The sequence below is a fragment of the Periplaneta americana genome, chromosome 3 (genome assembly GCF_040183065.1).
Source record: "Periplaneta americana isolate PAMFEO1 chromosome 3, P.americana_PAMFEO1_priV1, whole genome shotgun sequence".
Lineage (NCBI taxonomy): Eukaryota > Metazoa > Arthropoda > Insecta > Blattodea > Blattidae > Periplaneta > Periplaneta americana.
Genome location: NC_091119.1, coordinates 63,265,012 through 63,337,100, shown reverse-complemented (window position 1 = coordinate 63,337,100; position 72,089 = coordinate 63,265,012). Strand labels below are relative to the sequence as shown.

The window sequence follows — 72,089 nt, the reverse complement described above, 5'->3', positions numbered from 1 at the left end:
TCACCCGGATGAGGATTGGCCACAGTCATCTGACGCATGGCTATCTCCTACGTGGCGAGCCTCAGCCGGAGTGTGATCTATGCCATGTTCCACTGACCGTGGAACATTTTTTATTACAGTGTAGAAAATACGACCGTGCCCGTCGGCAGTATGGAATTCGGCCGACTTTACATGACTCTTGGAAATGATTTTAATTGTACAAGTGCAGTTCTGAAATGTTTATCGAATACAGGACTTGACAAGGTGATGTAGTTTTTTAATGACCCATTTTACTTATCCTCCGGACTCTTTACATCCGGAGATACATTTTTTAGTATACGATCAAATTTGACATTCGCACTGTTTACATCAGTGCATTTCATAAATGCTCCAGACAATTTATTTCTGGTGGAATTTGTTTTATTGTTTTGTTGTTTCTTTTTAAATACTACTTAGGGTCTGAGAACTTCCCACTTTTATGGTTTTTATGCTTCACCTTGTTGAAACTGCATTTGTTTGCCTCGTTTTAACCGTGACAACGCTTTTTAGTTCTTTTAAGCATTCTGGTTATTGTATTGTGTTCGTGTTTAGTGAATGATTTTAGATAAGGGCGCAAATGGCCATAGTAGCTGACGCGCCCTGTTTAAACTCCACTAACCATAAATCCCGTCCACAACGAATACCAACTTCCTTTGATGTACCGACAAGCGACAGATCACTACTGAAGGCAAATCAAACAATCGATTTGCCTTTGCTACGTCGTCCACACGTTCAAATTTCAATCAGCGAATGCATTCGTTTCTCGTTCGTTGTTTGTTCGGTACGTGTGTACGCACCTAGTGAGAAGAAACTAACTAGGGGATTGTAAACAAACAGAATAATTAAATAACATTATTTCATGATATGGATACTCCACTTGAGGTTGTTCCACGTTAATTTATCTACATAGGCCTATTTCTAAATAAAGTCAGCTCTTCTCTCTTTGTGGGTTGTATAGGCTAGTGGCCTATATTGTACAGAATTCCTAATACAGTGCGTGTTCGCCATCACGTCGCGACGACTGACTGGCAAGCGGCAGCAGCGCGGCCCTCACTGGGCACTCGGTCGATAGTCGCGGGGGTCATGGTGAAGATGCACTGTAATAAGTGTGTGTTATGATTATTTGAAACTACAATATTAAAACTTTCGCTTATGGACATGCTTGTTCAGCAGCTTCATAGTCAGCGTTGAAATCCCTGGTCGTAAGGTTAACACATCTTAACTCTAGATATATCCAGTTGTGTCATTCTAATTTTTTAACAACCGATTCTCTCCCCTAATGACCGAAAATTTGAAAATATTAAATGACGTAATAATACACATAATGGAAAACTGCAATCCAACATGTTCTTGCATAACAAAATTATTTTCATAATTTAAAATTTTGACTCGCGTCACGAAGAAGGGGAGTAAACTTCTGACACTTCATGTATGCGCTCAGCGGCGGAGGATTGCCTCACTACAGAAACATCATATCATATAAATTATCATACCTACTATACTATTATATGTACAAATAGCATTATACTATATACAGAAATTAATTAATAAAAACAACAAAAGCAAGAAATACACGCGTTTATAAGCACAAGGTAGACAAACGCGTTATGACTGGTTTGATGAAGAGTGCTTATTGATATTAGAAGAGAAAAACAAAGCATATAAGAAGATGATAGGAAGATATACTCGGCAAAATGAATTAGAGTATAAAAATAAAAGAAAGGAAGCAAACCACATGTTTAGAAATAAGAAGAGAGCATTGCTACATGAGAAACTGAGCAATATAAGTATAGAATATAACAATCAAAATGCAAGAAACTTTTATAAGGAGGTTAATTACTTCAAGAAAGGATTTAAACCTCAAACTAAACTGATTAAAAACAGTAAAGGAGAAATTATTAGTAATGAAGCGCAAGCTTTGGAAAGATGGAAAGAATATTATGAAGACCACTTTAAACTAAGAAATGAAAGAGAAAGTGAGCAAATGGAACAAGAAGTATATACAGCTGAACCTTTAGTAGAACCACCTGAGATGATCGACGTGGAAATGGCAATAGATAAGTTGAAGAATAACAAGGCTCCTGGGTGTGACCACATAACAACAGAAATGATTAAAAAGGGTGGTAAAGAACTTAAAAAGACAATATTATATTTGATACAAAGGATATGGGTAACCGAGACTATTCCTGAGGAGTGGAGAACAGGGATGATAGTTCCAATACATAAAAAGGGTGATAATATGATATGTGAGAACTATAGGGCAATAACTTTACTGTGTACAGTTTATAAAATGTTGACTAACATCCTATATAAAAAAATGTTACCATATATGGAAGGAATAGTAGGGGACTATCAGTGCGGATTCAGACCGGGAAGATCGACGGTGGACCAGCTATTCATAATGAGACAAGAGACAGAAAAATGCTGGGAACAGAACATCGATTTACACTGCCTCTTTTTAGATTTTGAATCTGCATATGATAATCTAATACTTAGGACAATATGGGGACACATGCATCAACTCGGTTTTCCAAGGAAACTGATAAATGTATGCAGAATTGTGTCATCTGAACCAAAGGCAACAGTGAAATTAGGAAAGATCACAACTGAAAATTTTAAATTGGAGAAAGGAACCAGGCAAGGAGATGGGCTGGCACCTCTCTTGTTTAATATAGCCCTACACATTGCAATAATAAAATCAGAAGTCCAAATTAATGGAACTATTTTTAATAAGACACAACAGATTTTAGGCTATGCGGATGATGTCATCATCACCGGAAGAAGGATACAAGATGTTGAAGAAGCCTTGATAGCATTGGATAAGGAAACTCAGAAACTGGGATTTAAAATAAATACAAAGAAATCTAAATTTATGTCAGTCACCAAAAGACAAAATGATCAAGTGAAGGAAGTTAAAATGGGAACATATAAGTTTCAAAAAGTAAAAGAATTTACATATCTCGGATCAATATTGACAGCAAATAATGACCTAAGGAATGAGGTACAAAGAAGAATAAATCTGGCTAACAGGGCATATTATTCACTTTTAGCAATTGTTAAAAATAAAATAATATCTAGAGAAATCAAAATCAAGATTTACAAAACCCTAATAAGACCCATTATAACATATGGTACAGAAACATGGGTTCTGAATAAAAATACATGCAAAGAACTAGCAGTTTTTGAGAGGAAAATCTTAAGAAGGATATTCGGAGCAATTGAAACAGTGGATGGATGGAGAGCCAGATATAATAATGAGATATACGAACTGTACAAGGAATCGGATTTGGAGGCGCACATAAGATGTCAAAGACTGAGATGGTTGGGACACGTCACAAGGATGGAAACAACAAGGAAAGTGAAGATTGTCTTCAATAACAACCCAGATGGAACCAGATTAAGAGGAAGACCGAGAACAAGATGGTGGAACTGTGTACGAGTGGATGTGAATAGATTAGGAATAAGGAATTGGAGGGAGTTGGCGATGGATAGAGAAGGATGGAAGAGAGCCATAGAGGAGGTTAAGGCCCACCTGGGCTGTAATACCAAATAAGAAGAAGAAGACACACTCGTTTCTTACTCAAAAACAAATGATGTTTCCTGGAAGTGCGGCAGCGTGGGTGGAGTGCTATTCTGACATGCGCAGAGTCTTTTTTCCTTTCTCCCAACATTACTATCTTCACTACAATAACGGCAGATATTATAAAGTGTGAGAAGTCCACAGAACAACACCAGCTAACTAGCTTTGAATATCTGTCCACACCGATATATTATCTGAATTATCTCAAGATGCCCCCAGCCAGGAATAGGATAAAGTGGCGCTTGTTTGTTGCTGCCCTATGCTCCACATAAGTAGCTAAAGGAAATACTATACTATCTGAAGATGTATCTGCACACATACTTATACAACATAGTTACATCACGTTAATTTAACAACTACAATGAGGCATTGACGAAGATGAAGAATAGAAACCGTTTCTTCTTCAACTTTAACACAAATACCAACAAGAGTTCCCAACTCCTTCAAAAGTTGCTCCGACTTTTTTTCTTTTACTGTGTTACAAATTATAAACCTCTCAGCCCTGGTACTTTTAGTGAAATTTTTGTTCTTGTTTTATACATTTATGCATGATATTAGACTTGTGGGAATTTTACTTTTTGAATTTCCATTGCAACAAGGGAAAGTCTCAGGAATCTCCTATGCCACATAAATAAATTTAGGAATGCAGTTATATTGTCAGACTCCAAAGCAGCTATTCTATCAATAGTCTCTAAACATACACCTTCATCTCAAACAGCAGAAATAACTAAAATGCTCTCTCAATTAATATCACTCAATAAAAGAATTGTATTCCAATGGATACCATCCCATTGTGGAATCCTGGGAAATGAAAATGCGGATGCTTTAGCAAAGAAGGGCAGCACTGCTACTTACAGACCTGTTACTAAATCTACGTATTGAATCGGTGAATCTGTGAAAAGATTTATTAAATCTACATACTTAGACTTCAACAAACAAAATTTGATAACACAATCCCAAGGGAAAAAATGGAACTCTCTGCATCAAAATCCACAGTTAATTCCCGATTTACCACGAAAATCGTCTGTAGCTGCATTTAGATTGGCAACAGGCCATGATTGTTTGGCCAAAAACCTGCATAGAATTGGAATATATCAGTCCCCTAACTGTCCATTGTGCAACTCAAACCAAGAAATGGATTCGGAACACCTCAAAATCTGTGCTTCAGTGGCTAGTCATGATAATATCTTTGAAAAATATTGGAGTGCAAGAGGTCAAATGACTTTATTGCCAAACGTCTGACATTAGAAAACAACAACAACTTTTTGAAATTTGAGTTTTTTGGCCCTCATTGCCATGTCAAGGCATTGGAAGAACCTTGTCACCTACTAGCAAACAAATTTTATTTTTAATTAAAGAATTCTCTATTTTAGATCTTTTGTGTGAGATTCTAGATCTAGAATCTTGATGTAACTAAGTACTTTATTGAGAGTTTCGAAAGTATTTTGCGTGTTTAATCTTACTGTTTCTAGTTGGACTGCGAGAGATTTATTATCATGTAGGCTATGTCTGGCAGATTTCGTATTCTTTCAGGAGATAAAAGTTTCCTTGGTAGGCGATCTGTTGCAGACTGGATTCTGTTGTTCTCTCACCAGGGATAGCTCGGTTGAAACATGACCATCAACAGTCTTCCTGATGATAAACATTTTTTGAATGGCAAGATGGAGGATTCACCTGAGCATTGCCGAATTTGAGACAGTCAAAGTAAAAACGTAAACTACAGGGTCCCAATTCACTTCAGACCGCGCACCTCTTAGCTTTACAAACCACTCACTATTGCTCGTGTAGTGTGGATTTGTACGAAACTGGCCTCGCACCTCGCAAGAGTCGGTTCTTGAACAGCCAGCATTTAGAAGACTTGATGGAACGCTTTCATGTTTCATTGTACTACCCTGATTACTGTGTGGGATTTAGATTCAAACATAAGCGCAACTTAAATCATACTGACTACTGCCGACCCGGCGATCATGAAGCATTCTGAATTGTCCATACTTTTAATGAAAAAAATCTATTCCATTAAAAATGGAGTAAAAATTGTAGGAGTATTAAAAGAGGAAAACAAAGTATATTATTAATGTCCTTTATAGTTCGGTATATTTTGTAGTTGAAAGTCTGTTTATGTTTTGAATAATCAAATATGGTTCATGTTGTGTATGTCTTATTAACACTCAAAAGGAAAGGGGATCGGTATGCAACTGGCAAAGTAATTCCAGACCGCAAACGTGATATAGAGCGGGCCAGTTCAAAAGGGAAACAACTCAACATTTAAACTTTTGAGAAAAGTGAAGTTTAAAGCTTCATGTTGCTGTGAAACATCCAAACTCTAATTTGAAACTTAGAGCATATTATAAACATGATTTGAATTTGGATTATGTTAAACGATTCTTTGATTTTTCACAGCAACATAACGCTTCAAAATGCAGATTTCCCAAACTTTAAATTTTGAGTCTTTTCCCTTTCAAGCTGGGCCGGCGATATTGTATTCCTGTTCTGACTGGCTGCACACTTGGATAAGAAACAACGATTTAATCATATGATATGATTATATGTGCTGTCGTATTGAAAATCTAGAGAATTTCATGTTAAAATGTTAAATTAATGTTCTTCCTTTCTGTCAAGAACTTAATTTGTTTTAACTTCAAACATCTCAGAACAGGTTCTAGGAATTGCGACAAATTCAACAAGTGAATCTGGCGACTGGTGTGAACTGGCTGAATGACACCACTGGATAACTGCCCTATTCGCTACCAATGAGATTTCAAGTCTCCTGAACTTGTGCACAGAGTACGTCGATATCCAGAGTACCGCAATCCTTAGCGCTAGAAATGCCGACAAATCAGCCATTTTTATTACAGCGCACGCTATTTGCCACATGCATTTGTATGGGGAATGAATATAGCCTAAATCAGAATCAAATATTTTTAATTTTAAGGGCAGTTGACACTGACCTAAATTGAGTTTTACTTTAAATACTACTATCCTAAGCGTTTTGATATAGAATAACAATGGCAACCGACTAGCTGGTAGTGCTACTCTGGGTATCCACGGATTCTGCTTATGCATAGCTGAAAGAGCCACTAGTTTAGAATTTGAAGTTACTTACGTTCGTAATTGTATACGAAGTTAAAAAGATGAGACTCTAACTTCACCAGCTTCCTCCGCCCCTGCTCCATGACGTTCTCCTCCCACTCGGCATACTGGCTGCTGGGTTCAAACAAGTGGTCGCTGCTCGAGGTCGGTGTGGCAGCGTGTACCATCATGGGCTTTGGCCCCTTGTGTGCAGTTGATTCATGTTGACCTAAAAGGCAGTGTAATTCTGAGTTGAAATCTTCATAATGCACTGATAGCTAACTATGAAGAGCATACATAGGTACTGTCCAGCCGAATGGTTATGTCGCATCCCGGTTTGCCCCCCTCGTTTCTCCTGTCCCCTCTGCAAGAGCTAATTGCTAAGCTGTGAGGCTCTTCTCTGCAAATATTTGCTGTACAGAATTGGAAGTTTATGTAGTATTATACAATTATTTAAAATAATTTAAAGAAAAGGGCCCTGTTAAGTAAGTGTCATGTGATTTCCCCCATTTTGACGACCGTGTGATATAACCACTCGGACGGACAGTAGCAAAACAGCATGTACGTCACCAAACTATTAACAATAAGTGAATCATAAAAGTAAAGTCTGTAAAGGAATCAGAAAAGATGAAACACTAAGTAACGGTTAGACCTACTTCTAATATAGGTATAACCTCAAACAAAAATTAATTCAGGGAACTGAAATAAAGGACTTTTATTAAACATGACATTAATTTATTAATATTCTTTTATTTACAAATGGCTTCTAAATGTTGTGTGCCCGTGTGTACCAGCAATTACCAGAGTGCTATAAGTGAGTGTTATGTTACTGTTTCCAAATTTCCAATTGAAAATGATAAGTTATGTGGCTAGAATCTACTAGTCTACCACAAAATGTCTTCACGCCAAAAAGCATTCAGTTGTCTGTATTAAACACTTTGAAGTAAACGATTTTTACCTAGTAGGCCTACATGTTTCTAGAGACAGAAGGAAATGTGCAAGAATACCTTCGAAATAGATGGATATTTAAAGAAACAAGGATATTTCCAGGTTTGACGGAATGATTAGATACCGGTAATCTTATTCCTCAACAAGAATGAACAACAAATTAAGTAGTTGAAAATGGACAAAATGAATTCGTTTGGTGAACTGTGTGACATAGATACTTTAAAGAAGATAGCAGGTCGATCATTAAGGTTATGCAATGTTTGTGTACTTCTTGTTGATTAATGTTGAAGGTATTAAAATATACGACAATTCATCTGTGTAATTGTGTGTAAGTAATCAAAATGATGTTCACTGCATCACAGAGACGGTAAGTGCAAACATGAAATACTGCGGCTGCAGTATCTATACTCTTGCATTGAATGGGGGCAAGCTTGTGATTATGAATTAAGCAACCATAAGGCAAATTCCCGCATGACGCAATCTGCAGTAGATTCTGTAATGTAGACTGCGATTACATAGTAAAAAATATTCGTTTAAAAGAAGAGAAGAGGAATAATGCAACAAAAAGTAAAACATTTCCTAAAAAAATGACCAGTAAACAATAGAAGACCAAAAAATGCAAACAAATGCAAAATAAATGTAAGCTGTAATGGTTCGTGTTGAAGTGAAATCAGTTTATATTGTATCCTGCATTGTCTGTGATATCAATGAAAAAATATGATATTTCATCAACTTCCGAGCCCCATCATCACTCATCAACTCACCACTATTTTCCCACCTCACTTCTGATATTCCTATCACATCCACTCTGTTTCTTCTTATTGCTTCCTTCAAGTTTTCCAACTTACCTGGTACAATTGGAGTCTTGACACAACACGTTGCAGTTGATCTTCTTGTCGATCTTGCTGTCTTTCTTCTTTTCTTCTCTCCGTTGGATTTCGTCATGACATGTCCTTCCCCAGTATCCCCCACCCGGACATCCGATTGGGGGGATAGTTTACGTCCGGAGTTTTTTACCAGGGAAAGACTCATCATGGCATTTTTTATCATAACTTTTTGGGATGTAGGAAAATGCGGAAGCTTCCCACTGCTTTCCGCACACCACTCTCTCTTTCGCATCTTAAGGGTACACTGATGTGAAATTTTAAATTTCTAAACTATTCTATGTAGATCTCTGAAATTTTGTACAGTTGTCCTACTGTACACAAATAGTCTGTGTACAAAGTTTCGCCTCATTTGATGCAGAAATATATGAATTATTAATAATTTTGTCATTTTGAATTGTGTAAATTTAGCTTTTCAAAAATTGCTACTCCTCCCACAAATTCAAATATTTTGGCCTGACATTTTCTCTACATACTTGTCAGACTCTCGGAAATAAAGCTTACTATACAATTTTGCCTCTTATTCTACTAAAAATAAAATAAAAAATATTTTATGCACTAAAGTGTAAAAACGGAAAAAAAAAATCAACTCGAGCATAAAGAAAAATTAATATTAAATAAAATATGAATGTTAGGTATAATCCTGGTAGTAAGTTTTGTTAAGAACACATTTAAAAACCTCTACAAAAAAATCATGCATGTAGTACAAAATTTGTAGGAAGAGTAGCATTTTTAGCAATGCAAAATTTACAAAAACTGAAAGTGGAGAAAATTGACTTCAAAGTTTGGGATGATAATAATAAACAAGAACTCTATCTTTTTGATTTTCTAGGCATTTGGAGATATATAGGCCTTGCTTATTTTACCTAGAACTTACTCTTATATACACTACCATGCAGTGCACACCTAATCTGTACTAGTAAATAAAGGTGGCGACTGAAAGAAAAGATGTAAACTTATGAAAACAAATCACTATAGACTGCAGACACTATTATAACACTAACAATAAAACTGTTAGAAACTTGCAAATATTTCTTGTATAACAAAACAAAAACCAAGCATGGAAAACACGTTGTTATGGCTACTAGCAACAAATGGAATTTTTCTTTAGACAAGAGTTGTGGTCTTCTTGGTTACTGAATATTTTTCAAAGGAAAGCATCCTTTGAAGTGATATCTGTTGGATCCTATGGAGAAATATTTCGAGAAGTCGAGAAGCTACATTGTCTGAATTGGAAATCTAATGTACACAAATGCTTGTGGAAATTGCAACACCAAGAAAGATACATGTGACTGAAATGAAATTGATACCTTAGATTAGGTACATAACAATATAGAAATGATTAGAATTACAGAATTCTACCTGATCTGTGACCGTGAGATTTCAGTATGGTGTGAAGCTTCCATGCCCTGCAATTAGAGCTTCTAAGTTTCGTGGCATGGAATCAAAGAGAGACTGGATATGTTCCTGGGGAATCTCCCTTCACGCAGTTTGTATGCGAATCCACAAAGAGTCAAGGGTCGGTGCTGGAAGACAATGACGAACAAATTGCCAACCAACCATTTCCCAGACATGTTCGATGAGCGACATGTCTGGCGAACGTGCAGGCCAGGGAAGAGGATACCCGTCATTCTTCAAAGAAGGCTTGCACAATCCTCGCCACATGTTGCCAGTCATTGTCCTGCTGAAATATGGCATGTGGAGTTGCCTGAAGGAGGGGCAGTACTTCGGGCTATAAAACCTCCCTAATGTAGCGATTGCTGTTCGGATTGCCCTAAATACGTAGAAGGCGAGATCGCATATTGTATTCAATGACTCCCCAAACTATCACACTAGCATTTCTCCGCTATGCTGCTCAACAATGCAGGTTCTCAGATTGTGTTCACCATGGTAGGATCTAACATGTATGCAACCATCATTGTAGGACAAGTAGGACTAGCATGACTTGTCCGAAAACACTACATTTTGCTACTCAGCACGCCAGTGACGGTGTTCACGTGCCCATTATAGTCTGAGACGTTGGTGGTTTCTGGACAATGGAAGCCGACGCAACGGCATGCGAGCCACTAGTCCATCTCTCAAAAGACGGCGACGAACGACGGCAGATAGATCAACACATGATGCAGTACTCCAACGTCGACTCAACATTATGGATGAAGCTGTACGGTCCGTCACGGCCAAGTGGATAAGATGGCGGTCATCCCGTGCTGTGGTCACATTACGTGGTCCAGTACCCGCTCGTCTCTGCGTACGACCCTCTTCTATATACTGTATCCACACACGCATCACTGTCGTAGCAGCATGCCCTGTATGAGCCGAAATGTCACGGTATGACAAACCTGCTTCCCGGAGAACAATCATTCCCCCCGAACTCATTCACGTGCTGATATTGCGCCCTTCCTCGTCGACGAGGCATACCTACACTAGATTCACGTTTCCACTTCCTTTGGAAGCTCTGCACTGACTGAGCAAGGGATAACATTGACCTTGCTGGTTAAACAAGAGACGTCACTGTTGGGCCTATGTGTACGCCATTTCTCTGGAAATGTAATCAATTATTGATGGTACACTTTTCTACACATCTCCCGAGATTGGAGTCGTTCGGGCCATTCTTTCTGGGTGTTGTCTTTTCACAAACAGTAGTGTAATAAATTATGAGTGTAATAAATAATGTATGAAGTACAGCGTAATTTCCAAATCGTCGCAGAATTCAGACTTGAGGGCGTGGACGGGGGATTTACATTATCAGTCAGAGCGCGCAACCTTTTCGAAATGTGACCCTAAACAGCTGATAGACCGATCGTATGGCCATGAAAATTGGCAGAGGACATCTATACACCATGAACAATTTTTTAAAGATAAAAACAAAAAATCAATATTTTTGACCAAAAATGACAAAATTTCACATCAGTGTATCCTTAAAAGATCCCAGGGGGCCCCAGCGTGGAGGTGAGGAGAGTGGATTTGACTAATTAGGCCCTCCGGACTTCACCGAAATTCTCCACAAGGGTTAAATATCAGTTCCATCAGGGTTTTTGACCTGATCAGAGACCGGGAAATCCCAATTAGCCTTTGCCCCCCCTTATTGAGTCTAAAGCATTATAAAGATCATCAATGTGAAAAATCAACTAAGATCCGTCGGCTTGAGTAACGTAGTCTATATTAGCGCAAGCCTTCTGTGCTCGAGGTTGTGGGTTCAATCCCGGTCCAGGTCGATGGCATTTAAGTGTGTTTAAATGCGACAGGCTCATGTTAGTAGATTTATTGGCATGTAAAAGAGCTCCTGCGGGAAAAAATTCAGGCACACTGGCGACGCTGATGTAACTTCGGCAGTTGCGAACATCGTTAAATAAACCGTAATTTAAAATTTTTCAACTAAGATCCTTGTCGAACGTAACAGCAAGAAATTAATCTTCAAGGATGATTTAAGATTGAAATAATGTGACTGATATACTAGATATGTAAAATTAACATTATTACTAAAAAAATAACATGATGTTCAATCTGCATTAATAATAAGATTGCTAGAACGACATCATTTTTAAATTCACAAATACTGTACCATTAATTAATTTTCAGTTTGTGCAATACCTAGATGCGAAACAAGGACAAGATGAATTCAGTTTCTATGAAGATTAAGCAAACTAACACTTCAATATTACTAATTCATGTAGTGATAAGAAAAGTTGTGAAACAAATGTTAAGTAAAAGTCGTGAATGAATATAATTTATTTAAGTAATAATTATAGGATTAATATGATTTTGAAAAAAAAAGTCGTAACTTCAATTTTTATATTCGTGTGAAGTGGATGGCACACAGGTAGACATGGGGTAATTTTGATTAGTGCTACGAAAGCCCCATGATTCTTGATGTCCCTGAGTGAAAATCTGTCTAGCAGAGCTCACATTTGGCTTGGACGAGAAATTGTGTGTTTAATGATTATTTTATGTGCTGTGCACTTATCTTTGGATTGACGCTAAAGACAGGTAGGCCTACACATTGCGAAACTTATAGGCCTGCAATAAGGGATCTCCAATTTTTTTTTCGTATCTGTAGGCTACATACTCGTAGATCTATGGTTGATACTTTGTACGCAGTTTGTAGCAGCTGGTATTGCCTAAGTCCCAAAAGATATAAAACTCTGTGTGGAAGAACGTACTGTTTTATTGTCATTAAAATTTACATATTTCCACATACTGGATAATGCAAGTTATCAAAAAATCTCTACAAACTACTTTCAAGAATTAAGGAGAATTGCACGTTCAAGATGTTATGAAAATGCAATAATTTAACATGAATATTTCTCAGAACAAAAGCTTTATATTTCTAGAGATAAATAATCTTAAATCCTCAGTTTCGAGCTACTGCAATGTGGACCAGGAACACTGCTGGAGTAATAGATCGTGCTATTTCAATTATTTTTCCTAGACTACACTCCGTTTCTGGTATCTGTGGAGTAAGTCGACGCATTTGCATGGAGCCTATGACAACCAAGTGGGCGGAGCTCATCAGTGCGGGAGTGTATTGCGGGCTGGATCGGCTCACAGCTGCTAAGGGATGAGATGCACGTGACAGAAGGTGATAGGTAGGGGTGACATTTTAGGCGCTCGTCTTCAATCAATGCTTTCCCTCAGAGCGGTCATTGGACTGGCCCCTCCACTCGGTTCCTATAATCCACAGATTCCAGAAACGGAGTATAGTACAGAAGATGAAAGCCGCAAGGTCTTAACTTGTTGGCGAAATGTTTATTCCATCACCATTAATTCCGTTGAGTATTCCATTTCTTAGTCTGGTATCCTGATGTAACCTGATGTTCGACTGGGTTAGTTACAGCATCCCACTCCATGGGCTGCATATCATTCTCGGCGGTGATGCTTTCCAAATGCATGGGCTCCTGTTGTTCCTACAAAATTTCGGAAATGTGGAATAATAAATGGTAAAATTTTAATCGACGGTGGAGAAGTTTTAGGGGCAATAAATTCCATAATTTGGTTCACTTTAGAACAAAAATAAAGTGGGGTGCCCCATGATGTAGATTTACGCAATTAAATTAGTCTTATTTCTGAATGAGTGGATTCTATTAAAGAGATAGCATAACATTCATTTTAAGTACCAGGTCACAAGGACTCTTGCCTTTTTACAATGAGAATAACAGAAGAAGAAAACAAATGGTACAAATATATAACAAAAGTGAGAAATTAAGACAAGAACTCCATCAGAGACAGAGATTACCAACTTGAACAAAATAAAGCAAGCATTAGACAAAATAAATAAAATAAAAATCAAGTATTAGGAAAGAGTTCTTTTATCAATGGATTGATATGAGATTTTGAGGAATGGAGAAAGACTGATCTCTTTAACTTTATAAAGTCACTAAATAAGCTGATGTTCAAATCTTCATAAAGTTGTGTTTCTGATAAGGTAGTCCGCTCCTGTGATGGTTCGACAAACTGATCGTTGAATGCCATCTAGTTTCTTCAGATAACATATGCGACTTTGTGCCCAAATTTCACAGTAATTTTATGTTCATTGGCAAACTGTTTTTGAAAAATGGATATAGCTCCATAAACCATGAAATCTGAAGGTGAGACGATTGTATAATATGACCCCAAGATGTTTAGTTGATGTATTGAATGGAATAGTCTGGTTCTGAATACTGAGATTTGTTAAAACACGGGGGAAGCGTTTAGTGAAGACAACAAAATGTGATTTTTCACCGTTTATTTTTATTTTCCACTTAGTGGACCACTGAGTGAGATCATGTAAATTTCTCTGGATTCGTTGATAGGCAGTATTAATATCTTTGTGTCCTGTATAAATGACAGTGCGATCAGCATATAAACCAGTTGATGTTCTTGAGGTCTTTGGAATATCTTGAATGTATAACGAATATAGAATCGAAGCTATGACGGAACCTTGAGACACTCCTGTTATGGGATGAAAGAGCGAAGTTGTGTTGTTGCCTTTAACACAGGAAGTACGACCTTGTAGATAATATTATGAATGAAGTGTAGAAACTGTAGAGCAGCCGTGACCAAACCGGGTATCGTGATTACACCGTGTAATCAAAGGCATTCATACTGGTAAGGGGAGTTTCCTGTATATTGCTCTCTGTGTCATTCACGTACTAAAGGTAAGCAGTATCGGTACTATGTCGCTCTACAAACCCTCTGTCTCTAGCAGGAGCAGAAGGCTTCGTACAGAATGGGAAGAGGAATTTATTCGCTGTTCTGTCGGAGAAAATGTAATATGTTGCTTTGCTCAACGGTTCAATTAGTAGTAGTATATAGAAAGGATATTACAGGGCATTATGCCGAATACACAGGCATAACAGGTATTGCTGTTATTATTATTATTATTATTATTATTATTATTATTATTATTATTATTATTTATCAGCTAGTTTCACCATAATTCTTATATACGTGCCTGAATATTATATAGGCCTACATCTTCCCTTGAAGGATAAAATAATTACTACACTACGTTATATCTCCATTTCAATTTTTTAAATCTTTTGATGACTATTATCAGTTATTAACTAGTTATTGGTTTAATAATAATAATAATAATAATATAGAGAAACTGATTGAATATTACGTGCTAGTATAGTAATGAAACGAGCTATTAAACTCCAAGAACTGAAATCAGCCATAAAGCATCGTCATGAGCAGAAAGATGACATAAATAAAATGTAAGGAAGCCAGCTATCTAGTGGCAAACGAAATAGCTCGTTCTCTTAAGCCTTCCAACGGAGGAGAGTTTTTTAAAAGCGTAATGATCAAGGTGTTTGGGGCTAAGAGGGATGAAGTTACAGGAGAATGGAGAAAGTTACACAACGCAGAACTGCATGCAGTGTATTCTTCACCTGACATAATTAAGAACATTAACTCTAGACGTTTGAAATGGGCAGGGCATGTGGCACGTATGGTGAATCCAGAAATGCATATAGAGTGTTAGTTGGGAGACAGGAGGGAAAAAAACCTTTGTGGGGGCCGAGACGTAGATGGGAGGATAATATTAAAATGGATTTAAGGGAGGTGGGATATGATGATAGAGGCTGGATTAATCTTGCGCAGGATAGGGATCGATGGCGGGCTTATGTACGGGCGGCAATGAACCTCTGGGTTCCTTAAAAATCATTTGTAAGTAAGTAGAATAAGTAAATTAATAATCAAGGTGGCTGAAATAATTTGTCCAAAGAAAGTTGTTAATTAATTTTGAAGAAACTGCGCTTTCTCGACTAAATATCCAGAAGAGAATTCAGGAAATTTATGATTGTGTTCATTGAGGAAAAACAGCAAGAAAATTTGTATATACCGTATTTACTCGCGTAATTTGCGCACCTTTTAATCTACTTTGGCTGTTTGAAAAATTGGGGTGCGTAAAATATGCGAATTGTTTAAATTAGACTCTTTGATCTGGGTTTTATTCAAGCATATAGTAATTAAGAATACAGTACTTTTTTCACCTAAGACTACTGGTAATCTTCAATTATAAATAATAATTAAATTGGGTATATCACAATCCTAATGAATGCAAAGTACATAGCAGACATAGCATTCTCAATAGTTAGTGTTTAATAGAGTACATTGTACGAGTTTATGGGCCTATAGGTGGTTGATCGATGCATTCTTCATGTTGCGGTGACAGCTGCACGATACCTGTTAAACAGTAAAACTTGTCACAGTCGCTGCCCTTGGGGGTAATTTACAAGAACAAGCATCAGTGTTGAAGTGACGTTATTTAGGGTTTCTTTGTGAAGCAGGTAGTTGAGCTGGGTACTGGTCAATGAACAATGCCGTGGATTGCAAATATTGGTAATGGAATTTAGGGAAGGAAAAAAATGTGTGCGGAAAATACACGGAGCAAAATTAAATAATCCTTTAAAATTTAGGGTGCGTAAAATACGCGGTGACGCAAAGTACGCGAGCAAATACGGTATTTTTATTGGCTCTTGACAGTAGTGACATTACTGATACAGCAAAGCTTGCGATTTTTATAGTGGGTTGATGAAGAACTCAATGTTAGTGCACGAACCACCACTGGTTGTAGTTATCATGTCAAGTACCTCTCCCCCGTCTCTTTACTTCATCGACCGTCTCTCGCGTGTAATCACTGCCGTTCGAGTTATGGTCACCGCTGCTGTAGAGGTCTTGAAAGTGTAGAGTTTCAAAATTACATCTTCATGCCAAACGGTATCAAATACTTATTCAATGTCCGAAAAAGAAGCAACAGTGTGTGTGTTTTTTTTATGAATGAAGCCGGAATGGATAAAGGAAGTGAGCCGAAAGAGAGCCTCCTTGGTACTATGATGAGATATGAACCCGAATTGTTCATGGTGGATCCGATCAGGTGAATTTATTATTGAATTCGAGTGAGAAAGAGCCTTTCTAAGATTTTTCCTAAGAAGTTCAATAAGCTTATTGGTCGATAACTATTTGCAAAAATTGAATGTTTATGTGGTTTTAAGATTAAGACCATATTTGCAACTTTCCAAGCGGTGGGGCAGTAGGAGTGTGCAAGACATGCATTATAAATTTTTGTTAGGTGTGTGACGGCTATTCTAGGCAACTTTTTCAGTGCTAATGGAGTAATTTTATCAGGTCCTGGTGCTTTGATTGGCTGGACGATTTTTAATTGTAAGAAGTACCTCTTTCGGAGTGACAGAGGTTATAGATTCAAAAGAAGGCAATGCAAGAATGTTATTAACTTTTAAGATGGTTCTCTTGTAAAAACTGGATCCGATGGTTCAAGATGTGGCTGGAATCTCGCCTGTATTGATTCAGCTAAAATTTCAACTTTCTTCTGTCAATTTTATATCATCTCTCCATTGAAGTCTTGGATATGAGTGTTTTTGTTGGTGGAATTTTTGTGTAATAAATGTTTTGTAAGAGACCAGAAATCTTTACTATTTGAACTCGCATTATGAATTTTATCTTCAAATGATTTGGTAATATATGTTTGACGTCTTCTTCGAATAGTTCTCTGATATCTATAAAAGGCACTCTTTGCTTGAGTGTCCCCAAAGTGCTGCCACCTCTTTCGTGCTCTAGATTTAACTAGTAAAAATAATTTCAAATCAGTATCATCTTCAAAGTCCAGTGACTTTGAAATAGAGTGTGTGGTATCGTCAATGGTTGTACTGATGGTATCAGTGAATAACTGCACTGCCATATCGATATCATTTACATTACAAATGATAGGATTACCTAGATTTCAAAAAGGCATATGACTCAGTTAAGAGAGAAATTTATATAACATTCTTATTGGATTTGGTATTCCCAAGAAACTAGTTCCATTAATTAAAATTTGTCTCAGTGAAACTTACAGCAGAGTCCGTAGAGGCCAACTTCTGTCTTATGCTTTTCCAATTCACTGTGGGTTGAAGCAAGGAGATGCACTATCACCTTTACTTTTTAATTTCGCTCTAGAATATAACATTAGGAAAGTTCAGAATAACAGACAGGATTTGGAATTGAACAGTTTACATCAGCTGCTTGTCTATGCGGATGACGTGATTATGTTAGGAGAAAATCTACAAACGATTAGGGAAAACACGGTAATTTTACTTGAAGCAAATAAAGAGATAGGTTAGGAAGTAAATCCCGAAAAGATAAAGTATATGATTATGTCTCGTGACCAGAATATTGCACGAAATGAAAATGTAAAAATTGGAGACTTATCCTTCGAAGAGGTGGAAAAATTCAAATATCTTGGAGCAACAGTAACAAATATAAATGACACTCGGGAGGAAATTAAACGCAGAATAAATATGGGAAATGCCTGTTATTATTTTGTTGAGAAGCTTTTGTCATCTAGTCTGCTGACAAAAAATCTTAAAGTTAGGATTTATAAAACAGTTATATTACCTATTGTGCTATATGATTGTGAGACTTGGACACTCACTTTGAGAGAGGAACAGAGATTAAGGGTGTTTGAGAATAAGTTTCTTAGGAAAGTATTTGGGACTAAGAGGGATAAAGTTACAGGAGAATGAAGGAAGTTACACAATGCAGAACTGCACGCATTGTATTCTTCACCTGACATAATTAGGAACATTAAATCGAGACGTTTGAAATCCGCAGGGCATGTAGGACTTATGGGCGAATCCAGAAATGCATATAGAGTGTTAGGTGGGAAGCCGGAGGGAAAAAGACCTTTGGGGAGACCGAGATGTAGATGGGAGAATAATATTAATATGGATTTGAGGGAGGTGGGATATGACGATAGAGACTGATTTAATCTTGCACAGCATAGGAACCGATAGGGGGCTTATGTGAGGGCGGCAATGAACCTCCGGGTTCCTTAAAAGCCTTTTGTAAGTAATTAAGTTGTGTCATTGAATATGTAAAGTTAACATTATTACTGAAAAATAAACATGATGTTCTGTCTACGTTAGTAATAAGATTTATTAGAGCAACACCATTTTTAAATTAACAAATAGTATTAAGTAATTTTCAGTTTACGTAATACCCATTTGCGAAACAGGAACAAGATGAAGTTAAACTTTTATCAAGATTAACCACACTAATACTTCTATATTATTAATTTATGCAGTGATAGGAGAAGTTGTGAAACAATATAAAGGAAAATTCGTAAAATGAATATAATTTGTTAAAGTAATAACTATAGGATTGATAGAATTCTGAGAAAAAAGTTTTAACTTCAGTTTTTTATATTCACGTGGAGTAGGGGGCACACAGGTAGGCATAGGGCAATTTTGATTTTTCTACGAGAGCCCTTTGAGTCTTGGTGTCCCTGAGTGAAAATATGTGTAACAGAGCTCACATTTGACGTAAACGAGAAGAAGACGTGTGAAGATTCTTTTGTGTTGTGCACTTATCTTTGGACTGACACTAAAGACAGGTAAGCCTACACGTTGCAAGTCTCGTAATGGTCAGCATAACACACAACTACTGCTCAGACACTTCCTATGGGCTATGCTTTGCAGAGTTGTCCAGTATTATATTACACTGTGTAACATGAATACTGGAATGATCTTACTCTCGACTTTCTATTTTGTTGAGCACACCAGGAAAACTAGTTAAAATTACAGCACTTTTCATTTCCAAGACATCCATTGAAGTTACACGAAAATGATAAGCAGACTGAAGAGGTGCTATGAAGAGCGAACAGCCCATCTCAACAAAATCATAATAAAAAAGAAACGCTACGAATTCTCATATGTACTGAATGCTTATTTTTCTCGAAATTCCTTCATGGAGCAAGTCTTGATGGGAGTCCACCTATATGTAGGTAACAGTTTCGCACGGCTGTACACAAGTAGCATATATATATATATATATATATATATATATATATAAGGGCTCATATTTACTTCACATGCGTAGTATGCGTAGTATGCTGTAAGCGAATCTTATACAATAAAGGAGCTCCAATTTTTTTTTTTTCCGTTTCTATACATACCAGTAGATCTGTGGTTAATACTTTTGTACGCGGTTTGTAACAGTTGGTGTTGCCTAAACCCAAAGACACAAAACCTTATACGGAAGAACGTGGTGTTTTATCGTCGTTAAAATGAAAGTGGCCGGCCTCTTGAGCAGTGAAAATTTTCTAAGTCCTTCGGGTGAGCGCAGTTCACTACCGTAAACCTCCGTGCGCCGTTTTAGTTAACTCCATAATACAAGGCGCTGATTTGGGCTACCTCCACAGCATGCTTCGAATCTCCGTAGCGAATTTTTTGTTTTGTCCTTTCTTTTATTTTCATAAGTCGTTTTATTGTAGGCCCTAATATAATCAAATAATTTTGCTTATGTCACTTCATGTTACTTAGGCCTACAGATAATTACAAAATTGGTAAAAGTTTCTCGTTATAATTCTAGGAAATCAGGATATATTTTGTCATCAGAATTATGGTTTTTCTTCTTCACGGATTTAGATTAGTATAATAATCATATTCCCTGTGGCACAACTTGCAAATTAATTATTCCCAATTATTTAGCTGTCAACATATTTATTGAATGGTCCTTAGGCAATAGAGTGCAAAGCAGCAGGGATTAATAAAATAATTAACACTGCATTTTAATATGAAAGCCCCTAATTGTCGTCTTTAGTGTTACTTCTATCTAGCGTCAAATGTTTGTTAACATGAAAAAAAAAATAATAAAGCGAAAAGTATTCTAAGTATTAAAAAAACGAAAGCCTGTTATATTTTGACTGATGCCTTTAAAAAAAAGTTTAGTAACTACACGAATATTTGAACATGCACCCTCATGAACTCTTAGCTATCGCTCTACAAACTACTCTAAGGCCCAATTGTATAAAACTCCCTAACTAAAGGTCAACTTTGATCGAAGATCGAAAAGTGAACCGAGTTCAGACACTTCTTTTATTGTATAAAACTTTTCTGCGATCAAATTACCTTGGTTCAAATGCAATCTAAGTTCACGTGAAAAGGATTTGGCAACATCGCATAAACAGGTGAAATACGTGATGCGCGGACCATGTTACACAGGTTTGTTCAGTGTTGCCAATCTAGCGACTTTAACTCTTTTTCAACAACAATTTCTTTTAACTGTTATATTGCTTAAATAGGGATTTAGTGACCTTTTTAGCACCCCATAGTGACAAAATTTAATCTTTCTTTGTTGATAATGAGAAATCTAGCGACTTTACAACTACTTTTTGGCGACTTTCCGTATTACACTCTGTTGGAGACACTGTTTTTTTTTTTTTGTGCTATGTAAATAATGGCGGACAATAAGAAGAAGGTTGACTGTTCTCCAAGTTGTTATCATGTTATGGTGTTTGATACTGCTAAACATAATAAAGCTTTATAAAACGACAATTTTCCTTTAGTAATACAGTTAATTGAACATTTATGAATGTACCTATCATATCCATTAATAATTAATGGTTGTTATAAACATAATAGGCCTATAATTATAGGTTATGTTATTTGATGCTGCTGAACACGATAGAGCCTTATAAAATGTAAGAATGTTTGTGTATTAAGGCAAGAAATTGAAAGAAATATATATAAATGTACCTAACATATCTATTAAAATTAATAATAATGGATATTTTATTTGCACAATTTGTCACTCGTATATTTCAAACAGAAAAGAAATAACTGAACTTGGATCATCTAACTTAATCGGAGAAATTTCTTCAGTCAAAGTTGACTTTAGTTTGAGACAAATTAATCTCAGATTAGACTTTATACAACACAAAATTCCAAGTTCAGCTGAAACAAGGATCAATTTAACCTCTGATCTAAGATTAAATGGTTTATACAATCGGGCCCTCTAAGGCCCAATTGTATAAAACTCCCTGACTAAAGATCAACTTTGATCGAAGATCGAAAAGTGAACCGAGTTCAGACACTTCTTCTATTGTATAAATCTTTTCTGCGATCAAATTACCTTGCTTCAAATGCAATCTAAGTTCACGTGAAAAGGATTTGGCAACATCGCATAAACAGGTGAAATACGTGATGCGCGGACAGGTTTGTTCAGTGTTGCCAATCTAGCGACTTTAACTCTTTTTCAACAACAATTTCTTTTAACTTTTATATTGCTTAAATAGGGATTTAATGACCTTTTCAGCACCCTATAGTGACAAAATTTAATCTTTCTTTGTTGATAATGAGAAATCTGGAGACTTTACAACTACTTTTTGGCGACTTTCCGTACACTCTGTTGGAGACACTGGTTTTTTGTGCAATGTAAATAATGGCGAACAATAAGAAGAAGGTTGACTGTTCTCCGAGTTGTTATCATGTTGTGATGTTTGATAGTGCTAAACATAATAAAGCTTTATAAAACAACGATTTTCGTTTAGTAATACAGTTAATTGAAAATTTATGAATGTACCTAACATATCCATTAATAATTAATGGTTGTTATGAACATAATATAATTATAGGTTATGTTATTAGATACTGCTGAACATGATAGAGCCTTATAAAATATGAGATTGTTTGTGTATTAAGGCAAGAAATTGAAAGAAATATATATAAATGGACCTATCATATCTATTAATATTAATAATAATGGATATTTTATTTGCACAATCTGTCGCTCGTATATTTCAAACAGAAAAGAAATAACTGAACTTGGATCATCTAACTTAATCGGAGAAATTTCTTCAGTCAAAGTTGACTTTAGTTTGGGACAAATTAATCTCAGATTAGACTTTATACAACACAAAATTCCAAGTTCAGCTGAAACAAGGATCAATTTAATCTCTGATCTAAGATTAAATGGTTTATACAATCGGGCCTAAGAGGTTTACTGCAGTCAGAATGACATTGTAACGAGCAATGGTCATACTCTACTTGAGAACCTGTTATACAGTAGGCCTATGTAGTGTTTGTGTTACAATATTCACTGTTTAAACACTCTGAACGATCTGTCTGTTTTAAATCTCGTATATGAATTATTTTCTCGGAAGATTTTAGTGATTAATAGTTGTGTTTCCTATTATAACTACTAGAAGAATATACGAAAACTTTCGAACAAAGCCTGTCTGTCCCGAGCGCTCACGGAAATACCCGATTTGAACTTAATATCTCAGACGCCGGCCATTTTCATTTTGACCAAGTATTTCCACACATTCGAACATGCAAGTTATCAAAATCTCTGTATAAGCTAATGGCTGCGTTCAGCCGGGACAGCGCTGAGGGAACGCTGAAATAGCGACAGCACTGAACGCCTTGCTGGCCGACAGCGTCGAAATAGCGGCCGCCATTTTTCGTAGCAAAATTTTTTTTCGCTGCAAGCTTGCTGCTAGGTTAAACTATAAAACGTCTTTGGCTGCTAGCCAGCAAAACTGGAAGGGGTAGACATCAACCAATGGTGCCGGAGTAGACAGAACAATGGCGTGTTTCTTTGTAAACACAGCGGACATTTTGCAGTCTGGTCGTTCAGCCACTAACAGCTGCTGTAACTCAGCAAAAATTAATCGCTACCCCAGTGCTGAACGCAGCCAATTTCAAGTATTAAGAAGAATTGCCCGTTCAAGACGATCGAAAATGCAATAATTTAACATGAATATTTCTCAAAGCAAAAGCCTTATACAGCATTTCTAGAGGTAAATAATCTTAATCCCTCAGTTTGCTGCTACTGCAATACGCACCAGGAATAGGCCTACTGATGGAGTAATAGTTCATGCTAATTTTTTTAGTAGGTTATTTTACGACGCTTTATCAACAGCTTAGGTTATTTAGCGTCTGAATGAGATGAAGGTGATAATGCCGTGAAATGAGTCCGGGGTCCAACACCGAAAGTTACCCAGCATTTGTTCATATTGGGTTGAGGGAAACCCCCGGAAAAAAACCTCAACCAGGTAACTTGCCCCGACCGGGAATCGAACCCGGGCCACCTGGTTTCGCAGCCGTTGCTCCACAGGTGTGAACTCATGCTAATTCAATTACTTGATGAAAGCCGCAAGGTCTTACCTTTTTAATTCCGTTAGGTGTCCCATTCCTTCGGCTGGTATCCTGATGTTCGGCAGGGTCTCACCCCATGGGCTGCATGTCATTCTCTGCGTCGATGCCTTCCCACTGCATGGACTGCTTTGTGACTACAAAATTTCGGAAATGTGGAATAATAAATGGTAAAATTTTAATGGACTATGGAGAAAATTTAAGGATCATAAATTCCATAATTTGGCTCACTTTAGAACAAAACTAAGTGGGGTGTCTCATGATGTAGATTGACGCAATTAAATTAGTCTTATTCTTGAATGAGTGGATTCTATTAAAGATTTAGAGTTCATTTTCTCTGTCGCAAGTAGATGTCTCTGTAGACTTACTGTACTGCAAGAAACTTGGATGATCGAATCAGTGAATTACATTGTAGGCTAGATTCCTGGAATTATTTCGAAAGTTTTGAAAGACTTGTAAATGGCGCCTAAAATTTTCAGAATGCTTGGAATGTAATTTAACACAGCTAGTGATAATCGGCGTACATGGAGTAGGGAAAGGACAGTGGCGGCTATTGACTGAGGCAAGTGAGGCCGAGCCTCAGTTACTTGGCTTAAATGAAATCAAATTTTGTGTTTTCATATAATGTATTAGTTATTTGAAAGAAAGCATATATCGCTGTAGAAGCATTTAAAAACTTTGATTTATATAGACCTGTTTTTCAGTAAAATTTGTTCCTGAGGCCGGGATCGCTCGCGCCGGGTCTGGCTTGTGATGTATATAGACCTGTTTTGCAGTAAAATTTGTTCCTGAGGCCAGAATCGTTCGTGCCGAGTTTGGCTTAATGCATTTCATGTCCTATCGCGGGCTTTGAGTTTGCGCTTAAAACGTTGTAGCTGAGGCACAATTCGTCTGGCCTGGTCAGATTTCACTCGTCCCATCCATGGGCCGGCCTCAAGGGTAGAGTGGGGTGGGAATAGCAGTGGTGACTTGTCTTCCTAACTAGGCCATAAATAACAAAATTCCAGCTCTTTGGCAGGCAGAGACCCACTCGATTCTCTCCCCTTATGTCTCAGTTTATGACATATAAGCGAGGGTGTAGTACAGTAGTGAATGTGGGCCAATGTTGTTATGTATTTCGGGAAAATATAAACAGAAACAAATGAGAGAAGTAATGCTGGTGCAATTAATTCATTGTTAGAGTGTCCTTTTTTGAGAAGAAATAATACTGAAAGAAAGGAAGTTTTAAATAAAGAGAGAGACTACCGAGATACCTACGACATCGCTGATAATTTTTCTCACACATAATCTTAAAACACGAGTTTCTATTGCATCCTGGTATGGGCAACATAAATGGTTATGTGGTAATGTGATGCAAAATAAACTTCTCTTGGCCTTGTTTGTTGCTGTCAGAGAAAAAAAAATAAAAAGAAAAGAAAGAAAGGGGAATTTCAACACATATGGGTTGCTTCATCACAATGAAACAATCACTGAAACTGAGAGCATAACAGCTTATTTGGTGAGGGAAATTATTATTTTTCATTGATAATAATAAGAATAGACTAATAATAATAATAATAATAATACAGTAATAATGATATTAATAATATAATAACAATAATAATTAATATCATAAACAAACATTTCCTATCGGAGGCAATTAAACTAGTTGCATCTGGCCTCACCGAGGATTTCGATCACCGGCCGCTACTGGAAAAGGAACTCGTGTCCTGGGGATGTGAGTTTGATTACACTCCGATTGATTGATTATATGTGCATAAATTTTTACTTTCCACGCTCTGGGAGACAGTGCCGAAAATGCAGTACACAGTGCAGCTTTCCACATTCGAACTGGAAAGATCAAATGTAAGCACTTTTTTTCTTTCTGGCAGCTTGTAAGTCTGTTATTTAACGAGGTCACTCAGCGTAAGTGGAGGTAATATTAAGGTAAAATGAATCGATGAAGAGCTATGGGAATCAATATATTTCAATTTCTTTCAACGTTGAGACTGCTTCGATAATAGGAACATCATAGGAAAGATGAGTTCATGTCAATTTAGCTGTTATTCGAGGGACATGTGATCAGTTCGTGGCCTCTAATATTTTGAATTCATACCGTGGGTGAATGAAAAATTACAAACATTTCGAAGCAGTTGTTAATTCGTATAATACATAACTGTTAAATTATATATAAATGAAGATTTTCGTAACAGTTACTTGAATTTGAATTAAATTTAATAATAACTGTAAACATATTGTAATATGTTGAGCCAGTGTTTCTCAGACTTCTCCATTGTGATTACTTTTAACACATTGTACAAATTTGGAATTCTTGTAGTCTGTTTTTATATTGTTTTCATTACTATATGATTATTATTATTATTATTATTATTATTATTATTATTATTATTATTATTACACATTATAATTTCAGTAATTTGGGAATAAATTTGAATAAGGAACAAAAAACGTTTCCTTCCCAGGCAAGATTCGAACCACGAAAGTCTTAGTTACCGGTACCAGTCTATCGTGCTCTGGAGTGAACAAGGCTCTGAATTCAGCTACAAGGGTCAGTCCGGTTCTTTTTTTTTTTTTGCCACTACTGTACACTTCAAGCTAGGCAAATAAACTGATAGAAACGGTATGCAGTAGTGAAAACAATTTCCATGTATACTTTTTTTTCTGTAAATAAAAATGTTTAACCATGTAAATAAATGTTAACCATATAAATGAAACTGACTTGCACTATTAAAATTAATTCCTTCACTCTATAAACAATACAATAGATACACATTCATTCAGTAACAAGAAATCGTTCACTCCTGGAGGAACCACTCATTTTGTAATCAAAACGAACTTTTATTTTATTAATACAGAGTTAAAAAATGTGTATGTAAATATGCTTGAATTTTCATATTTTGGAAAGTTTTTGTACTATCAAATTATAACTAATCTAAGTGACAGAGAAAATTCCCAAACAAAAGGTCCCATTTTCGATAGAATTTTCTGTTCCTTCTTGCCTGGTTAATATAGGCTATATAATTTATTTTAAAGGTATTCTCTTGGTTCCAAATAAAAAAGGTTACTGTATGACCTATCAACCATAATGCAGCGTTTTGTCTTTGCTTGGCCTGAAATTGAAGACTGCTAATTGAAATGTCGTAGGATGAAGAGTGTCCTTGCCAAATATATTATTGTCTTTCACGTACTTTCCAAATTGTTCTCGTATAGAAAGGATCATTGTACAAGTGTTAAGACGATGATGCAAGGAGTCTGTTTGTTGACAATATTATTGTCTGCTCTGTTTATTTTAAATAAACGTTCTTTTGTTGCAATTATGTCATGAATAACTGTATACTACACCGAGCGCATTGTCGCTGGAAGTAGGCTACCCGAGAACTAATATTCTTTCAATGTAGGGTGAAATTTGTATTCTCTGGTACAATACGCTGAATGCGTAAAGGAGCAACAGAAACAGTTGGTACTATTGTATTGTAAATCGTCTTTGATAGATCTTTGTGTACTAGGAACTGAAGGGGTTCTAGATAACTCCATTCTTGTATATAAACCCAAAGGTACCTAAGATAACGTGGCACAACACATAAATCAGGAGAATTTCGCAAATCACTTGCTGTCGTCCAAAACTATAGCCAGAAGGCGGTAAAACACGATAGAGTATAGGCTACTGTATTTTTCTTCCACGACTTAAAAATAAAATAAATATTAAGTAATCCGAACCCCTCTTCATTGGGTTGGAGATACAGAGTTGACAAGGGCACACGAAAAGTAGTTCCTTTCTATAAAAATCAAGAAACTGCACTCGTTATTTGCCTTGGAGAGGTAATTGTTATTGGAAGCAAGATACCAACATTTCGATAGTAGAAAGGTGTGCACTATCCAACTTCTCCTATACAAACTGAGTTCGCGATTAGAGTCCTGCAAAACCGGGTTTCAATAATTTTTATTATACTGTACAACGACACTGAGCGCCTACGGTGCAGGCAATATGCAAACCTCTTCATGCCACTGGCTTCTATCACTGCCTGGCATCTTCGGGGCATTGAGTCCATCAGATCGCGGAAATAGTTCTGGTCCTCAGCGAGATCTTCCCAGGTAGCCAGAACTTGATCCCACAACTGATCTGGATTCTGAGGTGGGTTGTCTCGATATTTGTCAATCCTCTTTTTCATACCTTTCCGTGAACCGTCTTTGAACATTTATGGCGATGTGCGCGGGGTGGTTATCCTGCTGGAAATGAAATTTCCTTTGGTGGTATAGGCTATAAATTCCATGAATCCAGTTCTTTCGCTTCTGTTTTAAAGCCAGTGCAAACATATCTTATCGCTAGCTATAATATAATTCTAATAAATGAAAGTTAATATACCAATGAAATTTTGTTATGGTTGAATGCATATTATGTATTAATTTACTAATATTTCTTGGATATAGTTATAATAACCACTTCATGTGTTAAAATAAAAACTCACTTGTATGTTACTTAGTTGACTAGTTTCAGCTTTATCTCAGCTGTTTTTAATGACATTCTAACCTACAATAAATTTCTTCTAAAATTTTGAGTACCACGACCTTCATGACGCGGTATCTTCCGTGAATTTTTTGTGTCATTCAAAATTTCAAAATGATCGTTTCTTAAATGGTTAACATAATCTTCATCTGACTCTTAATTTTCGAGCGGTTCCCGATATAGGCCTAACAATTCTGCGTCGAAACGTTCCGCCATTTTATATTGCAACTAATGAACCATTAAAAATTTAAAGACGGAAATTTCTGTCACTAAATTTAATGATAGTTTTACTAGTTCGTTAGGTTAAAGATTGTTGGTGAGATATAAAAATGATTTAATGAACCAGTAAATAAATTAAAGAATCATTAAAACCTTAGTGAAGGTTGGTGAAACCAGCCCATTTGACATAAACTGAATGTGCAATGTAAAATTGATTTTAGTAGGTAGCTTTATAGTTATTTTTATCTCACAAATTATACTGCTGTTTCAGTAATTGAATTATTTACTGTTAAATAATTATAATATGTAGGTATATTGTAGACGAACTGAAGAATTGTTACATCTGAATTTTGGTGAACTTGTTTATTATTTTTTAAATGTAGATTCAGATTCTTTTTCGACGCGTGTGATTATTTTAAATTCCGAATGTGGTGACTGTAACCACCTGTTGTGCTTAAAATTGTTTTATGTTTTAAACATAGAGAATTAATAAAAGTTAGTATATTTAATTAGTAACAAGTAATATAAAATGCCATATTTGGTTCTGATTTCTTGGTATTCATAATCAATTAACCTACTCCACTTCCAAAATCTTACGGAGTTGAACTGAGCTAAGCTAGCAAGCTGCGAGAGCGTTCGCAATGCTTCCCGCGAGACGTCATCACGTAGTACGATAACGGGCGAGACTGCGCACTGCTTCACCATTATATTCCCACCACGGCTTATACTAGGATGATAGGTTGTGTAACGATTATCATGTGTAATTTTACAACTCATATATGTATATAATAGCTTATACACTGTTTATTAGTTACGTTTTACGTTCCAATGGTATATACGTCCTGTATAACCTTTATATTGTACATAGTTTATTAGTAAAATGAAAATGTATACCTAAAAAGAAGTTGTTATCCATATATAAGTTAATGCTTTTTAACTATTGTAACTACACATGCAGTATTATGTCATTAAGAAGTAATTTCTGAAGATAGAATGCCAGTTTTAAGAAGAAATATAATTCTTGATGGATGTAGTTTTACGTTGTAAGTTGTTGCTTTTGAAGACAGATAATTGTAATATCTGGATGGTTCAATGACATGATCTGCCTTTTATATTCAAAAGCCGCAGCTGTCTTCCCACAAAGAGAGCGAAACAAATCGAGCCTTCGGCGAATCGAATAATAACCACAACAACATGTGTGATATCGCCTTTTATGAGCTTCCTTCTAGCATTACTGCTTACGCTTCTGTGCCGAGCCAGGAGTAAATATGGCCGCCGCCGAGTATGCAGTACTCTATAATAATCGTACTACACTGCTCTGTTTGATGAGTTAGGCCAGAGCCATCTACTGGGTGTTCATTTCAAAGTGTGTAATGACGAAACGGTTGTGAGTCAGCGATTTGAAGCGAGTTTCAGCTTTTATGTCAGAGAAGTTGCCTATTATTCAAGGCGTTCAATATGAACTTGAGAACGTGTACGGTATAACATGAACGTCGTAGCAACAGATGGCGGTCTAGAAAGTCTGTGTGCTACCATAACCTCTTTCAAACTGTTTTGCGCGGGCAAGTCGTACGCAAGGTATTTGTTATCATCTGTTGCGTACCGAACATTCCACAACACAAATAAATATTCCGTGTCCATGTTGACAGTCAAAGTTAATGTCAACAAATACGTAAGTACCGTATTTGCTCGCATACTTTGCGCCACCGCATATTTTACGCACCCTAAATTTTAAAAGGATTAGTTTGAACATTAATTTTGCTCCGTGTATTTTCCGCACACATTTTACGTTCATTTTTTTTTTCAGTGTAAGTTAGTATGTATTTTCCTTCCCTAAATTCCTTTGCCAATATTTGCATTCCACGGCATTGTTCATTGACCAGTACCCAACCTGCTCCACAAAGAAACCCTAAATAACGTTACTTCAACACTGATGCTTGTTCTTGTAAATTACCCCTAAGGGCAGCGACTGTGACAAGTTTTACTGTTCAACAGGTACTATCGCAACATGAAGAGTGCATCGATCAACCTCCTATAGGCCTATAAACTCGTACAATGTACTCAATTAAAGACTACCTATTGAGAATGCTACATCTGCTTTGTACATTGCATTCATTACGGTTGTCATATATTCAATTTAATTATTATTTATTTTAAGATTGCCAGTAGTCTTAGGTGACAAAAGTACTGTATTCTTAATTACTATATACTTAAATAAAACCCAGATCAAGAAGTTTAATTTAAAAAAAAATCGCATATTTTACGCACCCCAATTTTTCAAACAGCCAAAACAGATTAAAAATGCGCAAATTACGCGAGCAAATATGGTAATCGTCTTAACCAGTGATCATCAACTCACGTATGAACGGGCGCGGGCAGTGCTTGGCTCATGCGTGCTTACTGTACCGGGCAAAGGACCAGTTTGTAACGTTGCGTTATAGTGAACAGAGGCGGTTCTTGCCATTCATTCAAACAAGAGATGTGAGGAGCAGGAAACACTTCAAAACGTAGGCCACACTGAAGAAATACAACTTAAAGATGCATTAAATAACTCACAGGAACGAATATGGCAGATACGAAGAGAAGTGCGTGTTGCATTAATCCAACAATTGAAGGAAAATGAGCTAGAAGTTGTTTAAGATCATAATGTTAGTGAATCGGCTGTGCGACTCACTTATAAAATTTCTCTTGTAATAGTAAAATATTAGAAACCTTTTAAAGATTGAAAATTTGAAGAATGTTTAATTACAACTGAGGAACTTTTCTCACAACAAGTGTAGGAGTTAGAATCTATCAGTTTGTGTCCTTCCACCATGATGCATCCCATCCGAGGTCTAGCCGAGGACGTTCAGGTGCAATTAGTAATTGTTTGTCAGTCTTTCATTTGTTATTCTTTGGCAGTAGATGAAAATATTTATGTAAGCAATAAATCTCAACTGGTGATTTTTGTAAGAGGCGGTATTGAAAACCTTCAGGTTAAGGAGAGTTCTTATATATTGTTCTCATAAAAGATACTACTACTGGTTCCGATATTTTCATGTAGAGGCTGTAGAAATTATTTTGGACTCCCTTGGAATAAACTTATATCCTTGGCAATCAATGATGCTCCTTCCATGGTTGGAACTAAAACGGGAGTAATAAGGAGTCTAAGGCACGAAGTGAAAAGCGTTAATTCATCCCATGAAATTATTTCTTAGCGAGTATGGCGATCTGTCATAATATAGTAAAGTGCGGTGACTAAGTCGTGGCAAATTATTGGATAGGTTCTTTGAACTGAGGGAGGAAACATCATTGTTCACGGAGAAAGAAGAAAAGTCTGTGTATCATAAGTGAAAAATGAAAAAATGGATTTGTGAACTTGCCTTCTTAATGGAATTACCTGAATGCTTTAAATTGTTTTCTACGAGGTAACAACAAGATTATTACACAGTTATATGACAGAGTGAAGGGGTTTAATATGAACCACCTCTAATTATGGAACTTTAGCTTAACTAAAAGGATAAGTTACATCACATTTTTCAAAATTAACAACGATATAAGCATACTAGTTTCTTAAGACTTTGGATTTCGAAGAATATATTCACACATCATGCGATCTGCACCAGGAATTTGATTCGAGATTTAAAGACTAGGAACATTTTCAATTTGATATTCGATTATTATTTGTAATTGGAACTTATTGATTTACTTACGATAGTGAATTGAAGGGCAAATATCAAAACAAAAGAAGTTATCCGACTTTTATATGAACTTTCTATGTGTTCGATTTCCCCGATTGTACAGACATACATTTTCGGATTCACATATCTGTGCGAACAGTATTTTTTTTCCTATGATGAAGATAAACAAGCCATGTCATGGAAGCCAAGTATGGAATCACAACTTAAAATGTGCTGTCACATTATGCACTATACAAACAATAGTTCCAAACGTTGAGAAATTGCTGAGGGAAAAGAGAATTAAACAAATCCCGAAAAATCAATGCTAATGTCATGTTGAGTGGACTGAATGGAGTTAGTTTCTGCATTACTATTCCTAGGGTTTTTATGTGTTTTGTTCAACACTTTGCCTAACAGAAACAGTTTGCGCATTTACAGTAATTGTCATGCATTGCCCAAATAATTAACACGAAATGTGAATTATAATTATGAAAGTAATTATAAACTTATTAACTTCTAACTTTGTTGAAAATAGGCTACAATGTTTTTTTTTCAAATTGCTTAAGATAGTTTATTTAGCTATTTATATTCAGCCAGCATCTTTTATCAACAGTAATTTCACTAGGGGTTTTGATTTATCTAGAGAAAATCAAAACTCGAGTGGGATTTAATTGACTATTACACGATTAAAAGAAAGCATATAAAGATTAGAAGTAACGAAGTACTCCAATACAATAAAATATTAATTGATTTACGAAAATACAAAACTGTCTTCAAATTGTACCATCTCAACTTTATAAATATTACATTAGTAGATGGCAGTAGTGTGTTATGAAGAGCTGATTTCTTATCAGTTGCGCCAACTATGGAATCTTCATTGAACTCTGTGGGCGGTTACTGGTCAAGAAGGCTTTGTTGATTGTTTCATTTTTATTAAAACAGTTGCATTCCACTTCAATTATCCCGATCCCAATAATCAACGTCACTCGACAGATGATTTTCAATCAATCTTAGTATTAAACAATCTCTGATAACGTGACTATTCATAATATCATATAGCAGAAGCTATAACATAACCTAAATAATATAAACGAGTGTTAGAAAAGTTTCAATTAGGGATGATGAAATAAACAAGAAACATTTTAATTAATGATGATGAAATGAAAAAATAAACATTAATAATTTTAAAAGAAACAATTATTGAAAGTAGGTACAATTTTCAAATTTGGATGTTTTAGTGGTTGGTGGTTCATTTGATGTTATATTGGACGTGTGCGTAAAAGAAATGAACTCGGTGATGTACATGGTGTGTCCCTCAACTTATTCAGGATTTCCGAATGGTGCTCTTCATTTATTTGTAAATAGGGTTTCAGGGAAGATTCATAGGTATGACCAGTGATCTTTATTAATTCTTGTTCTTGAATGCCAATGTGAGTCATATTTGAAAGTGCTGTGCATCGACTGGAGTGGTTTGTAATTTTCTGTTTTTTGACGTCCAGACCAGTGGTTTGAAATGTTGGCAAACAAAGAAACAAATGCTAGGGTAGTGATAAAAATAAACAAATGCTAGGGACGCGATAAAATTAAACAAATGCTAGGGACGCGATAAAATTGTGCGATAAGCAGCCATGACTGGTTGACAGACATCCTTTCGTACCGTTTTATTGGTCAAAAGTAGTGTGACGTAGTAAAAGTGTAATAGTCATCAGAAAACAATCATATACTTATGCAGTAAATTCATATTGTGGTCCCGCCGCTGAACGTCTACGATGACACAGCTCATCTGCCCTGAACCTTGGGGAAGTTATGGGTGTTGTTTAGAGGGGTGTGAGGCTAACTTTGGAGCAAGCGGCTGGCTAACGGTACTTTTGGTGTGAATACCCTCTGCTTAATCCCCTTTCTATTTTCTCCAAAAAAACATTTCTCTCTCTTCATTTGTACTTGGAAGACGAAGGTGAACGTTTGCTTAATAGAATTGCTGTTGTAAATATATATTCAAAGTTAAGACGTAGCAATATAACTTTCATGTATAGTGTACTCCATAGTAACGTGGCACGGAATTGGTAAATCAATGTTTTTACAAACCATGCTACATTGTATTTCTAACTTTCCCTCCATCCACTCCATCCACTACTAGTGCGAAACTACTACCCCAACTCCGCATTCCTTCCAGGGCAGATGAACTGTGTCACTGACAGTACCTGCCCTGTTACGACTTTCCGCGGGCAAGCGGGCGAGCGGGCTAGGCTTGATGACGACACAGTGCTCTGAGTTGGGGACCACTGGTCTTAACCCTCTCGTCATATCCCGACAGTAAGAAAAAAACTCATCTCAATACGTGTTTCCAAACAGTTCACATTCCTGCCACTACCGGTGTTACCGTACGTATCGGTACGTACTCTTCAGAATGAACGCCGTACTTGTTAGGCAACTTCTCTGGCACAAAGATAATACGCCCTTGCGAAAGCGTAGGAAGATTGAATTCTCTAGGCTCATCGGCTAGCTACATGACGGCATACGGAGAGCCATGACACACTTTGAACTGAACACGCAGTATATACAAAGCATTGGGTTATAGTGGCGGGCAAATAGCCTGAGTTCGTAGGCGATACTAGCTGGCCAGTTCCGAGAATCGTATTATCGAGACTGCCATTAATGAACTATTTATTGCCTTTCTGGAGAATAAAATTAATGCAGCACTTTCAGTCGTTGGCTAATGCCTAAGCTCGTCTAAAACAATAACAAGTTATGTTGGAGCTATGATGTTCTTTCTCGCTATCAGTGTTTCGTTGACATTCCATATTTAATCATTCGATAGTATTTTGTATACCGCTATAGTAATGGATGTCACAAGACTATATTATTATATTGCCCCTTGACATCTGGATGTTTAGTTCTGTTATGCAACGACATCTTCATCAGAATAAGTAATTTATTATTGCGCTGTGTAAGAATGAAAAAAAATATATATATTTATTTATATTATTATAAAGGGCCATAGGCTCTGACAAAAGATATTTTTGTTTCCCAACTGATAAAATGCTGGATGCGAAATGGAAACACTTTTGCAAACGGCAGGACAAAATTACTAAATAGAGTAGATCCTTTCACAAATTGATCATTATAATTACTTACTTCAAATGCGTATTAAGGAACCCGGAGGTTCACTGCCGCCCTCATATAAGCTCGCCATCGGTCCCTATCCTGAGCAAGATTAATCCACTCTCTACCATTATATCCATTTTTATATTATCTTTCCATCTACGTCTCGGCCTCCCCAAAGGTCTTTTCCCTCTGCCCTCCAACTAACACTCTATTATACATTTCTGGATTCGCCCATACGTACTACATGCCCTGCCCATCTCAAACGACTGGATTTAATATTCCTAAATATGTCAGGTGAGGAATACAATGCGTGCAGATCTACGTTGTGCAAATTCATTCTCGTAACTTCATCTCTCTTAGCCCCAAATATCTTCCTAAACACCTTATTCTCGAACACCTATAACCTCTGTTCCTCTCTCAAAGTGAAAGTCCAAGTTTCACAACCATACAGAACAACCGATAATATAACTGTTTTATAAATTCTAACTTTCAAGTTTTTTGAGAACAGCCTCGATGACAAAAGCTTCTCAACCGCATAATAACAGGCATTTCCCATATTTATTCTGCGTTTAATTTCCTCTCGACTGTCATTCATATTTGCTTTATAATTACAGAGAATAAAAGATTATTATTATTATTACTATTATTATTATTATTATTATTATTATTGGTTACTTTACGACGCTTTATCAACTGCTATAGTTATCTAGCGTCTGAATGAGATGATAATGCCAGCGAAATGAGTCCAGGGTCCAGCGCCAAAAGTTACCCAGCATTTGCTCTCAGTGGGTTGAGGGGAAAAACCTCTACCACGTAAAGACTCGGTCACAATAAACCAGGAACAGAAACGACAACGAGAACGAGAACGGAAATAATGTTAAAATAAATTTATTTAAATGTGAGCATTCACAATTAACGAGAAGCTTGCCGGATCCCTGGAACGGGAACGTGAACGTGAAAGTTAATTTGAATGCTCCCATTTAAATGCATTTATTTTAACAATATTTCTTTCCTCGTTGTCGTTTCCGTTCCCGGTTTATTGTGGACCAGCTTGTCCGAACCGGGATCCGATCGTTTCACAGTCAGGCGTGCTAACCGTTACTCTACAGCGATGGACTATTATTATTATTATTATTATTATTATTATTATTATTATTATTATATGATATTAATATTATATTATAAAATTATTTTGTGTCTATTTACAACATTTCATTTCCTTCATACTCCGATATCAGAATTTCTGTGGTAGCGTGGTAGCAACAGTCCAGTTATGTTCGCGTTCCGCCATATTTGTTTTATGTCATAGATATCTTTTATCAAAGAAACTTTTATAAAAGAAAACCCATTACACTTTCATATATTTCATAATATATATTTTATAAAAGATCTTTGTCAAAGAACTTTGATAGTGTAATAGCAGCCCGAAAAACCTTAATCACAGACACCGGCTTTGAAAGCATACATTTTAAAATACATTCTCTCTAGAGAAGAAGTAGTAAAGGAGAAAATCGCTGATAGAGTTTAAAAGAGCAGTGTCGGATGGAAATTTAAAAAGTACCATAGGCACAGTTTTTAAATCTGTGTTCGACAGCAGTGGAAAATAATTTAATTTTGTAATGTGTCCGGTATGCTGGTAACTGTATGCTCATGTCACACGTCAAGCGAAAACACGACTAAAGTGCGCAAGCAGGAAAGCGGTAGAATGCAATCATGTTATGTTATGAAAATGCAATAAATTAATATGAATATTTCTCAAAGCAAGCGCCCTATATTTCTAGAGACAAATAATCTTAAACCCTCAGTTTCCTGCTACTGCAGTGCGGACCAGGAGTGCTGCTGGAGTAACAGTTCGTGCTAATTCAAATACTTGACGTACGGTAATAAAGAAGATGAAAGCCGCTAGGTCTTACCTTGTGGTCCACCATCATTAACGTCCTTAAAAATAGATATGTTTGCAGGTTTCTTTGTAAATACATATTTTTTTTTTTTTTTTTTTTTTTTTTTTTTTTTTTTTTTTTTTTTTTTTTTTTTTTTTTTTTTACTGATATGTTTCATTTATTGAAGTTTGCGTTCAGTTAAATTTAACTAGTTATATTTCAACAAGATTTAAAATTACAACATTGTACTTTTGTGCTTTTCTTCCCGGACATATCTCCTTTCTTAAGCCAATTACAGCATCCGCGGATTTTAAAAAAAAAATCAGAAATATCCTTATTTTTAGGGCTTCGTCAAAGGCTTAAACCAATTTTGTAATTTTCTGAAATTTGTGAAACCTCATCAAACTGATATTTCTAAGACAAGTGAGATTTTTTTTTCCAATCATGGTGTAAATATTTCAAGGACTCACCAGCTTTTAAGACTGGCAGAATTTCTCTCCTGCATCCACTCCATAAGTTGTTAATGTTAATGGTGAGAGAGTATTTTCTTTGATAAATTCTCAGTGAATAAAAGAGAAACAATTTCATATAGAAACCATGAAAAAATCATCAGTAGCTATACAGTATAATTTCAGGTATTTAAATTGCGTTGAATTTCACAGTTATTTATTAAAAAACAAACATTTGCATTAAACAGGGTCTTCTGAGAAATACTACTAATCTTGTTTTAAAAAATCGTATTTAGTTTATTTTGTAGTAGCAATAAAAAATAACGTAATTGGAATTGGACTGTGATGATAATGGTGATGTTTAATGTATACAATGTTTGAAAGTGTTATAATCAGATATGTAAGGTAAGCCTCAGACTTGAATCTAGCGCACGAAGAAGATATTTTGTAATATCATAGCATTTTTAACGCAGCATTTTAACACAAATGATACTGAACTTTGGCTTTTGTGTTTCTGCCGTCAGCGTTAGTTTTTTGTCAAGGTCCGTGGACGGTCGGTCGCTATCGCTCTCACAGGTCCCTTCATAACCATAGACTTACTAAATGTTCATATTGTCGGACCATCGGATCTATGCCCCTTCAGCGCTGTCGTCGTTCTTGGAAAAGTTAACGCCTCTACTCACCCCATTCCACCCGTTTCTCTCCCACTACGTCAAAATGCAGGCCACGAACCTTGCCGAATAGGGATGTTGCCAAACTTCCGTCAAACAGTGTCATGTCTCGTGAATATTTCTTATAATAATGTAAGGTTAATTATTACTTATTCATAATTTAATTTAAGTAGGTCTAATGACGCTGATTGACTTATGCAAAATGCTATTACTTGCTTAATAATATTTCTTTCACCACTCCGTGCTACAGTATTCATATATGACGTAGTGCAGAGGGCGGCCACTAGAGGGAACCCAAGAGTTGGAACTCAATCAGAGACAGTTCTGTCCGACGTCGGGGTTGTATCCGGTGTGGCTTAGTGGATAAAGCATCAGCACGTAGAGCTGAAAACCCGGGTTCAAATCCCGGCGCCGGAGAGAATTTTTCTCCGTTCCATTACTCTTTCATCGTACAGTATTCATGTTGAGTTGACAACACTGGACTGCAAGTGCAAATAAACTGTCCCGCAAGAAGGCTCAAAATTGTGAGTAGTGGGGGAGAGAAAGAGAGAAGGATAGAAAAGAGAGAAATAGGAATACAGGGAGAGAAATGGAATTGCCGAGGCTGAAAAGGAATTAAGGTTCAGTTCGCATATCTTACGGGGGCACAGATCCGATGGTCGGACTATAACAGGCTTTAAAGAGAAAGTGAAGGTCGCTAAGCCACGGCTGTAAATCTGTGACGTCACCGCGAGGACACACCCAGCCCCTACCATAGACTTACTAAATAACCGCTAGCCAAAGCTGCGCAGAAGTTTAGAGTAGGGACAAATTGAAGCTTGCGTCCACCGCCATGCTTTGGGAGAAGCACCGGCTACACTCCGTGTCAGACCAGCAAGTTACTGTGCATTTGAAATAGGGAACTATGTTGCTCATTTAACAATAGCTCGTGGAAAAAAAATATTTATAGGACCTTTGTATATTGCAACTTAGCAGGTAGAGAATTGTAAGCTTTAAACCACTACCCCGTCTTGATTGAGAGTTACCGCTTGTCGCTGGGCTCGTGCAAACGTATTACTACCCTATTTGAAAGTGTCGATTGCCAATCTATTCGCTGTTGTTTTTTTTAGTTGGTTATTTAACGACGCTGTATCAACTACGAGGTTATTTAGCGTCGATGAGATTGGTGATAGCGAGATGGTATTTGGCGAGATGAGGCAGAGGATTCGCCATAGATTACCTGGCATTCATCTTATGGTTGGGGAAAACCTCAGAGAAAACCCAACCAGGTAATCAGCCCGAGCGGGAATCGAACCTGCGCCCGAGTGTAACTTCAGATCGGCAGGGAAGCGCCTTAACCGACTGAGCCACGCTGGTAGCTTCCGCTGTTGTAGTTTGTTTAAGTCCACATCTGTGGAGTAACGGTCAGCGTGTCTGGCCGCGAAACCAGGTGCCCCGGATTCGATTCCCGGTTGGGGCAAGTTACCTGGTTGAGGCTTTTTCCAGGGTTTTCCCTCAACCCAGTATGAGCTAATGCTGGGTAACTTTCGGTGCTGGACCCCGGACTCATTTCACCGTCATTAACACCTTCACCTCATTCAGACGCTAAATAACCTAAGATGTTGACAAAGCGTCGTAAAATAACCATAAAAGTTTGTGTAAATATTGCGTGTTTTTTTGTATACAAACAGTTTTTAGTTTAGTTTAGTTCATCTTCAAATCGCTGTGCAAGAATAAGTCAGTGTAGTGCCTTCAATTAGTTTGCTTTCTTGTCGTACCAAAACAATGGACAAGTCGCCAGAATGCTTAAAAAATTGCGAACCCGGAGAAGAATATTGAGTTCCGACGAAAGAAATATGATGTTAAACGTGTATTTATACTTTCGTACTGTCTTTTTATTCAATGTAACTGAAGCTGCTAAACATACGGCGTTAGCCACAAAAGTTTATTATAAACTGGTGCTAACAATACGATTTGTGATGAGTTATACTAATTTTATTCTTTAATTGTATTAGTTAACCCTGCAATGCACCCGGGGTGACGCGTCATCCCAGATGACTTCATTTTCTTCTGTAGTTTAGTCTAATAATCTAATAATAGCTTGGACTATTCAACGACAAAAGTTTTAATTAGCCTACTAGTAGTCGAGGAAAGGAGGAGAGTAAAGTCGTGGAGCAACGAGCTAGAAGTAGAATATAGAGTGGTGTTCACGTCTGTATCAGCGCTCTTTGTGGTACTAGCTTGAACTACCGGCCGCCATGTTTTAACTAGTATCTCGCTGTAGCAGAAGTAGGCGTATAAGCACGTGGAGATTTTTAAATTCTCTATTAAGATGCTTCTTGTGTGCTCGTCTTACAACTGTAGCAACCGAAGCGACAAAACAAAGAATATTTCATATTTCAGGTAAGTAGTCTGCCATAATTTGGTATTACTATTCATATAATAACAGTTATAACTGTTATTATAAATTGATAGAAAGATTCTGTAATATGTTCATTGTTTTTACAAATTCCCACTGAAAAATTATTTGGTGACTAAGCAGTGGGTTTCACAAATGAAGAGACACAAATGGTTTCCCTAAGTACATAGTGTTTTGTGTTCTGCACATTTCGATACAAAATACATGTATTTTGTGAATGAGAGGAGACGTTTGTTGCCCAATGCAATACCAACTATATTCAAGTTTCCAGCTCATTTGAAAACAAAAGAGACTTCTAGGCCTCCACCAAAGAAGCTTTCTCTTCTGTGGCAGAGGAAAATTCAATAGAACACCACGAGAATCCAGGTTTGTATAACATACTGACATGAATACGACTTCAAGCAGTCTATGTCTGTCCGACGAAACTGGAGCTTAACGTGTTTTCAGCTGAAAGCGTGTAAAAATCAACAGGAATATGCCATGGGCTCCTTTTTCACTGGGCCCCTCAATTGTAGCTTGCTGTGTATTGCATTTATTTTTTAGTTTACCTCATGGATTTTTTATGCTTGTAAACTGAATAATAATCTCCTTCATATGTATTATCTATTTTTGTATATCTTAGTTGATTGAATTGTTAATGATTTAAATTTAATTAATCGGCTTGCTGTGTATTCTATATTTTTGTATAGCTCAACTGATTGAATTGTTTATGCTTTCAAACTGAATTAATCTACTTGCTGTACACTGTATGTTTTTGTATAATTCAACTGCTTGCTATGTATTGTATATTTTTGTAGAGCCATCAACATAGCTCAGTCGGTAGACTCACTTGTCTGGTGATCTGGAGCTGTGCTTGGGCTGATTATCTGGTTAGGTTATTTCAGAGGTTTTCCCTAACCGTATGGCAAATGTCAGGTAATCTATGGCGAATCCTCGGCCTCATCTCATCTCGCCAAAAAATTGTGTAACTCTAGTTCCACATATAAAAGATTTAATGTTAATCTAGCTAACCTAAGATGTATAGAATAAAATGTTTCTGTATGGGTTTACTGACAACTATTAAAAATAAAGTGTTAGTAAAAATGAGATATACGAGTTATTGCGATATAAAATAAGATTCATAAGATGCAACTATCCTGGACTACCCTTTCCGTTTCATCCTATAGAAACCACGCCCACTTCTGTAGCCTACATGTTCCACATCTTAAAACTTCAATGTAAATGTGAGATGTGTAGAAGAAAATATTGAGTGGCTTTTCCTTCCCACTGGTCAAAATGGGATATGTGAGTTATTGCAATATAAACTAATATTAACAAGATGCAATATTCTAAACATTCTCTTTTAGCCTCGTCCTGTAGGAACCATGCCCACTTGTATCCACATCTTTAAGCTTCGATGTTAACGTAAGGTGAATGGAATAAATTGTTGCTGCATGGGTTTTCTGACATCTGTTAAAATAAAGAAGTGTTATAGCTGTTTCAGAATAAGAAGGCATATGGCCTAAGCCAATTGAGTGCTAGCAACAGTTCGACGTTGTCACACAGTGCACGGTGCACGAGACGTGGAAGACAGAGACAACAGATAAGGACAGAACATATCAGTTGCAGCTCTCTCGCTGCGCGAGCGGGTCGAGACCTGTTTCTTCATTTTGTGTAATGTTTAAATATAATTACTCTTACTGAAGTAATTCTCATCTTAAATTTTTATTACTTCTTAGCTTCATAGATCAGTAGCTCTTGGAGTCAATGACTTGCGAAATAAAGTGACAGATATGTAGAAATTTACTTTGCTAATGTCTGAGAAAGAATGTTTTAATTCTTACTCAGACTTCCTTGTACAGCAAAGCTGAATTTATTATTGTTTATTTCTCCAGAGGAAAGATAAGGTACAGTTTGTAGGGGCAGCCTAAGAATCTAGCGATAACAAAACGAAAACAAATCTGTAGATACGTAATTTAGTATTGAAGTTGGAAAGTATTTTATTTTTCCTCCGTTCAATGAAGCCTATATAATTTAATTTAATTCTCTAGCTTATACATGTACCTAGGGGTCCAGGGTTCTACATTCTGGTTACGAATCTGGCTATAATGCAACGTAATCATAATGTGTGTTCATACATAATTCAGTACTCATACTGGAACTGTAGATTATTTTATTTTTCTATGATAAACTAAGTCTATCTAATTTTATTTTATCATATAATTTTTACATATCTAGAGGGCCAGTGTTCCATATTCTGACTAAGAATCCGGCTGTAAGGATATAAGCATATCTGTTCATATGTAGGCCTAATTCAGTACTCATATTGAAACTGAAGATTACTTCCTTTTACTTTATTAAATCAAGCCTATCTAATTTAATTTAATCCTCTAGCTTATACCTACCTAGAAGTCCAGGATTCTATGTTCTATCACTCTGGCCTGTGGCAATATAAACATACGAGTGAAGGTAGTTGTATAGAAGCGAATATGAAAACCGTAATCCAATAATATCGTTAATATATTGAAGATAAAATTGTATATTAGAAAACATCATATAAAGTGTAATATATATATAACGAAAGGTTTTTAAAATAAAAATTGAGTTTTGGAATTATAAAATCTTCTCGTTCCTAGCATGCTTGTATTTATTTTAAAAGTGAAATGTAGTTAATGTGCTTCATTTTATAAAGTTTTCTAATGCTCTTAAGGAAATGTTGTTAATGCTCTTCGTATAATTCATGGAAAAAGAGGCAGGAGTGTTTATGTTTATAATATCATCCAAATATCTCATGTTTATGCAATATTTCGTCTTATACCATGTATAAGTGAAAGTCGTATCTATGATTATTCTCAGCTTTCTTCTTCTTTCCACGTTCTATTACAATGGCACTGCTAACACATACTACTAATGTATTTAAAATATCGTACGATGAAGTAATACACGGTTCTGAAAATTGTACAAATAATTAACACGTTTGTTTTGCGTTATTTTCCAGGAGAGGTAAATTCAAGTATACCACCTATTTTAATTGTCTCTTTGTCTTGTCCGAGAATATGAGATAACGTATGCACTTCTAAACCACACGTCTCTGCAGTCAGACACGCACTGAAAAAAATTATGTACAAAAATACAATACTCCTCGCCTGTGAGTGTAGAACTATCCCTTTGCGTATAACAGATGAAACACCAGAGCCAATTGCAATCCCTTCAAGAGACATTGTTACGGTAAGTTACGCATCACACAAGAGAAAACAGTCCACATCTGAATTTGAAAATAAACAGATTCTATCTTCGTTTACAGAGACGGAATTCAGAGCAAAATATGTTCTATGCTGTAGGTTGGATATCTCTGTTTAGTCTTAAAGCGATAACACGCGAACCAGTTGACATACAATTGCCATTCTTGTACTGTTGGATTCAGAATTCGGAGCTCTATCGAATGCGATAGCTTAAAATTCATTCCTAGCCATAAGTATTGTGCGCGCAAGAAAGAAACTAATACACGACGCTTCAGCGAGACTTCGCGACGATTTAACTAGGCAACACCGCTTCACTGTCACTGGCTAGTCGACATAGACCGGCCTGAACTAGCTCCGCCTTATATGTCTTCTTATTCTGAAAGCGCTCTAGTGAAATGGAATATATAAGTTAATGCGATATAAAATAAGATTCGTGAGTTGCAACATGTTCTATACAGTCACTTTCTGTATTATGCTATAGGAACCACGCCCACTTCTTGACTAGTTAATACATGGCGGACATAGGTTCAAAAGTTTCAAAGATGGCGGCGCGATCGCCACTCTATATTCTACTTCTAGCTCGTTGTCGTGGAGTAACAACATATCCCAGGTGAGCAGTAATGAGTCCAAAATAGGGTGAGCAGTTACTTACTTACTTACTTACAAATGGCTTTTAAGGAACCCGAAGGTTCATTGCCGCCCTCACATAAGCCCGCCATCGGTCCCTATCCTGTGCAAGATTAAGCCAGTCTCTATCATCATACCCCACCTCCCTCAAATCCATTTTAATATTATCCTCCCATCTACGTCTCGGCCTCCCTAAAGGTCTTTTTCCCTCCGGTCTCCCAACTAACACTCTATATGCATTTCTGGATTCGCCCATACGTGCTACATGCCCTGCCCATCTCAAACGTCTGGATTTCAAGTTCCTAATTATGTCAGGTGAAGAATACAATGCGTGCAGTTCTGTGTTGTGTAACTTTCTCCATTCTCCTGTAACTTCATCCCGCTTAGCCCCAAATATTTTCCTAAGCACCTTATTCTCAAACACCCTTAACCTATGTTCCTCTCTCAAAGTGAGAGTCCAAGTTTCACAGCCATATAGAAGAACCGGTAATATAACTGTTTTATAAATTCTAACTTTCAGATTTTTGGACAGCAGACTGGATGATAAGAGCTTCTCAACCGAATAATAACACGCATTTCCCATATTTATTCTGCGTTTAATTTCCTCCCGAGTGTCATTTATATTTGTTACTGTTGCTCCAAGATATTTGAATTTTTCCACCTCTTCGAAGGATAAATCTCCAATATTTATATTTCCATTTCGTACAATATTCCCGTCACGAGACATAATCATATACTTTGTCTTTTCGGGATTTACTTCCAAACCGATCGCTTTACTTGCTTCAAGTAAAATTTCCGTGTTTTCCCTAACCGTTTGTGTATTTTCTCCTAACATATTCACGTCATCTGCATAGACAAGAAGCTGATGTAGCCCGTTCAATTCCAAACCCTGCCTGTTATCCTGAACTTTCCTAATGGCATATTCTAAAGCGAAGTTAAAAAGTAAAGGTGATAGTGCATCTCCCTGCTTTAGCCCGCAGTGAATTGGAAAAGGATCAGATAGAAACTGACCTATACGGACTCTGCTATATGTTTCACTGAGACACATTTTAATTAATCGAACTAGTTTCTTGGGAATACCAAATTCAATAAGAATATCATATAATACTTCCCTCTTAACCGAGTCATATGCCTTTTTGAAATCTATGAATAACTGATGTACTGTACCCTTATACTCCCATTTTTTCTCCATTATCTGCCGAATACAAAAAATCTGATCAATAGTCGATCTATTACGCCGAAAACCGCACTGATGATCCCCAATAATTTCATCTACGTACGGAGTTAATCTCCTCAAAAGAATATTGGACAAAATTTTGTACGACGTCAACAAAAGTGATATTCCTCGAAAGTTACCACAGTTGGTTTTGTCCCCCTTTTTAAAAATAGGTACAATTATGGACTCCTTCCATTGTTCTGGTACAATTTCCTTTTCCCAAATAGCAAATACAAGTTTATAAATTTCGCTGCAGTCCAGGATTAAATTGTATGCGTGATGTAAAAGAAAACATATTTTTAGAATGGATAGTATACACAAGGAACCAGTACGCTCTGCTGTACTTGCCCTCCCCCACACCCCTGGACAATTACTGTTACTGATTGTTTGGCTGTGGCTGTGGTGTGAGGGTTTGTTGTCCCATAAAGCCTGCAGTAACTTGCTGGTCTGACGCGGAGTATAGCAGACGGCTGTATTATGCAATGTTGAATGTTTAATTAGAGCGTAGCACCTGTAATGCACAACACTAGTTGCTATTGCATTAGGCAACAAACGTCTCCTCTCGTTCACAAAATACATGCACTTAGTATCGAAATGTGCGGAACACAAAACTTTATGTATTGTGGGAAACCATTTCTCTCTCTTCATTATTTGTGAAACCGACTGTTTAGTTAACAAATCATTTTTTCAGTGGGAATCTGTAAAAACAATAAACACGTTACAGAATCTTTCTACGTATCAATAACTGTTATTGTATGTATAGTAGAGATGGGTAAAAAATAAGACAACAGTTATTTTGGAACTGTTCCGGTCTCGGAACTGTTGCAAAAATGAACAGTAGGTCGGAACCTCCTGTTCCGAAATAACACTGTTCCGACTCCGAGCCGCTCACTTGTCAGCTGTTGCGGGCCCGCAGTACTGCGTTGCGCAAGGCATGTTCCGACTCCGAGACAACAGAGAACAGTCGGCACCTGTTCCGTTGAACCATGACAGCTCCGGCTACACTGTTCTCGTCGTTCTTGGAACAAGTTGGAACTCTCACGTGGATAGATGAGGAAGCAAGGAAATTGAAATCTCTGTAGTGTGATCATAAGTAATGACCAAAGCTCGGAACTTGGGGACTTGTGTCTTTGCACGTGACTAAGCGACCGGACTTCAATGTCAACAAACTCCCGCTTCCAGCACGGAGGTACTGTCAGGTCTGCTACAAAAGTGGTTTCTGGCTGCAACAACATATTGATAATATTATGGTAGGTTGAAACACGTAATTTCATAGCATATATATAATAAAAATAAACATGAGAAATATATCAAATTTACTGGTCTGCTGTGTACATTTTATTACAGTGTATGACTATCTACATTCGAAGATTTTTCGGTAGCAGACTTAAAATACGGAATGTTTTCACTGTTACTGTTTTCTGTTCGATTTTCAGCAGTTGCTAGCTGATCTCGTATCTGAGAAAGATAAGTATATCCTAATTTTTTCTAGAAAATAGTTTTCAATTAGTGTGTCACTAGTAGGACAAGCCCCTCTACGTTTCGATCCATGGCTATGGACAGACTTTTCTACAATTTGAGGGACTGCAATGCCTTTCAATGAATTTCGTTTCCAGCCTCTAGTTTGTGTGTGGCACAACTTACAAAATATAAACTCTCCATTCGAAAAAAATTATGTATCTCCTCCGAATTCTCCACGAAATTCTCTATCTTAAATTTAAAACAAAATGTATTTTCAAACTTCTATAATACCCATTCGAAATAACACGTATTTTCTATTTCCTCAAACAGACCGTTTACCTTTAATTCTCTGAATGTCATTGGCTTCGACATAACAGTTTCTTTGTCCGTCTTCCTGTCATTAGTTGTGGCCACTTTCTTAGTACACGCGACTGTCCCTGAGCACTTGCAGCGTGAGCTTTGTGTACGTTGTACCTGTAACCTTACTCATGCACACGACACAAGTCCCCAAGTTCCGAGCTTTGCTGATAACCTGGCCATTGAGAAACAACCTGCACTCTCTAGAAACATGTTTATTATTGGAAACGAAAACAGAGGCAGCTGATGTTTGTGAAATTGTAATTGTTTCCTGAATCAACGTTATAATAACTTAAAGGTACTCCTAAATAAAACACATCAATGTTTGTGTGTGTTAATTAACAGTACCTATAATTTTCTAGATTTTTAACCAGCCATTCCTAAAGTTAGATCTTTTAACAATAAAAATATTAGGTTAATCCAGGCCTGGGCGTAAATAAGTCGACTGAGTTCTGTATACCACCTCTTAATTCCCCACTCCACCTTCACCGACTGAGACAGTAATGTATTTGTGCGGCAAGAATAGGCGGGAAGATCAGTGACGGATTATATCAAGTGGGCATCGTTGGTTTTGCGAACTTTCGGCTCCCGTTGGTCGCCTAAATTCTACTACTGATGCACAGAGTCTTCCTGTGTGTTTGTTTATAAGGCGGTGTAAACGAAAGGGTCGTGGGCGGTGGTTTCTGCGTCCCTTTTATTTTCCCTCTTATGTGCAGGGCAGGGTTAATCTTCTTTTGGTGCGTATTAAATTATTTCGTTGAGACAGGTACATTATGTCTGTCTAATGACCAAAGCTCGGAACTTGGGGACTTGTGTCGTGTGCATGAGTAAGGTTACAGGTACAACGTACACAAAGCTCACGCTGCAAGTGCTCAGGGACAGTCGTGTGTACTAAGAAAGTGGCCACAACTAATGACAGGAAGACGGACGAAGAAACTGTTATGTCGAAGCCAATGACATTCAGAGAATTAAAGGTAAATGGTCTGTTTGAGGAATTAGAAAATACGTGTTATTCGAATGGGTATTATAGAAGTTTGAAAATACATTTTTTTTAATCTTAGATACAGAATTTCGTGGAGAATTCGGAGGAGATACATAATTTTTTTCGAATGGAGAGTTTATATTTTGTAAGTTGTGCCACACACAAACTAGAGGCTGGAAACGAAATTCATTGAAAGGCATTGCAGTCCCTCAAATTGTAGAAAAGTCTGTCCATAGCCATGGATCGAAACGTAGAGGGGCTTGTCCTACTAGTGACACACTAATTGAAAACTATTTTCTAGAAAAAATTAGGATACACTTATCTTTCTCAGATACGAGATCAGCTAGCAACTGCTGAAAATCGAACAGAAAACAGTAACAGTGAAAACATTCCGTATTTTAAGTCTGCTACCGAAAAATCTTCGAATGTAGATAGTCATACACTGTAATAAAATGTACACAGCAGACCAGTAAATTTGATATATTTCTCATGTTTATTTTTATTATATATATGCTATGAAATTACGTGTTTCAACCTACCATAATATTATCAATATGTTGTTGCAGCCAGAAACCACTTTTGTTGCAGACCTGACAGTACCTCCGTGCTGGAAGCGGGAGTTTGTTGACATTGAAGTCCGGTCGCTTAGTCACGTGCAAAGACACAAGTCCCCAAGTTCCGAGCTTTGGTAATGACACAGAGCGAGGTGCGATGCGAAGTTTAAAAATGTTATGTTTTATTTAACGACGCTCGCAACTGCAGAGGTTATATCAGCGTCGCCGGATGTGCCGGAATTTTGTCCCGCAGGAGTTCTTTTACATGCCAGTAAATCTACTGATATGAGCCTGTCGCATTTAAGCACACTTAAATGCCATCGACCTGGCCCGGGATCGAACCCGCAACCTTGGGCATAGAAGGCCAGCGCTATACCAACTTGCCAACCAGGTCGACGCGAAGTTTAAAGTACTACACTTTGGTACAGAGGGTTTCTAACATTTTACTAAGTGTGGGGTTTCAGGTTTCACTAATGCTAATATATCAATATATACAGTAGTTATATATTTGTATTATGTATGAACTTATATTATTATTATTATTATTATTATTATTATTATTATTATTATTATAGCTAAGCATTAAGAAAAGTAAAAATAAAAATTAATGATTTTAATTTTTTTTAATATGTAACACGGAGAACAAAAATTACATACTACACGTTTTAAATGACATGTTAAATTTTTGAGTTGGTTACCGTATCTACATGACTTTATATACCAATTAGTGTTGCATTCTGACCTTGTATTCAACAGCTGTTTATCTAATAAACATGAAGCTTCTGTCCGCATACACAGCAAGTTTCCAAACCGAGTCGAATGTGCATTGGAATGTCATCTATTGAGAAGCATGTGTGCTATGATGTCATGCCGATAACGTATTTTAAGAGTCCGAGCGATGAGTGCTCCAACGTATGTGCGAGCCGCTTGGGGAAGAGGGAGGGTACTGTACCGCCCTTTGAACGACTCCTCAAATGGAGCGAGAGTCAAAGAGATAACTCGCATCAGTGAACGATTCAGACACATCTAAACTTGTATATTTTAACTGTTATTTCGGAACTGTTGTTTGGAACATAGTATTTTTCCGGAACCGGAACAATCGGAACTGTTCCGGGAAAAGAACAACTTCGCCCATCACTAATGTATAGTAATACAAAATTACGGCACGCGAACCTGCGCGAGAGGTTTCAAATTTGTACACGACATCAGCGCCAATTGTGTGCCTAGATATATAACTACAACGTCTTTGGGACACACTCCACTCTCAACCGCTTAGTAGTTACTGAAATTTAAAAAACGAGGGGTGTGTTTGTGATTTTGTATAGACGTTGCTAGTGTACTGTTTATAATAGGCCTATATTGTTACTATCATAGCATGCAAAATGCCAAATTGTGCGGTGAGCGAGTGTCAGAATTATAGCAGGAAAACTAAAGGCTCGAGTGTTATTTATCATGTTTCCCTCTGATCCAAAGCTGCGAAAGATAACATACCAGCAAAGAAAAAATTGAAATTAAACGCCCAACCATCGCTGAATTTACCAGTGTGCTATGTGAAAAACAGTGAGATAAGCCTGATAAACAGTGCTAGTAGTAAACGTGTAGAAGAATGAATGCATCATTTGCGGAGACATCAATGTCGATTATCTAACAAAAAGCAATAGGAAAGATCAACTAAATTCATTGCTAACATCTTTCAATTTAATACACACAGTAAACTTTCCGACCAGAATACAGGGGGATTCAGCTACTGCAATAGACAACATATTCATCGGAAAAGAAAAAATAGGTATATCTCAATCGGATCATGATGCTCAACTCCTAAGTATTAAAAAAAAAAAAAAAAAAAAAAAAAAAAAAAAAAAACAATTAAAGTGAGATTCAGAAATATAAACAGGGAATCATTAAATAATTTTGAAATAAATCTTAAAAGTGAAACATGGGAATCAGTATACAGTCAAAGTGATACGAACAGTAAATTCAACGAATTTCATAAAACATTTCTAAGTATTTTTGAAACCAGTTTTCCTGTAAAGTATAAAAATGAAACAATATGTAGCAATAGATGGATTACACAAGGTATTAAAATCTCATGCAAAACCAACCAACCTATCTCTTTACTTGTTTCAAGTAAAATTCCTGTCTTTTCCCTAATCGTTTGTGGATTTTCTCCTAAATATTCATGTCATCCACATAGACAAGCAGCTGATATAATCCGTTCAAATCCAAACCCTGTCTGTTATCCTGGACTTTCCTAATAGCATTTTCTAGAGCAGTGGTCGTCAAGACTCGCTGAAATGGATTACGGGTAAACAGTGCATGGCAAAATGCACTCTCGTGCGGGAGGAAGCATACCCGCCAGCAGCATTGGATGCACACTGGTGCTGTAAGAGATCTGCGGGTAAGAGACGCTAGCCCGAGAGTGCAGTGTTCTGATGACCGTTGTTCTAACGAAAAGTTAAAAAGTAAAGATGATAGTGCATTTCCTTGCTTTAGCCCGCAGTGAATTGGAAAAGCATCAGATAGAAACTGATCTATATGGACTCTGCTGTACATTTCACTGAGGCATATTTTAATTAATTGAACTAGTTTCTTGAGATTACCAAATTCAATAAGATTATATAAAACTTCTCTCTTAACCGAGTCACATACCTTTTTGAAATCTATGAATCCGAGGCTTATGTCGTGGTTTCGTAACAAGCTGTTTATTTACGGTGGTGGGTTGTTAGTTCATCGCCCAACCCCCAAGCTGGAGGACCACCCCTTATCCGTTGTCCGCGACTGTTTATTCAATATATCCATATATGGAGGCTGTCTCCTCTATCCGCAACCTGAGGACGCGCCATGCTGTGGTGACAGGGACCCACCATACCTGGAAGCATTTCAATACTTTAATTAATATTAAATCAGTTTAAGTAATAGGTATTTTGCAACACTGTTACAAGATGCATGTCTCACCTTAAGCCTGAGCACCGTGGGTACAGGTTGTAAGGGCAGTCTCCTCGTGACTGCCATCTGTGCTCCAGGGAAGTGTTTCGTCTGTTGACAAGTGCTTCTGAATTCACTGCGATGTAGCAATTTTTATAGAAACAAAATCGATTTCTTACTAAATAAAAAGAAAGGACGCAAATTGGTTATCATTTGCCATTTTGCTGGATTGCTCAGATCTAAGTCAATCAGGCACCGTTATCTCGGGAAACAAACATTGTCTTCTGAGGAAATTAATCCCAGCAGCATATCAAAGCTGGTAACGCATTGCAGTCTCCTGGGTTGATCTGTAGTGTATGGGGTGCACAAAGGGTCATTTGTGGCCAAGTGTTATAGCAGTAATCTACACCCTTAATTTAGAACAATAAGAAGAAGAAAAAGATTATATCCCGTTCAGTTATTGCGCAAAGCATTTCCAATTCCACATTTGCTGCTAGTTTTTGAGTAATTTCTTTCCTCGGTATAATTGTCTTGACCATCTGAATTCTGAAGATTTGCCAAAATATATATTTACCTTAATATGGTGGCGGTTATTACATTGATATGATAAATCACCGTACATATTTTTTTGTCTGCCCTAGAGATGTACATTTCTACTGATCATTTATGTTACATTTCAAACATAATATTTTCGTTTCCTTTAAAGTAAGCTTTAAATGATTTAATATTCTCTGACGTTGTCTTAATACTTTATATTGTTCCTTTTCACAACACCATTGTTATTATTACTGATCCATTAAAGGTAAAGGTAAAGGTATCCCCGTAACATGCCATGAAGGCATTTGGGGGGCATGGAGGTAAGGTAGAGCCCCATGCTTTCCATGACCTCGGAACTAGACTGAGGTGATGTGGTCGGCATCACGCTCTGACCGCCTTTCACCCCCGGGAAAGACCCAGTACTCAATTTTATAGGAGGCCGAGTGAACCTCGGGGCCGTTCTGAAAGTTTGGCAACGAGAAAAAATCCTGTCACCACCTGGGATCGAACACCGGACCTTCCAGTCCGTATCCATTACTCATAATAATATCAGGAGTTATTTTCAGTCTTTTATATTGAGGCGCTGAAGATGTTTCTCCACGCAGTCAGTTCTCACTATTTGCCAATATGAATAAGGCGACTGCGTCTCTTCTTGTCTTACGACTATCTTTCAACTTGAGTCCACTTGCCCTCTATGTTAAGTCATATTTTCGTTGCACATTATTGCAGTTTATTCCAAATTCGGTTTTTTTACACGTTTAATACATCCTTGTGACGTTTCAGTTAACCAAAAAAGTCGTAAGTTTCGAGCGCAAACTTAAAAATTGGAACGATTCTTCAGTGTTGGACGTTCTGACTTTTTTAAATAACTATAATGATGCAAATTAAAAAAAACATAATAATAATAATAATAATATTCTGAAGTCTATTTTTGTTATGCATTATCTAAAATTTCTACATTGTTGTAGCATAAAAGGTTATTGAATATTGCATATAATAGTAAAATGTATTGTCATTTTAGAAATTAAGATTTTATTCTCTCATCTTGGTGTTGGAATATCAAAGGAAATTTCCATTGTCGTGGTATAAGTCAAGAAATTAACTGTTTAATATTTCAATGTTGTATATTTTGCGAAGTGTATGTCTCTGTTGGGTACAATTTCAGTTCTGTTTCATATTTTAATTTCTGTTATTTTTTTTAGTTGGTTATTTAACGACGCTGTATTAACTACTACATTATTTAGCGTCGATGAGATTGGTGATAGCGAGATGAGGCCGAGGATTCGCCATAGGTTACGTAGAATTCGCCTTACCGTTGGGGAAAACCTCGGAATAAACCCAACCAGGTAATCGGCCCAAGCGGGGATCGAACCCGCACCCGAGCGCAACTTCAGACCAGCAGGCAAGCGCCTTAACCGACTGAGCCACGCCGGTGGCTGAATTTTCGTTATTACGTCACACAATAGAATTTTTTTACACGTTTAAAATTGAAAAATTCACTTTACTTTTACTATACATTACAACGCGACTAATTTTATGATATTTATGTTTATGTAAGTTCAAAAATCGCGCCGCGCTGAAGAAGAACATAGCGCCGACGACTCCACTTCTTGCATTGTGACTTTCTATCTCGCTTGCTATGTTTACCGTAGCAACAAGACTCCGATACCTTCTGTGCCGGTGGAGTTCAATTTTTCTCCTGAGTGTTTCACTCAGCTATGGTTACCATAGCAACAAGCCTACATCCCGTGCGTTTTTTTTTAAAGCGCTTCATGCCTTTGCTGCAGCAAAATGAGGGTCGAAAAAAAAAAACGTAAGTAGGTCAAATGACTGCAAAATGGTGGACAATTAATATTGGCTTCTATTTCTGCCAACGAGTTAGATAGTATCTAACTCGTTGATTTCTGCCGTAATAAATTTAACCCTGAAAGAACCAAACATGTTAAATAATTTCGACTTCTATGATAATGACATTGGATTATTATTACTAGACGATTTTGACAATAATAAACGTTGCAAAAGACCAAAACACACATTCGGCCATGATGGATCGTGCAGCAAACTCGTAAAGAGAAGTTTTGATTTGCTGCACGCTTGCTACAGCGCTGGTGAAGCAAATGTAATAAAAGAACGGTCTTGCTGCAGCGCTTTACGTCTTGCTTTAAAAAAAAAAAAATGCACGGATCTCCTCGCCCCGCAACAAGAGTTTCACGGCTTGGGTCAGACGTGAAATAGTAAAAGGTAAAGGTAAAGGTAAAGGTAAAGGTATCCCCGTAACATGCCATAGTAGAGGAGACGAATTCATAACGTTCCGTCAATCAACGACAGAGAGACTAAACAAGGTATCCATCTCTAACAGTGAAAATTACAGAAATTTAAAAGTGTTAAAATTAATTTCGCCCATAGAAAAGATATATTAAATGAATATGTTTATAACTTTTTTAACCGTTTTGCTAAAGAAGCAAACACGAGTCTTGAGAAAAGTGAAAATATAATGTAAGAGGAATTGAAAACTTGGTTATGGTGTTTGCGTTGTAGGTACTACTGTAACCTATACGCAAAGTTAAATTTGCCGCGATTTCGTGAGCGAGTACGCATAAAGATCCCATTGTGTGCATTATAAATTATTTTCTCTACTGTTCTTATTACATTAGTTATTAGGTCTATTTTAAATTAAGAATAATATTTGTTCATAAAATGAGTGTGCTTTAAAGATTTAGGGCCGTTTATTAACAAGTTTGTCCACGGAAAGAAGTTTTTCTTCCAAGAATCGCACTAAAAACTAGTGTAGTTGCTTAATTCCATGTCACAACAAAGGCTCTCGTCACTCGCAAATATTTCCATGGAGAAGCAAATTGTGCACATAATTATAAAAAAAATCAGCCTTTTCACGACGATGTTACTGATAAATTCGCTGCCATGAACAGAAGGATTGAACTTGTCTTCATAAAATTGCTATGATTAATTATTTGTTACCGTTAATTTATTATTACATTATTATTATTATTATTATTATTATTATTATTATTATTATTATTATTATTGTTATCGCCATAAAGATACGTATTTAATATACTAAGAGATTAATTATCAAGAAAGTACAGTAATTTAAAGTGTAGCGAAATGAAAATTACAAATATTAATGAACAGAAGCATGTTGAACTGAGGGTAATTCTAGGTACAGAACTACATCACGAGAAGGCAATAGCAGAATGCTGTTAATTCTCGGTTAGCAATATGCGATGTTAACAACAGTAATTCAGACAGCGGAGAACTTCTATAACACTGTAATATGCCAAAGTATTTAATGTTACCTGGAAAATGAAATTATGATTTAACAACATTGAAACATTATACTAATTTTATGATGTTATAAAACTATTTTATCTTCTTGTATTTAAGGTGTGATTACGATTACCACTGTAGCTGTAGATTTAATTTTTCTAGACTTCGTCTTAATTAAATTGGTCTTTTCAAAATCATACACAGATGTGCACTCATGTTGGTCTGATGGATGCTAATAGGGAACTGTGTTTCTGGACAGCAGACAAGAATATATTCAGCTGTTCTAATGTTATGTCAATGCCGATTATATCAGCCGCTTATCATCTGCCCAAGCCATCTAGTATGTTATTTTACTTATTCAGTAAGTTTTAGAAGTATAATGAAATGCCAATTACAATAAAAATCAATATTTTGTCTGTACAATATAAATTTGGTATGGGTAACGTTATGTAACATACAATGTTAATACTTAAAATATTAATACAGTAACAATTTAGATTATAAAAACCCAAATAATTTATTTTTTATTAATGTCCCTCAAAAGAATACACGTTTCAGCTGCCTTTCCGGTAACTGTGGTAGTCCGAAATTACATTTGTAAATATTAATCGTGCTTTAATTGTTTCCTTTAATTCTCATCTCCAGAAAAAAAAAATCATCACAGAGACATTTATCAACTTAAGTTACTTTAAATGAATTGCAATCCAAATAACATTCAAGGAAATCTCTGGACGCTATTTTCTTCTCATAATTATGTAAATAATTTATTTTTAACTATATCATGTTCTTGTAACGCCTCTCCAGTGAGTTCTGTGGTGCTCCATGGATGGATAATTTTTTAACTATTGCATATTAACTATAACTATATTGCATGATATTGCGTAAATTTTAAAATACTACAGTCCTCATGTTGAATAAATAGTTTGTACGTTTTCTGAAACTAATTATGAAAGTAATGGGAAAGTTGATAGATTTTTTTTTCTTTATTCTTCGTAATTAATTTAATTTGTAAAAATGAATTGTATTAACTATATGCTTTGGCGGTTTTACTATACCTAAATGAAGGGTACACGGGAAAAACGATCAAGGTCCACCAAAAATCGAAATTGAGTTAATAATGCTATCTTATAGTGGAAAGGAAGTACTATCATGTGGTCTAGCTAGTAATAAGAAATAATCGTTCTTGACATTCCACTACGTCAATTTCTATTAAATACACACATAACAAAGTATTAAGTGCTTAAACTTTAAAATTCGTTTTTCTCGAAACTTTCTAAAATGGACCTTGATCGTTATTCCCGTGTACCCTTCGCAGGGACGTATTTTGCGGGCTACCGGGGCTACCGGCGGTAGCCCAAGGAAATTACAAAAGAAAAAGTTTATAATATAACATAATGTAATAATTTTTTATTATTAGTTTTACCATAGTAATTAAAATTAAAGTAATTGTTAGATATATTTTGTGTAATAATAGGGTCAGCGGTAGCCCAAACCCTTTAACCAGTATACGCCACTGACCCTTCAAATATAGTTACTTAACTTTTATTTTGAAAGACCTTTTCTTATAGAATGAGACAGAATTGTACAACTAATTTTAGTTGGTTCTAAATACAGATAGTGCGAACTTGGAAAAAAGCCTAAACTGTGTTTTGCCTTGGTATCATGAATTTCGAAGGTATTTATTTATCTGTTGCTCTGTGGAACGGTAACATTAGGAAATTTTCTTTAATTATGATGAACAGTTTTCAGAACATGGGAGGGGTTATAGTAGGAAGAAGAAGAATAAAGTGCATAAGATTTTCTGATGATATAGTGTTGTTAGCAGAAGAGAGACGATACCATGCACCTTTCCAAAATCCCTCTTTTTGACAGAAGTCTTCCATGAAAATCCTTTTCTCTAATGTAAATTTCAGTTGTGTAATTTGAGCGACCTTATCTAAACAAAGAATGTGAAAATTCGATCGTTAAAGGTAACTAAAGTGGAACTGAGGAAAAATTGAGGAATAATTAGTTGTGTTAAATCTTAAGGGGAATACGAATAGAATAAACCAGTAAAAAGGAAAGTAGTAAAGAGAGTTAAAGTAAATTAGAAATTGTAAGTAAAGAATATCGAGTGTTTTATGTACGGTACTACAGAAAGGAAGAATCTGGGAAGTACATTAGAGTGGAATTGAAAATGAATGCAAATAGACAGAGTGAGCCATAAAAGCTGTACCAATGAAAGAGAAAAGTGGTGAGTGAATTGAAGAAGTAATAGTAAGGAAGTACTGCAAACATTCGAATATTGGAACATTGGCTGAATGCAAGAGTAAAATTCTGAGAAAAGATCAGTGAAAAAATAGGGTAAATAATATAATATTGCATTGTAGATGAAAGAGTGGAATATAGATCATTAGTAAATATTAGTCAGAGATAAAAATATTTGAAGATAAACAGAAAATTAGGGATAATAGAAATGAAAGGCAGCAATGATAGCAGAGGAGGATTAGTTAGATTGTAGCCGAGAGTGTTTCTAAACAAAAGTAATGTAGACAAGTATTGCATAGTTATCAGAAATAGGATAGAGGGAAGACAAAGGAAGACTACTACTAATACTACTACTACTACTACCATTAGTGCTACTGGTGCCACTACTGCTACTGTTGCTGCTGCTACTGCTACCGCTACTATACAATGAAACAACTTAGGAGCCATAATCAGAGAGTTCACCCTTTTCAATTTTCCAAAAAAATTATAAAATTTTTTTTTAATTATAGGTTTTATTAAAACAATACATTTTCCTATACTCATCTTAAAGTTTATGTGTGCTGTGATTTCCGAGAAAGTTCACACAGCTACCCACCAACTGTGTATTTAATAATATATTTTTTTAATTTCCACTTTTCAGTAGTGACTCTCATCTCCGTCTCCTTAAGGAACAGAATTGATATTCTCACAGAATCAATTATACTGGCTTACATATTTAATAGTTTAATTCACTTATGCAACGGAATTTCTTTATGAGGTCCACATAAACCGATACACATCCACCTCCACCCATACACACATATGCACAAACTGTCAGTGGCCTGCATAGACTATTTCCAATACATGTAAATCTTATTCTTAAGGGGTGGTGGTTGTATAATTTAAATTTCTTCCTATTTGATGGTCATTTTTCCTATAGTCTTCCTGTTGCTGCAACAACTAAAATTTGAGATTGCTAAAATAAGAGGGGGGGGGCAGAAATCTGGGGGGGGGAAGGGACACTATAGTTCACCACAGCGAATATAAATCAGCCATTTTTAAGATAAATTCAAAACTTCTTTGTCATTTTACTCCTAAAACCACATTCTTTAACATAGTTATGGCATAACTTTGATAATCGTTTTCAAAATGTTAAACTAAAGAGTACATTATCTTAGAAAGCATTTTGAAATATTCAGATAGTCAATATAATATGATATAATATAATGTTGTTTTATTAATTCGGTCTAATTGACATATCACAAATATAAGAAGTCAATGACACTTACCCATGTAAGTGATCATTGTGTACTATACAAATATAAAACATTAAAATTAAGCAAACGTTTTCGCCCTTCGTGCATCATCAGGCTATTTTTTTACATACAATATCTTGTACATTTTGTCTCATATTGTGGAGCGAATGATTAATCATAACCTTTAATAATGAAAATAATAACTATTTAAATTGACTTATGGTAATTAGCAATCTAAAATTAATGTACAGGTATGAAAATTTAATACATAAAATTGTGGCTGCACTGCTGTGTTGTGTTTAAATTATAGCATCATAAAACTGTGAACATGATAAAAACATTTCATTCCTCTTTAAACTTCATAATTTCACATCGCGTCACATCAGTCGGCAAGATCATCGTAACTAAGTCAACCGCATTTCATCGTAAGTACATTCATGCAATTATTATATTCAATTCTGATATTAAATTTCATTACAGATAAAACCCAGTATCATTTCTTCTTAATGTAAATGTCAACATAGATAACCAGTGCAGTGCACACGTTCTTAAATGTGAGTATTTTCGACAATAATTTAATAAATTTCAACATTGCGTCATATAGGATTCTCTACATAATAACTAATATATTTCAGATTGATTTCACCATAACAAGTAATGAACCATTGAGACAAGACTAACAGCAAAACATCCAATTAATGAAATTATGAAGTTTAAAGAGGAATGAAATGTTTTTATCATGTTCACAGTTTTATGATGTTATAATTTAAACACAACACAGCAGTGCAGCCACAATTTTATGTACTATTTTCATACCTGTACATTAATTGTAGAATGTTAATTACCATAAGTCAATTTTAAATAGTTATTATTTTCATTACTAAAGGTTGTGATTAATCATCCGCTCCACAATATGAGACAAAATGTACAAGATATTGTATGTAAAAAAATAGCCTGATAATGCTGGAAGGGCGAAAACGTTTGCTTAATTTTAATGTTATATATTTGTATAGTACACAATGATCACTTACATAGGTAAGTGTCATTGACTTTTTATATTTGTGATATGTCAATTAGACTGAATTAATAAAACAACATTATATTATATCATAAAGAGTACATTTTAAGAATAAATTTTAGAGATACTTTTTATAGAAACATGAGAAGATATTTCTCAAAGCAACAAAATAACAAATCTCTGTTACACAGAAAAGTTTCCTAATAGCCTAAGAACGTGTGTTTCAAATATCATGCATGTAGTATTAATAGTTCCTAAGATATAAAGATATTAACACTTTTGTGTGAGAATAAAGCAAGCAAAAAATTTAAGTTACCAGAAATTACAATCAAAGTTTAGTGTAATTTAAAAACTCTGTGCACCAGAGCTTTAAAAATGACAGCTAAAAGGGGAAAAATGTGCATTAAATTTTGTGTGATGAAATTTCCAAATTTCAAAGATTATTTTAAAAGAAGCATTTTTCTTTTTAAAAATTGACTGATTTTCCACCACATTTTAACCATCCTTTACCCTTGATATCCCTGTACAACAGAATTTAAAAAATGACAGCTAAAAGAGCAATAAATGTGCATTAAATTTTGTGTGGTGGATTTTTCAAATGTCAAAGATTATTTTAAAGCACGCATTTTTCTTTTTAAAACTTTACTGGTTTTCCACGACCACATTTTAACCATCCTTGCTCCTTGAAAACCTTGTGCACCAGAGCTTTAAAAATTTTGTTATAGCATAAATCCGCATTCTTTTTTATATAATATATATTTCTCACATATCACAAAGTACAGTATTTTGTAGCAAAGTATTTTTTTTAATTCAATGGTTTTCAGTCATATTAAAGCCATCCTCTATCCTTAACATCCCATGTAGCATTTGCAATGAATTTTCCTATTCTTTTTCTTTTTGTATTAAAGTCTTATTTTCTTATTGCTTGTCTATTTTTATTTAGTTAACATTAAGCAGGAATCTGAATGTTTATATTTTCGTTACATATTATTAAAGTGTAGTATACATATCTAGAATATGATATTATGTTTTGTTATATTTCGTTATGTGACTATTTTCTAAATTTTGAAGGAAGATTTCTGCTATAAGGGATCGCTCATGGCAGAAATTCAAAACCAACATATAAAGCCAATACGTTTAAAAGCTTACACGCTAATTTAAAATTTACGTACGAAGAACAATACAGATCAATTAACTTTCTTGATTTAACCCTCAAATAAAACGAGCTAAGTCCATATACAATATTTCGAAAACCCATAACTACGGTATATAACACACCATATATCAAACCACCCTCACTCATATAAAATCAGCAAACTTATCTTACTGACAGGTTAATAAACACACCAATAAACAAACAATCTTACAAAAAAGAATATAATTACATATCGATGACCCAGAACCAGACTGTTCCAAGTCCATTTTACTTCTCCTTTTCAGGAGAGCTATTTTAAGCTCCTGACATTCAAAGCTTCATGAAAAAAATTGAAAAAGCTTCATAGCAACCTTATGGAGAGGAATATTTACAGTTTTGTTCGATTCATATATGCAGACAAGAACTGGAACACAATGAAACACAGATTTATTTCTTATAAAAAGTTGGACTTAAAATAGTCTGGTTCTCACCCATCGATATTACAATTAGCAATATAAAACGGCTTCAACAAAAAAAATAATATAAAACTTTATACACAAACGTTTTAGAACACAAAAAAATAAGACACACACTATTCTGCAACCCACAGAATCTAAAAAGAAAAAAAAAAAACACATGGGCATCCATGACATATATAGGAAAAATAAACAATCAATTACACTAGCCTGCGAATTTCAACTTCGTGTTTGTTGCCTGAAGTAAATAATGTGGTGTTACTGTATATAATGTCGATGTGCTGAATTCGAATTTTCAATCCGTTTACTTCTATCACGTCACATTTGTTTGCAAAATCACTTTAAATGTACTGTATAATTACGTGAATTTCATCACAGACTTCTTCATTTCACTTTTTTATTTCAAATGCAAAAGCAATATTTAAAAGACACAACTTGCTGCAATTATGTGTATGGTTGTTCATATATGTCACTAGAGCGTTTTTGCTTTGTTTTGTCTTGTTTACTTTACTATTGCATGTATAAATTAGCACAATGCATCACACAAAAAATTACACCACTTCTTCTTAGTTTTGTCTTCAAGTATTTCACGCTTTAACATCCAACAATAATGAGGATGCATACTGGTGCTCCATCGTCCCTGGCATCTCCTTTCGAACTCCTGCAGATCCTTGTGAAATCGTTCACCTTGCTCTTCACTCAAAAATCCTAGATTTTCGGGGAAATAATCTAGGTGAGAAAACAGAAAATGAATTTTGATACTCATGTTACAACCAAGTTCCTTGTATGGTTCAAGCATGTTAGCCATATTGTTTCGGTAATTAGGTCCCTTGTGTTACAAAGAAATTTTAAAACAAATTCACAGAAAGATATCCATGCTGCTTTCCCCTTTTCATCCACAGTGTTTTTAAATGCTGCATCAGACATCTGTTTTCTTTTGTCAGGACCATTAAATATATCTTCTTTTAATTTGCTTCAGATAGTAGTGGAAATTTCTCACATATGTACTTGAAACAGTCTCTTTCCTTATTTAAAGCCACGTTCTGCAGCACCCGACTATGGTAGATAGTCACTGTCACTCGTCACAATTTCCCTCACCTCTACATCAGACTCAGATGAAAACTATTCAAGATTTTCTAGTCGCACAGTGAATGGTACATCAGGCCCATGGGGTACAGGTAAAATGGCTGACTGAATAACTGGATACACGATTTGCTTTTTATTTTTAGAATCGTACCCCTTCACATCACACGAACAGAAGTAGCAGTCATTACTATGGTTCGACTGCTCTCTCCAAACCATAGGTACTCCAAAAGATAGCAACAGTCTTCTGCCGTTCATCCAATGATGAAGTTCTTCAATCCATACTCTATTGTCGGACCATCGGATCTATGCCCCTTCAGCGCTGTCGTCATTCTTGGAAAAGTTAACGCTTCTACTCACCCCATCCCACCTGTTTCTCTCCCACTATGTCAAACAGCAGGCCACGAACCTTGCCGAATAGGGATGTTGCCAAACTTCCGTCAAACAGTGTCATATCTCTTGAATATTGCTTATAATACTGTAAGGTTAATTATTACTTATTCATAATTTAATTTAAGTAGGTCTAATGACGCTGATTGACTTATGCAAAATGCTATTACTTGCTTAATATTTCTTTCACCACTCCGTGCTACAGTATTCATGTTGAGTTGACAACACTGGACTGCAAGTGCAAATAAACTGTCCCGCAAGAAGGCTCAAAATTGTGAGTAATGGGGAAGAGAAAGAGAGAGAGATAAAAAAGAGAGAAATAGGAATACAGGGAGAGAAATGAATTGCCGAGGCTGAAAAGGACTTAAGATTCAGTTCGCATATCTTACAGGGGCACAGATCTGATGGTCGGACTATACATACTTTGTGTGGTGCCCAAGCTTTACTTTGATCTCCAAGTTTGATTCCAAAATGAGCAAGATATGACTTTTTCACAAAATCTGTAAAATTACGCCTCTGCTTAGGCAATGTGTACATTTTATATAAGTTATATAACAAAAATGGTCTGGATTATTTATACATTCTCGATGCGACATGGTAAATACTTTCTTACTGAACTAAAAACTCTCAACTTTCTACTACAGAATAAAGCTTCAAAAACTGATTTCGTTTCGTTTCCAGATGAAACACAGAATATTGAAGTATGAGAGGAACTAGACAAGTTGAGTTGAGTCTCTCACCAAGATATGGCTGACATTTCTATCTCCCACAAATAAAAATAATGGCAAGGCTGCACGTTATTTCACCATTACTTCCTTATACGCTTGCACCCTCTATCTGCTAAGAAACATCTGTTATCCTTGATTTTCAATATAAACATCTTAAAAATATGTTGAATACATTTGGTTTTCATATCTTAACATACTAAAACTTCAGTTGTTGAAGTATTATAGTTCAAATAATAACGCTATAAATTGTCGTAATCTATTATAAGAAAATTGGAATAACAAAAAAAAAAAAAAAAAAAAAAAAATGGTACGTAAAAGGAACTTTCTGGCTTCGAATTTGACTTCAGCATGCTAAAAATACCCTAAAAACATTCAAACTTTGGAGGCAGAAATTTCATCACAGACTAGTGTTATCAGCCTTTCAAAAATAAAAAAAAACAAATGTTACACATAAGACGAATAATACATTAAACAGCATTATAACAAGTAAATTGGGAGAATGGCTTCGCGGTGAATGAGACAATAGTCGCCCTATGTTAGGATATAATAATAATTAATAATTATTTATTTATTTAATCTGGCAGAGCTAAGGCCAGTAGGCCTTCTCTTCCGCCCAGCCAGACTCTAATTCTAATTGAATACAATTGCTTACATAGCATAGGCCTACTTCACGTACTTTAGCCATGAATTCTTTCACTCGGCCTGTCATAGAAGCGGCTCAATCTCTAAAACACTAATGCAATCCTCCCATGTCAATTCATTATGGACCACATATTCATTAGTTGTACGAAACATTTCTTTACCGGTTGCTCGCTGGGGCAGTTTGCACAAAAAAAATTGCATTTATATCCCCATCAATGTACCGAATGTAGGAAAGAAGGTGTGCATGACCGCTAATATCGGTGGACACATTGATATGAAGTGAGAACTTCTGACTGCTCTTTATTTTATCCTTCATAATGTCTTCGATGTCATTAGCTATGTTAACTTGGCGGTTGTGTCAGCAGAGAGAGGAATTTAATTTTAATTAATTTTATTAATTTCAGACAATAAAAGGTAATAGTTCGCGTCTCACCTTTCACATTGTGGAGGCACACAGGTTGCGGAACACTGTTCTAGAATAAGGTGCTTAGGAAAATATTTGGGGCTAAGAGGAATGAAGTTACAGGAGAATGGAGAAAGTTACACAGCAGTCTAGTATATACAGTCACGAAGCTTGAGTTGTGAGGGTGCTACTGTCGGTGACTCAGGAGAAGACGAGAGCAGACTGAGGAGGAAGGGATGTGAACAGATAATGTACGACAACACGTTCAATATTTGTACTGCAGTAAGCGGAAACATTAGGTCTCCTTCTGTTCAACTTAGCTTTAATTTCCATACGCATTGTTACTCATGTTTCCTGTACGAGTAATAATCTGGCTACTGGAATGCTTATCTGAGCGATGTTTATAATAATCAGCAGCGATAGTCAAGAAGGTCACATTCTTTCCACTCGTCTTCTCCTGAGTAACGGACAGTAGGAACAATAGACTCTGCAGGTACTGTTTCGCATTGTCTGTAATGAGGTAATATTAGCGATCTTAGTGGTTAGCAACTATCTATGGATGCTTATTCACTGGCTGACCATGACTATATCTTTGAAAAATATTGGAGTGCAAGAGGCCAAATGACTTCATTGTCAAACGCCTCGCAATAGAAAACGAAAACAACAATATATTTACTACGTATTGAGCTTCGTGACTGTATATACTAGACTGTGGTTACACAATGCAGAACTGCAAGCATTGCATTCTTCACCTAACGTAATTGGAACATTAAATCCAGACGTTTGAGATGGGCAGGGCACATAGCACGTATGAGTGAATCCAGAAATGCATATAGAGTATCGATTGGAGGACCTGAGGGGAAAAACGCCTTTGGGGAAGCCGAGACGTAGATGGGAAGATAATATTGAAGTGGATTTGAGGGAGGTGGACTATGATGGTAGGGACTGGATTGATCTTGCTCAGCATAGGCACCGATGTTGGGCTTATGTGAGTGCGGCAGTGAACCTCCGGGTTCTCTAAAATCCAGGTATAAACAGACAAATATTTAATTTCTTTTTAGATGTCAATAGTAATTTACTTACTTACAAATGACTTTTAAGGAATCCAGAGGTTCATTGCCACCCTCACATAAGCCCGTCATCGGTCCATATTCTGTGCAAGATTAATCCAGTCTCTATCATCATATCCCACCACACTCAAATACATTTTAATATTATCCTCCCATCTACGTCTTGGCCTCCCCATAGCTCTTTTTCCCTCCGGCCTCCCGACATTTTCTGGATTTGCCCATACGTGCTACATGCTCCGCCCATCTCAAACATCTGGATTTAATGTTCCTAATTATGTCAGGTGAAGAATACAATGCGTGCAGTTCTACGTTGTGTAATTTTCTCCATTCTCCTGTAACTTCATCCCTTTCAGCCCCAAATATTTTCCTAAGAACCTTATTCTCAAACACCCTTAATCTCTGTTCCTCAAAGTAAGAGTCCAAGTTTCACAACCATACAGAACAACCAGTAATATAACTGTTTTATAAATTCTTTCATATTTTTTGACAGCAGACTAGATGACAAAAGCTTCTCAACCGAATAATAACACGCATTTCCCATATTTATTCTGCGTTTAATTTCCTCCCGAGTGTCATTTATATTTTGTTACTGATGCTCAAAGATATTTGAATTAATAGTAATAATAATGAAATATAATGATTAATATTTATTTTGTAATATGATTATGTAATAATAATAATAATAATAATAATAATAATAATAATAATATTGGTAATGTTTGTATTGATTCGTATTTTCGTGACTTTACAATACCTACATTTTGCAGTAATCTTCAATTTGAAATACTATTTAAATACAGTTTACGTTTCACAGAATTCCTAATTTTCAGAAGGGCTGCAATATACGATTTATTTTGCATAGAGAGAGAGAGAGAGAAACTCATCCGGCCTTAAGTAAGGATGACCACGAGGATTCGGAAATGAATAGCAAACAAATACAATTAATTAAATATGAATAGTGTTATAAAAATAAAGTGTAATAATTAAGCACCATTGATTATCAATTGTAAAATAAAATCTTAGAAGATGACTAAATTATACTGATAAAAAAAAGATTTTATTTAAAATTAGCATATCCTTAATTAAGGCCTTCTGAGTGGTATAAATGAAATTGTATAATCTGCAGGGAATCTTTGAGAATTTGCGAGATGATTTTTTGAATTTCAAAAGATGATATTGATAATTGTTTTAAAAAATGATATGTAAATTTTGGTAAAGAACTCCGAGCACCAAAAAATAAACCTGTCACTGACCAATTGAAGAGAGGGATGTTATACTTGGCACTAAGGTAGGGAATACAAGGTTCATAAATGGTCCTCTTTTCCTGATGAGCTTGGCTGAGATCTCTCTCCATGCGTATAGTTGGATCTATGATAATAGCCTTTTGTTGTTGCCTGTTTATTGCTATTATATCCGCTCTTCTGTGAGAGTCGTCTTCAGAAATACAGTGGACCTCTTCATGAACTTCCCAACCCTTGTTCCGAAGAAGACAGCCGATAGCTCCACGGACTCTATGATGCCTGTTGTTACGCAATAACTCTCCTTTCCAACAAAAGCCCAACACGTGGCCAAGAGTTTCTGTCTCGTTGCAGCCTGGTTGATGGCAACGGGTTGTGCTGAAAGCTCTGCCAGGAACGGAGCGCACTGTAGTAAGGTTGCAGGACATCTTGATTGCATTAATATATTCTGAAGACGACAAATTCCTTTTGGTGCTGACCCATGAATTGGCTCTTGGATATTCTTCATAGATGACTACACCTTTCCCCCTATGAGGCAACTGACACCAGGAGTCAAACGATCTCTTTCGCAATTCATCAAGTAGATGTATTCCAGTTGTTCGAGATGTTATGTTGGCTTCAGGAATTTTCAGGCGCTTGAGAGCAGTTTTCTTCTCCTCTTCAAGATTCCTGACAAGAAGGAGATGGTCATCACTGACTTGTGAGAGTCGTTTACAGATGTAAAATGCTGAATATTAGCTTCCCATTCAGCCTTAATAAGCCCTAGACCACGTACTTTTTTAGAAGAATATAGCATGTCATTAGGTGTATCATCAGGAAGAGATATCATTTCTTTGACAGCACTTCTAATTACTTTATCCAGATCTTTAAGGAAGCTGTCAGGGAGCTGATCAAGTGGAGCACATTGCAAAGGATAGATGAGCCCAGGCCATATATATTCATTCACAATCTTCAATTTCTGATCAGGCTTCAGTAATGGAGTTTGTATAAGATTGTTAAGATCACGTGTTAAATTTGTTATAATTTTCTTTTTATCTAAGAATATTTTGTCGCGAAAATCAACTCCCAGATATCGAATTGTTTCAGATTTATCATTAGTACTATGTATGGCTGATCCATGAAGTGAAATGAGAGCTCCTTTAGTTAAAACACCTCTTTCGAGAATTATACACTTGCTTTTAATAGTGTTAATTTCAAGACCTAGTTCATCTAATTTACTTTCAGCCATATCAATGAGAGCTGTTGCTGACTTTTCATCTTTTCCAATATGAGCCAAATCATCAGCAAATGCAAAAGCACTTAGGTTTTGAAGATCATTGGAAAGTGTAAAACCATATTGGTTGCTAATTTCATGATCTGTTAAATTTTCAAGAATGCAATTTGGTGCCAAATTGAAAAGTATTGGAGACAATGGAGATCCTTGAGCAACGCCTCGTTTTATGCTTATTGGCTTGGTTTTTGTGTGGTTAGTTTCTATTTGAATTGTATTATTAGTTAATAAGGTACCAATAAGTCTGAACAAGTTCTGCGGAACGCCAGATGATTTAAGGGCTCTAAGAATATGTTCATGGGCAACAGAATTAAAGGCTTTAGACACGTCCAGAAACACGACACAACAGTCTTTCTTATTAAGCTTAGATGATTGAAGACAGCCATTTATTAAAGATGCATTGATATGAGTTCCAGGTATATTAATAAAACCTCTCTGATGAGCATTTAATACAATATAAGACCGAAGCTTAATGTCAATGGCTCTTTCAATAACTCTTCGAATGACGGAGTGAATAGTAATTGGCCTCCAATGTTTTAAATCGTTCACGTCGTCTCCTTTATGGATTAAAATTGTACGTGCTAATTTCATGAATTTTGGAACATGATTAAAACGAAGCATAGTGTTTGCAAGCAGTGTAAGAAATTTGGTAGCTTTGAGATGTCTTAAAACGCGTACTGTTATTCTATCTGGTCCAAGGGAAGTGTCAACTTTAATTCCAAATAATGCTTTATGAATATCACTCTCAGTAATCACTATATCTTCAGGAAATTGTATGGAATCTTCATCCTCATCAGAAAGAGGGGAGCTATTATTTGTAGTACTAAAAACATGTTCAAAATGTTCGGTTATCAGACGTGTCGAGATTTTACAAGTAGCTTTGTGATTTAAATTATGTAAAACTTTTCTTGCTACTTTACGTCTTTGATTGTAAAATTGATACTGGGTTAGTTCATACTCATATTTTTGCCTATTTTTCATTCGCTGTCTCTTAGATTTCTTTTGTGGATTGGATGTTGTTTGATAATTACATTTACTGTTAATTTTACTTACTTTACGAGCTTGATAATGCTTCACGGCTGGGTGTTGGGGTCCTGGCAATTCAGTCATTTGCTGTGTGAGAAAATGCCTAACATCTTCCATTAGAGCTTCAAAATCTTCACTTGTTCCTACAGACTGGATGTGGCATAGCTTTTCTTCCCACTCATTCATTGGATGAAAACTTATATGATCACTTTGTGTATTTTCTGGATAAGATATTACATCTTCACTCTGTTGGAAAACTTGAACAGGATCCTGATTGTTAACTACTACAGAATTTCGATTTGTTGTTTCGAGGGGTTTTTGCAAACTCTGTTGATATGTAGCTGAGGTGTCAGTAATGTTTTTGTTAGGTAAAATATTGCTTGCGTTATTAAAATCTGATGAATGAGAAAATGCTGTAGTATACCTATGTGCCAGTTTTTTCTTCTCTCTTCTGGATGGGCTTTACCCATATGTATATTTATTCCTGCATTGGATTTACATAATTTTATGCAAATTAGACAACGTGCTGCTTCTTCATTTGTGCTATCTTGTGACATTTTATAAGATAATTGTATATCAAACAAAATATTCGTATTTCACTATTGTGACTGACGCATTTCAACATTTAAATTTATAAAAGACATAGTTCGATAATAATATGCACAAAAAAAAAGTATAGACTATAAATTGTTTGTTCAGAAGTAAAAGCTTCGGAAGTTATTTATAATTATGTCCTTAGCAACCATGTATCAAATCCACAAATATATATAAAAGTAAATTTCTTCTGAAGGAATGAAAAATAACTGTCACTAACATTCACCTATATAAATAAGACTGTATTCTTCAATATTATCACTTCGAACAATAAATACTTAATGATATTACCAAGAAAGACTATATTAAATTAGAACTCCAGATCAAAACAATACCATTCAGTTCAGGATGGTAATAAAACAATGTAATGTATTAAAACCATAAAACCACTTTGTTCTCGATAATTTTTAAATTGTGTCATGCGTTCGGTAGTGTTTTTAAATGTGTCAGTCCAGTCGAGGCTTAATTATCAGCCCCCAATATGCTACACATATATTCCTAGAATCGCTATTGACGCTACAAAACGTAAATGTTTTTATTCCCTACTTATTGTTGCAGTTTTCAAGCAGAAATCGTAATATAACTTAGAAAGCTTACCTCGGTGGGAAGAGATTCATCCTGGTTGTCCCATGGGAATCGAACTGAGCTCCTCAGTACACATACTCTCCATAAAACGCTATCTTTGCTTGCTTTAATTGAAATCAAAAATCGTAATGGCGGTCCAATGCGTCATTTGCATTGTTGAAGACGGTATTGTTACACGTTGAGCAATGAACGCGAATTCCATAGAGAATGAAAAAATGGAACTTCCATCAGTCACGTAGAAGCTGTAGCTGTAGATAAGAAAATTGATAGTACTTGGATTAAGAACTTTCGGCTTGATTTTAAATGTAGTCGACCGGCCACAAGAGAATTGAAATATTCTCGTTTTCATATTTTATATTTAAAAGGATTATTTTTAAGTTTTCTGAAGAAATTGATATAATGTACATTTTATGATGCAGTTATGTATTTCACTCCTGTTAGTAATTTTAAGTATGGTATTATAGGTCGGTCAGTTTACTAAATAAAACACTTTAGGTTTAATGATTTTAACCATCACACAAAAATCTTAATGTAATAAGCATAAAAATTCTTACATGAATATTTATAATGAACAAAGTTTGACTGTTAATACAAATCAGTTAATAAAGATAAACAGATTATATTATAAATACTAATATTATTTACTTAAAATTTATGAAATTATGCTTATATCTCCATTAATGTAGTTCTTGTTCGTTGATTTTTATCAGTATGAAAGGACAAATTTTTACTTTTTCTGAGAATATTAATTTCAAAACTCTTTATCTTAGAGATCTTCTTTCTCTTCTGTTATTAATTTTGTAGCTGAAACTTCATTGTATACTATGTTGGCTGCGTTTTCATAATACAGTAGTTAGGAGATGAACCTTAATGTTGCGACAGTGCAGTTAAGAAAATATCGTTCTCATGTGTTCATTTGTGTATTTGGTTTTTAAAAATTACATTTCTTCCATTTTCTCTGGAACAAATGAAAGTAGACAGTTGAAA

The 72,089-nt window shown here is 36.0% G+C and overlaps 1 long non-coding RNA gene across 1 annotated transcript; it reads right to left on the bottom strand.

Annotated features, from left to right (window-relative positions):
• Positions 1-12,656: 12,656 nt before the first annotated feature.
• Positions 12,657-53,581, bottom strand: LOC138696090 (uncharacterized). The gene is made up of 3 exons (XR_011331234.1): positions 51,865-53,581; positions 23,925-24,049; positions 12,657-13,403 (listed from the first exon to the last, which is right to left on the bottom strand). It is a non-coding gene; the product is annotated as an uncharacterized lncRNA (long non-coding RNA).
• Between the last annotated feature and the right edge of the window lie 18,508 nt (positions 53,582-72,089).